Raw genomic sequence first — 72089 nt, 5'->3', positions numbered from 1 at the left:
CCATCCACCTGTTTTGATTTATGCAAGAAAAAAACATGGCCAAAAAGTGCCTTTTATGTTATTATGTGGATGTTCAGGCACAAATTTTTAAATGTTTTTCGATCATTTTATAAATAACTTAATTTGCCACATTATACAATAAAACCATAACCGAAAATGCGTTCGTAAGTAGAAGATTTTGAACTTTAAAGTAGTTTTCATAGACCTATACATTATTTTTTTCTGGGCTTACAAAAAGACTTATCTAAAAATACTCGACTATTTCAAAGGCCATGATGTATTTTACCCGCAGTATTTAATTAAAGCATCTGAAACATTTCTAGGCGACCAAATTTTCAAACCAAAAACACATGATTTTAAATTACTACGTAGTGCATCGCCTTAAACAATATTGGGCGCGGTCAGTACTTGGATGGGTGACCGCTTGGGAACACCGCTTGCCGGCTTTTTATTTCGAATTTTTTTATGGTCCACTTTTTTGTCTTGAAAATGTTGTTGAAAATAAATATGAGAGATATTGAGTTATTGACGGTTAATTATTTTTATTAGTCACATTTATTTTTTGGGCAAGAATATAATAGACAAACAAATAAATCAATTTGTGTATAAATAAATATATTCTTCATCCTTGATAGAACGGCTTTTCGGCGTTGGTCGTCAAGTAGTAAACCCCGGAACTGAAAGAAATCAATATATTTTTATTAATGTAAGCATTTTAATTTTATTATTTTAAAATGGGGACAGTAACGTTTGTGTAGCAGCATCATGTGTTTCTTTAGAGAGAAAGATTTTATTATATACGTTTTCTATTAAAAGAGAATTCAGGTACCTGAAAATTGTACTGCATAATTACTTGAGAAAATCACTTTTGGTACTTTAAAAACAAGTTTGTCAGTCTCGTCGTAAGAGAGAGAGGCAAGAGAGAGAGAGTAGAGAGATTTTCGTGCCGGAAGCCGATCTGGCTTAGAGATTTTCAAAATGGCAATAATGAATTTCTCGATAATAGGAACATTTGTGGAAATGCTGCGTCAATTAGGTAATGCTGCCTTACATTATCAATTTTACTTCTACCGTCATGTATAATCACATTCCGAAGTTAGCGCACTTTAATTACGTATGAGCTGTCTGTTCCATAAAAACAAATAACATAAAGTGAAGTGAAGTGAAGACAAAAACATGAAGATGACTTACATGGTTTTTGCTGGTCCAGTCCCGCCCATGTAGGAGGTGCTAATATTGGAGCAGCTTAAACTAACAATCTCGTCATAGTTGCTGCACTTTTGTGCCACGAATCCCCCATTGGAGCCGATAGAGTCCTCGAAGAACTGTATGGCCCTGACGTGGTCGCAGTCATCGTTGCCGTTACACCCGGGGTTGTTGGTGCCTCCGTTGGGGTAGAAGTCGGCTGTACCGGTGGGGAGGATTAGGGCGTGGTAGTGCGTGTTGGTGTGGATAATCTCCACATATTTCCCATCTCCTGCATTTATCTTGTCTGGAGAATCCTCCCAGAATTTCTTGGATGGATCAAGACCTGAAAAGAAAACCTCATTTCTAGAACGGTCTATCATCGGATTGTTGAAATTTTCAATTTATTTGATGTTAGTAGATTAACTTTTTGCTGTTGATATAAATTGCGGAAACTTTTATACTTTACGAGTTGAAGTCCTAGAGTTGCCTGAGAAGAGTGATCAAATACGGACAGTGATTTATATTCTTTTGAAGGTCAAGTGTGCAAAATGTCGGTGTCCGCTCGGTCCTTTGTATAAATAACTAGATATTATGTCAGAAGTTTCCACCATGGGCACGCAAAAAGTTAAAGTCATTACTCTGTCTTGACCACACACTTTAGGAAACAGTTACGATTATAGTTTTATACAGATTCAAGAATTTAAGTGGTTATAATAATGACGTGACTTACAGAAATAGAGTTTATTTTATTTTGTTCGGTACATCATGTCGTTTTATGCACCGAATCCCGAAGATGACATCTGAAAGATGATGGCCCCCAGCAGCGATACATTGAAGATGGCGATTTTTGCAGTTTTCGGCCGCATTTTGGTACATCTCGACGGGTATAGCGGTATATACCGGTCATATTTTTACATATTTTATATCATACTGAACAAAAATCATAATCTGCTGAAATGACTGATATCAATTGAAACGTCATAACAATATCTACTATGGATGTGACTTGCGTATGTATTCTATGTCAAATGCATTCTACATAGAAGGCGGTCTGTGGCAGGACAACGTTTTCACAGGACCACTGGATAATTTATAAAAAATAACATGTTCCATTTATTTACCAGTAACGTAATCGACTTGGCCCAGCTTGCAGCTCCTTCCAATCCAGCCGGTCACGTGGCAGCCCAGACTGTGCCCGATGATATGGATTTGGGAGAAGGGGAGACCGAGAGTGGATAACCAGTCCAGGAAAGAGGCTACGAATTTGCCCACCAGGGGGGCGTTGGCAACAACGTCCACCTCTTCGCCCCCCGTGCCGGCCGTCCAGTTTACGAGCACCACGTTAAAGTCTCCAAATCCCAGGAAAGCTGGAATAGAAAATCATGCTGAATAGTAAATCTTGATATATACTCTATGGGCCAGGAAAGCCAGAATAAATAGTAAATTACGTTTAACACTCTGGCAGTCAGGAAAACTGGAATAGTAAATCACTACAAATGCTCTCAAGCTGAAGTAGTAGGTCAATCGTGTTAAATACTCCACCGGCTAGGAAGGCTTAAAAATAGCTGGGTTACGTTAATTTTAATAATAATTTGATGACTTGTATAGCGCCGTTTTTGCGCAAAACCACTGTATTTAAATACTTCAAGGAAAACTGGATAAGTATCACTTTATGCTCCACAGGCAAGGAAAACTGGAACAGCTTAACCGTGTTGAAGTGTCCAAACGCTCGCAGCCAATATGGCTGTCTTGTTTAAAACTAATTTAAGATGTTATATTATTAGGGCCATTTAAGTTTTGTCTTTTAAAGGGTATAAATTAATAAAAAAATCCTGGCATTTTATTGATGAAAATATAATAATTATTACCTTCAACTAAATTGTCAAAATTGGGCCGATCTGTCCATCCATGAGAAAAGACCTTCAAAGGTTTATCCAGCTGGAAGTTTGAGTTGGCTAAGTTCTGAACGTCTCCATTTTGTAAAACTTGGGGTACGTTGGGATTATTTCTGAAAACCGGAAAAAAACACTCGTTTAAAAATGATATAAATGAAATATATGATAAATATTCACAAAAGTTTAACTTATAATTACTAAACTACGACTTCGTACTAAAGCCTTACCTGGTATATAGGTTGAGAATAACGTCAGTCTCTGCAACAAATCTGCCCTGAACAGGTTCAGGAATTGCAATAGCTAGAAAACACAATACATTGATGAGTTTATCGTTAATACTGTTCTGACGATGGAAAGATACTACCAAGTGGTTTAAAACAAATTAACGTACATCTTGCAATTAAGGCTCTGTTATAAGCGTTCAACAAGAATACAAATATTACTGAAGATGATTTGAAAGGGACATATGTAAATATGAATGGTAGAGGGAGCGCGCTTATATTTATATAAACGACTTCTGATCTGAATCTTTTGACATCTGAGATTCGGTGACCGGATAAATCATCAAAATGATAAATCATCACATCTTTAAAGAGTAATATAAAGTCATGGAAAGAGATGAAACAAAAACTTTATTAACTGGGTCAAGTAGGTAAGGTTAGGTTAGGTAAGGATATTTTTTCCATCGTTTTTAATGACTTTATATCACTTTTTAAAGGTGTGTTGAATAGTCACTGTGTTGAATTTGCATGGAGCCCTGGATTGGTATGGCATGTGAAATACCAGAACCACTATAAATTTAATCATTCCTAGCATGTGAAATAATAGAACAACTGTGAATTCAATCATTCGTGTAGCATGTGAAATAACAGAACAACTGTGAATTCAATCATTAGTGTAGCATGTGAAAAAATAGAACGACTGTGAATTTAATCATTAGTGTAGTATGTGAATTAACAGAACCAGGTGTGTTTTACAATTTTCGGAGCATACTTTGCGATTTTTTTCTTTCGATGGAATTTTACATAATTATTTTAAGCTCGGCATCTGAATAAGAACATATCGAAAAACTAATTTTACTGACGTTAATAACTCTTTAAATATAATACATTTGTTATACATCAATGTAAAAATTAGGCCACGACTTCATTATTCGGTTTAAAAAACTAGACTAGTAGGCATCTACTTTAATTGTTGATTTTTAGTTTATTTATTTAAAATTATAAATCTATATTTAAAGAGGAATCAATATTCCACAAACTTACCGACGGTCAACACTCCGAAGAGAACAACAATTGTCACGGCTTTCATCTTGAAATGTTTTCAGTGAACTGATGATGAGTGACTGAAAAAACCTTGTTTTATATGTGGTCAATTAATCTGATTTACTGATAACACCTACGTTTATCATAAAATCTCGAGGAAACAGATAAAAAATGTTAAATAGGTGATAGATTACATCTTTTACATAATAATTTTTAATCATGGATTGGAACTTCCAAAATATTCAACATTCCGGAACTTTTTATCTCTAAACAAAATTTCCCACTTAGGTATATCATTATAAATCTACAAGGAAAAACCAAGTTTTTTTTTCAATAATACATTTTAACAAGCGCTAAATGCCAAACGGGCAGGACCGACATTTATTTTGTACATTGACCGTTTTAATGCTGACTGAATGCTGTGGAAATAAGATCCCTGAGGCGTATGTGTGATAAAACCATATATGTTCAGGTGAAAAATGCGGTAATTCGCAAATAATGCAAGTCTGATGTAAGCGTAGTGAGTTAAGAAAGAGTTGATTATGAAAGGGGCGCTAAGATGGTTTGGGCATGTAGAGCAAAGAAAGGAGTGTAAGGAGAACATATGACGTGAATGTGAATGGAAGAAGATGTCAGGGACGCCCAGGAAGCCATGTAGAGTCGTGTAGCGTCCATTTAGGAAGTAGAGCATGAAGAGTCCATGTAGGAAGTAGAGCATGAAGAGTCCATGTAGGAAGTAGAGCATGAAGAGTCCATGTAGGAAGTAGAACATGAAGAGTCCATGTAGGAAGTAGAGCATGAAGAGTCCATGTAGGAAGTAGAGCATGAAGAGTCCATGTAGGAAGTAGAGCATGTAGAGTCCATGCAGGAAGTAGAGCATGTAGAGTCCATGTAGGAAGTAAAGCATGAAGAGTCCATTTAGGAAGTAGAGCATGTAGATGTAGAGTCCATGTAGGAAGTAGAGTATAAAGAGTCCATGTAGGAAGTAGAGCATAAAGAGTCCATGTAGGAAGTAAAGCATGAAGAGTCCATTTAGGAAGTAGAGCATGTAGAGTCCATGTAGGAAGTAGAGCATGAAGAGTCCATGTAGGAACTAGAGCATAAAGAGTCCATGAAGGAAGTAGATCATGAAGAGTCCATGTAGGAAGTAGAGCATGAAGAGTCCATGTAGGAAGTAAAGCATAAAGAGTCCATGTAGGAAGTAGAGCATGAAGAGTCCATTTAGGAAGTAGAGCATGTAGAGTCCATGTAGGAAGTAGAGCATGAAGAGTCCATGTAGGAAGCCATGTAGAGTCACAATAACAGAAACGTACGTATTGGATATAGAGTCAAGTTATTTTAAATGATTGCATTCAAGAAAACTATTTCGAATAGAACTAGCCAAATTATTTGTTTATGAAGTTTAAAAGTAATCTTTAAAAAAATATCAATGAGTGCCTACTACACTGTCGACTAGAAATAAAACATCCATTGAATAATACATTTCTGGCTTAGTAATATGTATGATACGTAGCATTGAATAAAGTATTTTTAAACGTGAAAATACATATATTAATACTCAGTTTCTTTGTTTTTTTTCGGGGGCATTTACTCGAAAAGCGACCACTCTCCCCCTCAAGTCGATACAACTCGGGGTTCGTTTTGGCGTGCGCGACGTTTTGGAAAAAGTTGCCTTTCATTTGTTTCGGTCTTCAGGCGAAAAGCGACCGAGACGCCTCTCTGTCGGCGTAGAACCCGGGGTTCAATTCGGCGTGGAAAAACCTAAAATACGAGTCAGCCTAATTTTGGGTTAATTCGACCGGATTCGTACGGGGGGAGATGTCGACAAAAATTTGAGGAACTTCTGGCGGCGGAAACTGGAAGCGCTCGCGGCGCGCCATACTGAAGCGCCTCATTGCGCTTTCCCGCCGCCAGGACGGCCCCACTCTGGCAAAATTCGATTTGCGGCCGTATAATTGTCAGAGTTTCCCGATTGGGAATCGAGGTTACCGACGAGGAATCACGAATGTTGCCACACGCGCGGTTTCGAAACGGCCAAATTTTGGTGCATTTTCGCAATGTTTCGTTTTCATCGATCGGGATGATCTGTAAAACTTTTTCTCCTTCACCGTTTATATTTTTATTCAATTTCGAATGCACCCCGAACGCGAAATGATTCAATTTTTTTTTTCGGTGAAAAAATGATCAGTTAGCTCCTTGGCTCTTTTTTTTCTCAAAATATCCATTTCTTTCTACACACACACATATATTTTAATACATTTGTGGTCACACATTCATTGCTTCATTCACATGCAAACATTTATATTACATTTTTAAAAGTTTTTAAATTTTGCGTGTTAATTGAGCAATTCTTTTTCCAAAATAACAACTTTTGAAGAATGTCGGTGACAAAAAACCGTACATACGATATGGGTATCAAATTACGCGTCTCGACCTACACAACCCGAACGGCTCGGTGAAAAAATGATCAGTAAGCTCCTTGGCTCTTTTTTTTCTCAAAATATTCATTTCTTTCTAAACAAACATATATTTTAATACATTTGTGGTCACACACTCATTGTTTCATTTATATGCCAAAATACATATTACATTTTTAAAAGTTTTTAAATTTTGCGTTTAATTGAGCAATTATTTTTCCAAAATAACAATTTTTGAAGAATTTCGGTGACAAAAAACCGTACATACGATATGGGTATCAAATTACGCGTCTTGACCTACAAAACCCGGACTGCTCGGTGAAAAAATGATCAGTAGGCTCTTTGGCTCTTTTTTTTTTCAAAATATTCATTTCTTTCTTAACACACATATATTTTAACCTTTAAATGCATACTGTTGCAAAACTACAACATACCGTTCAAACCACCTTTAACTCTTTGGTGTATACTTAATGCATGCCGTTTTAGAATTATCAAGTTCACGGTAATATATTTTATTGAGTGGCAATACCTTTTTTTTCAAAATTTTTTGTCAAATGTCACTTTTTCTTTAACAAAGTGAAGATTCTCGAAAATTGGTTGGAGGTTAGCATTACAGTTTTGTTTTGCTGTTATTATTTTGATTTTCTTAGGTAAGTAGATACAATAATACAATACTTATATGTAATAACTCGTATTTTTCCGGTACACTTATTAGTTTTGAGAAATGTTTTTAGGTTTTTTATTTTTTTTTCATGCGTAAATTGTTCATATTAATTTTTAGTAAATACATGGTGTTGTAAATCTGCAATAATTTTTTTTATAATCAAATATCATTAAAAAATTACAAAAAAATAAAATTGTTTATATTTCCTTGCATATGCATGTAAATATCTACAAAATATTTTTTTTCCAGAAAAATTAATAAATCATGCATTTAAGGGCTTACATTTGTGGTCACACATTCATTGCTTCATTCACATGCAAACATACATATTACATTTTTAAAAGTTTTTAAATTTTGCGTGTTTTTGAGGTTAGGTTAGGTTAGAACATGGGAAAAGGTATTAGAATTATATCACAAACCAGTCTATACAAACCTAGCGTAGCCCACAAACTACTTGAAAACTGGGATATAACTCTAAAGGGGACGCGAGCAGGCGTTATTAAAGGGGAATTTTTTTGTTACAGAAAATAAAATGGAAAATAGGTATTAGAATTAAATCACAAACCAGTCTATACAAACCTAGCGTTGCCCACAAACTACTTGAAAACTGGGATATAACTCTAAAGGGGACGCGAGCAGGCGTTATTAAAGGGGCAATTTTTTGCTACAGAAAATAACATGGAAAATAGGTATTAGAATTAAATCACAAACCAGTCTATACAAACCTAGCGTAGCCCACAAACTACTTGAAAACTGGGATATAACTCTAAAGGGGACGCGAGTGGGCGTTATTAAAGGGGAAATTTTTTGTTACAGAAAATAACATGGAAAATAGGTATTAGAATTAAATCACAAAGCAGTCTATACAAACCTAGCGTAGCCCACATACTATTTGAAAACTGGGATGTAACTCTAAAGGGGACGCGAGCAGGCGTTATTAAAGGGGCAATTTTTTGTTATAGAAAATCACATTTAGGTTAGGTTATATATACATATTAATTTAATATTTTCACTACATTTTTACGCATTACATCACATCATAAATATAAAAATAGGCACACACCTCTCGCTCCACCCGCATTCAACGCCAAATCATACATTCAAAAGTATTTTTACCCATTAGTTGCCTGCAACGGGCAAAAAGCTAGAAACAGTTTAAAGTTTTAAAACAGAAATAGAGCTTATTTGTCACCAAAATACTTCGATAATGTTCTGGGTCAAACAAAGCTATCGCGGTCGCACACGAATAAAGAATTTTGACTCTTTGATACCTCCTGCACCTTTCGGAACTGACTTTAAAGTTGTATGAAATATACCATAGTTTTTTTAAGGAAAGAAAGGAAGTTCTGGGAGGGTAAAAAGTATGTGGGTTGGTTATGAATCTTGGGATCAGTGTGTCCAGGAGTGACGGACTATGGACATGGACATATCCCTCCCACTGCGGTACAAGGTGATGGGACAAGAGACCAGTTGGAGATGTCAACGAGTCTCCCCAAAGCAGACTTTCCCTATCTGGCACGCCACGCAGCTTGTGACATATTGAACATACCTCACCCGATGAACCCGGTCACATAGCGAACCACTTGGGGTGACCTATGGCAGATGGTTATCCAATACATGGTTTCCGGGGTAACGGTACACAAACCCCTCCCACTGCGGTACAAGGCGATGGGACAAGAGACCAGTTGGAGATGTCAACGAGTCTCCCCAAAGCAGACTTTCCCTATCTGGCACGCCGCGCAGCTTGTGACATATTGAACATACCTCACCCGATGAACCCGGTCACATAGCGAACCACTTGGGGTAACCTATGGCAGATGGGTTGGTTATCCAATACATGGTTTGTGGGGTGGCGGTACGCAAACCCCTCCCAAACTGTTTTTTTTTTCAAAGGAATTTTGAAGTCTCACGCCAACAGTGATAATATAACTGTTTTATTTATTTTTGTTAATGTTTGATTTGTAATTGTAATTGATAATCAAAAAAAGTGTTTATTACCTTTACGTCGTTTTGAAAAATGTTGATCCAAGGGACATTAAGGGCGGTATGCACCATGAGTTAAATTTGGTTTCAATATCATTTTAAACACATTATTTGATTTAAGTCGACTTGGCGTCTTGCACCACAAAATTTAAGTCGTTAAATGCGTTTAAAGAACTGTCAAAGTTAAATTACCAAAAGGGGCTGTTTAACCGAGTTAAACGTGTTAAGCCCTACTCATAAAGCAGTAATCTCAATTTTGTTTAAGTTATCCTTTCGATTTCTGATTGTGGTTAAAATCTATCTCATTATAATTTGTATTCACAGTGAACATTTGGGATTTTTATTCTCACGATGATGAAGAAATTATAAAATTATATAAATTATAAACAAATTATCCTTATATTTAAATTTTACTTATATATATATAAGTATAATTTATTTATAATTTCTAAGTAGACCGTTATAGTCTGAGAAGTAAACACAAGAACAAATTTATTTGAAACACTCAGTGCCAAGAAGTTTCAAAGAAGATTAAATCTCAGTAAAGAAACGACATCATAGTACAAGAAATTGAACCTCAGTTAAAATTCAACACCAATAAATCACCATCAGCGAGGTGCTCGTAACTTGGAGCTAACACTCCTTATCGAGGAGTACATACTTTGCAAGGTTGTAAACTTCTAATCATACCTACAGCATTCTTATAATACTTTAAAACACATAATATGTAAAAGAAATAAAAAACAAAATTACTCGGATAATTGTTTTATTTTTAATTCCAACAACAGAATCTCTTTTTGTCTTATTTCATCATTATGTCTATTTGCTTTAACTTTTTCGTCATAAAATAAATGAACACACTATTAAACCACACACAATCACAAAATATTTTGACACTTCAAGTAAAATGAAACATCGTAGCTGTTTTATCGACTCGCTAATGGCGGTAATCAGGCGGTGATTGGTTTATTTGTGGCGGTAACTGTTTTACCGACGCGTTAATGACGTTTAACTAAAATTGCCACCGAACTGCGTGGTGCAGGACGCAACTAAACGCATTTAAGTTAAATGTATTTAGGGTCTTAAATTGGTTTAGTTAATTAATATTTAAGATAAACTTTACGATAGTTGGTGCAAGCCGCCCTAAATGAGATTTGTTCACCACGTCACGGGTTAAAAACTTAGTACCTTAGTAGTTTTTAATCAGAATAGGCATTCAAATATCCACACAAACCATTAATACTACAAGCATACATGGATATATAGAAAAAAATTATCGATCACACAAAAGAAAGTCATCATAACATGATTTTTATTTATAATAATAATATTTGGATGATTTGAATAGCGCCGTTTTTGTGCGAAATCACCTCAAGGGCGCTATAGAGATATATATATATAATACATTTCTACAATGATCTATGTTATAACAAGAGATGTGCAAAATGGGTACCCAAAACCATTTGAAATGCAAAATGGAAATGGGTCAAAACTTTTCCATTTGAAAATGCAAAATGCAAAATGGTTTTTAGAAAAGCATTTCAAATGCAAAAAGCAAAATACCTATTTTCAAAATGCATTGAAAATGCTTAATGGTTTTTCAGGTCAAACAATTAAAATAATTATAGAATTTTTAAATAATTTTGTCATTTAATAATGGACATCAATGTAGAACAAACATATTACATGATGGTAAATCCAAAAACACCACGACTACAGATTATGAAACCAAAAAAAAATTTCGCGGGACTAATATGTTGCCAACGTAAAAACATAGAAACTGCTATCTAACATTTAATATTACAGCGTCATGGCCCCATGTTCAGTATTTGAATCAGTATTTTTTGTAATGGTATCACTCAATTGCCAGGGCTCCTACCAGGGAGCAACTTGACAAATGTAAATTATCTCTCATAGCGAGGTTGAGGACCGACTGATATTTGGGGCTTATGTAAAAAAGATGAGAGGAGATAGTAGGAAGAATGTTGCAAAAAAGCATTTAAAATGGGAAATGCATTGAGAAAAGCATTTAAAATGCAAAATGAAAATGGTTTTTAGAAAAGCATTTAAAATGCAAAATGGAAAATACCCATTTTGCATTATGCATTTCCATTTGAAATGGATTTATTTGAAATAAAGCACATCTCTGGTTATTACTAACTATATATGGAGATAATATACAGTATAATACTTACCTGGTAAGTCACTTGAGAATTTAGTTAATTAATTTGTGCTAATTAGGTATCAACAGAGGGCACTGATCGTTACATTTCACCGTCACACCAGTCAGTCACTTTAAAAAAAATTAAAATCCTAGATATTCGTCAATTATGCATTGAGATTATTCTTACATACATATGAAAAAAAACACAAATACAAAATATTCACACCTAAAATGTGTTATTCCTCCAACAAAAACAACATTCGCCCAGCGACAATTCTCTTATATTGCTCCCAAGATGTTCAATTCACTCAATATATGTGCAGATACCCGAAAATCGAGAACTGATCATCTTTATATGAAAAATATTCGGAATTGGCTATTGGTAAAGGGAAGTAAACAGCAAAGAATTGGTAAAGGGAAGTAAACAGCAAAGAATTGGTAAAGGGAAGTAAACAGCAAAGAATTGGTAAAGGGAAGTAAACAGCAAAGAATTGGTAAAGGGAAGTAAACAGCAAAGAATTTCTAGCGTCACTTATTTAAATTAACTGCTCTTTTATTCCGTTCTAATACTATTTTGCGAATGAATAAAGAAAAAGTCTAAAAAATATATCAGAAAAATTAAAAACTATTCATATTAATTACAAAAAATTGTTTGACACCACTGATATGTGTCTTGTACTTTTAAAGAGTCGCTCTATAATTTGTTGAGAAAATATTGTGACAATTTAAAATATAAATTTGTATTGTTCACTCTATTTCAAATCGTAATTCAAACAAGAATTTATATTAATATTGGTAAACAATAATATATCTTTCTATAAAATATTTATATTACTTAGTTTATATTAAATTATGTATTAAACATATATATCTTAATATGTATCTAGACTAGATTTTTCCTTAAATATGCTTTTTTTCTTTCTTATTCTTATTTCTTACACATATTATTTTTCGTTTAACAACTTGCTATTTTTCTACATCTTAAAATTGTTATTTAAAGCATTATGACTACCTATATAAATTTTATGAATAAAGAAACACTAAAAAAATAAATAATTCTGGATTGTACCGAAAGGCACAGCCTTTTTCAACACCTACCAGTATTCCAATGAATGCGCTTTACTCACACAAATGTACTTTTTTGTGTAAAATACGTCAACATTTGAATATGTAAATCTCGAATACCTTGTTTCCCAACGGAATTACCTAAATCTAAAGATAATTGATTAATTATCACTAAACGTGTGATATTATCGTCAATGAGTAATGAAATAAGACCAAAAATCTTTACTCATACCACATCCATAATATAATACATATACATATTACTATACATAGGAACATAGGAGTACCTTCTTTCCGTTGCTAGTTGCTATGCCTATCTTAAGTTCATATTTTACCAGATTGATAAGGCTTAAACACCAAATGTGATAATGGATTTATAAATCTGATTTACACGAGGGTGTATCAGCACGTACTCGATTCTGAGCATGTTTGGAATATAAAATGTAGATGTCATTTTGCTGTCCGACAATATTTTTAACAGTAATCAAAAACTAACAACAACAAAAATATCTATAACACTGATCACGTGATACACGCTCTGCCTCGTCTAGCCGTGGCTCTTTGGAGCAATAAAAATAGCATCTTTCTAAATGTGATTTATCTCGCGATAAAACAGTCGAATAATGTGAATACAATAAGAAAAGGTGTAGGTACTTAGGATATGTAAGCGATGCACGAATATAATATATTTAATTTAACGATATTGAAGTATAAAACTTATATTAAAGTATATTTCGGGTTTCAGATAATTAAAAAAAAATTGCAGTAATTAGAAAGTAAATCAAATGGAATATTTCTGTTAAAAATAAGAAATTATGTACACTGAGAAAATCAAGTATGCACGGTAGTATGCATATACCTACCGTACGAGTACCTACATCACATTCTCTTTATTAGTTTTTAACATATTATGCTTGTATACGTGTACATACATACTTGCTTAGTATATTATATAAAATCTTTGTTTTATTAAATAATTTAGGTAATTTTATTTATGTTCAATATTCAATTTAGTTAATATTGAGTAAATGTAAACAACCATGTGTTTCCAAGATAATTCCTGTCGGCAGCATTTATTTTTTCCCGGAAGAATTTATCCGGGAAATTTTTATATTTGCCTTTCAGGCTAAAAATTATTGCTTATAATAATTTGCTATCCTTTGTGCTTTGCATTATAGCTTGTCTTGTAAACATATGTTAATCTTTAATAAATATTAATAACATTTGACAAGTCAAAATATTTCATCATTAAATGAAGATATAATAAATCTCGACGCCATCTATTGAAATTAAGAAATTTTCAATACAATACTACAAACATAAAGCAATAATTGTTGAATGAAATAACAATATTTATTTTATTATTTGGTGTTCAAAAATAATCAAACGTAGCACAGTGGTTCCGTGCACCTGACCAGCAATCAGAGTTCAATTCCCGTCGGCGGTATTTATTTTTCCCCGGAAGATTTTTTTTCAATTTATATTTATGTTTCAGGCTAGTAATTATTGCTTATAACATTTGTGATTAAATTTAGTATTCGTATTATGCTAACTTATATTCAACTTAAATGTAATCAATTAACATGCACAACTGTCTGTTTTCTAAATAAATTAAAATGTATAAATAAAACCCTTCAGGTCTCGGAAGGACATTACTAGCCACAAACATCATATTCCATTATAGCCTCTGAAAGACAGATCTGACCGGGCTTCAATACATTATAAAAGTATTTTTATCTTTTTTTCTATAATGTGTAGAAATGTGATTTGTTCGTCATTGGAAAGATAAATAATTATTCTTCCCAGTTTATAACAAATATTTATACATTATTACATGGATAAAATTTTTAAAAAAATTGTCAAAGTGCATAATTACGAATTGGCGGCATTTTTTCATTGACAGTTGAAAGTTGTATTAACGGCATAAAAAGTGAAGTAAAAGTTTTATTTCTAATTACCTACACAAAAGGAATATGTTTTATAAATATCGAATTCTTTCAAAATTATAGACGTTTTGAGTCAAACTGTCCTAATAAGTTTCTTTGCTAACATTTTCGTGTTTGATATTAAAAAAAATATTTTTTAGAAATTAATGTTTTTTTTCAAATGAATATTTTAAAGAGAATTTAATCTAGTTTCTAAAATAGTATTTTTTAACGACAATTTTAAAAATAAGTTATAGGTAGCATATATTAGACACTTTTAAGAAAATTCACAATGTCGTTGGGACTTGTTGGTAAACATATTTAAAAACCTGAAGAGTTAAAATTAAAACTGCTTGTTACTTGGCGGCCATTGATGTCAAAGTTTTGAGGTTCTTTAGTTTCTTCTCTTATTTAAACCAAAATATGAACCTATGACCCTCAATTAAATGTTTAGGTTGTCAGTTAGGTTTAATCAAAACATAAATTAAAAACACAATTTTAAATTATTATGTCAAAACATGGCGTGAAGAAAAGACGTCGAATTATCTGTTTTTTTACGAAATAGCTGATAAAATGAATACTTAACATTTTAGGAAACTGAAATACTTACTTCTCTTTCTTATCTAACTGAAACACAATGGTTCTTCTATTAAAAGTGTGTATTAACCGTGACCCATTGTCCATCAGTATATTTACACTCCCTTTCTTATTTTAGGTAAGTGCACTTAAATGCAGCTTTATAACTAACATGTACATATTAATATTTTTTGGAGTGCCGTTCGCCCGTTCCTGCGCTGCGTACAGATAAGAGATTATTGTTACATTTTATTTAATATTGTTTATCGTTTACCTATTTGTTTGCATTCCTGCTTACGGCTAATCCGTTTTTGTTTGTACAGTCAATGAAATAGACTGCGTATTATTTTTTCAGTTTAATTTTTAAAAGTTAAGTTTTTTTATATAATGGAGGAAGATGAAGATAGACCTCCCGACCCAGGGTCGATATTGGATTTTTCTGATTCGGAATCTAATACGAGCCAGGTTTCTATTACGCTCCTATCTCGTAAACGACGACCATCGCATAGCCTTCACATTCCATCGAAAGTTAAATCTATACCGCCGATTCAACAAACCTCGACCCCTAACGACCTTAACACCAATAGTAACATCCAGCCAAGTACTTTAACTAGCGATAATGCATAAAGTACTGAATTACTTTATCCTGCTTCAGCTTCCGGTCCATTTACCGTTAATTTTCAGAGAACTGAACAGGGAAAACTTATTCATCCTTTAGATTTTGGAAAATTCGTATTTGACTCAAAAAATAATAACCTTGGTATTGTTAACGGTTCAATTAAACTGGAAGGGCGATATAAATTATCTATCGAGTTTAACACTGCCGCTTCCGCAAATGGATTTGTAAAAAAAATTGACTCGCTCTCAAATCATAAATATAAATCGTTCATCCCTACATTAAACCTTTCGAGAATGGGTCTTGTGCGAGGAATTCCCGCGGAGATCCCAGAGGCTGAAATTGTTGATGCTTTGAATAATTCTCACGGAACCCCGAAAGTATTAAAAGTACGTCGACTGAACTACAAGGATTCTACTGACGGAAACACGATCTGGAAACCTTTCCAGTCTGTTGTTGTTACATTTGAGGGACAATCCCTACCGTCTCGTGTGTTAATTTATTATACCTCGCTTCCCGTCGAAGTTTATAAATTTCCAACAATTCAATGTTTCATCTGCTGCCGGTTCGGACATTCGAAATCCGTATGCCGCTCCCCCCCACGTTGTTACTATTGCGGAGAAGGTCACCCATTTGATCAATGTCCGAAATCTTCCAATGATCCCATTTGCATTAACTGTTCGGGTGCACATACTGCGGTCAGTCTAGCCTGTCCGGAATTAACAAGACAGAAGAACATAAAACATAAAATGGCTACCGACAACATTTCGTACTTCCAGGCCTCAAAGTTAATCTCTCCTGCGAAAAAATCATTCGCAGAGATGACATCGTCCTCAGCTCCTTTCCAAACAACCACCTTTTTAAATTCAACGTCATCTTCTCACAGAGAAACCATTCTCAAGCCAGTCAAATCCAACCCAAAATATACACCTTACCTTGATAAAAAACAATTGAATAATATTTTTGCCAGCCCGAATGGGAATGCCAAATCCCAGACGCCCAATGGGTGTGCCATTAATGGTAATTCTTCCCCTCCTGCTCTCCCCGAAATAATGAATAATAATTCTTTTATACACAAGTTTAATTACCCTTTTAATTTCTATCCTTACAAACAACAATACTGTACCGTCCAACGCTACCGATTACATTAAATCTTTATTATCTTGCCTCCCCAATGGCTTCGAAACTGAACAAAATCCTTCAGTGGAACAGTAAAAGCCTCTTCGCTAACAAATCTGACCTAATTCAATTACTCGACGAACACGACGTTTCAGTAGCCGCCATTTCTGAAACGTGGTTAAAACCCTCCTTTCACTTAAAAATTCCAGGTTATTATTGTCTCAGACACGACAGACCGGATGGTAAAGGCGGCTCGGCTCTGATAATCCATAATTCTATCCCTTTTTAAGAAATTAATATTCATACTCCCTCCGACGATATCCAGATAATAGCAGCTGTCTTATCTGATATCACAATATTGTCAATATATATTCCTCCCTCTACGACTTTTATTGAAAATGAATGGGCACCAATCTTAACCCAGATTTGTTCCCCTTATATGATCCTTGGAGATTTTAGTGCACATTCCCCTTCTTGGGGTAGCGAAATAACAAATCGTTCTGGCCGCAATCTTTTAGATTTTATTGATACCCATAATCTATGTTTTTTAAATGTCGGATCTCCAACCAGATTCACCCTCCCTCATCAACGGAAAAGTGATGTTGATATATCTCTTTGTTCGTATTCGTTAGCATCTAAATGCTCTTGGGACATCCTAAACGATCCCCTCTCTAGTGATCATTTCCCAATTATAATCCGCTTCCACCATCAATTTAACATTTATTCCCCCCCAGTTAAAAATAATCTCAAATTTAGAACGAAAGATGCGAATTGGAGCACTTTCTCTTCTGAACTAGATAACCTTATTAATTTAACAAAATCGTCCCCGGGAGACATCAGAATGCAATGTGAGACGTTTCCTTCTATGGTTATAAATGCAGCAGAAAAATTCATCCCGAAACGCAATGCGAACATTAAAATAAAACACTCTACTCCGTGGTGGGACGAGGAATGCACTCGCTCCGTCAACTCTTGAAAAATAGCAATTTCCTCTTTTCGTAAGTGTATGTCACTAGAAAATTTTTTATCAGTTAAAAAAGCCCAGGCAAAAACCAAACGAATTTTGAAAAATAAGAAGCGCGCTGGATGGCGGAAGTTCTGTGAGAACCTGTCTCCGGAAACTCCCCAGTCTTCAGTTTGGTCTAGTTTAAATAAATTTGGATCATCGTATTCTCCGCCAAGAATCAAACATATATCAGAAGAAATTCTTATAGGATTTGCGGATAAAATAGCCCCCCCATCAGTTGCCGGATGTGAAGAAATGCCTTCTATTAAGCCGTATCCATCTCACTCTAACTGGCTAGATGCTCCTTTCTCCATTGATGAGATGAAACGAGTGATAAGAGCCCCTTCTGACTCTGCTCCGGGTCCCGATGGAATATTTTATAGTTTCATTAAATCATTTTCTGATATGGCGGTTGAATATTTCTTATCTCTTATTAATAATATGTTTGAAACAGGACTAATTCCGGATGTTTGGAAAACTCAAAAAATCATTCCCATTTTAAAACCTGGAAAAAATCCATCTAAAATTTCGTCTCATCGACCTATTGCCCTTTCATCATGTTTGATGAAAGTAGCGGAGCGTTTGATAAAAAACAGACTAGAGTGGTTTGTTGAAAGTCAGGATATTATCTCACCAAATCAGTATGGTTTTCGGAAAAAGAAATCTACAATGGATAATTTAAGTTTGTTCACAACTGATATCCGAGTTTCTCAATCCCTAAATTCTTATACATTCATCAGCTTACGATGATGTTTTACTGAATGTTTTGAAAGAAAAGCTAATTAAAAAACAAATCCCCCCGAAATTAGTCCAATTTATTATTAATTTGCTCACAGATAGGTCTATTATTATTGAGTCTTCCTCTAAATGCTTAAGGCGCAAACTATGGAGAGGTTTACCCCAGGGTTCTGTTATCAGTCCTCTTTTGTTTAATATTTATATAAGCGACCTAGACTCAGTAATTCCTTTTTCTATCAAGCGACTTTACTTTGCGGATGATATCCTTATATATTTGTTACTTAAAAATATCATTCTGGCAGCTAAGGAAATGAATTTGGCTTTACAATATATTAAAAGCTGGTTGTCAATAATTGGGATGAATCTGGCGGCATCTAAAACAAGGGTCGTGGCTTTCACGCGCAAAAGAAAAATTCCCCACTTCTCAATCTCTTTTGATAATGTGCCTCTACAAACCGCTACTCAAATCAAATTCCTTGGTCTTCTTTTGAACCATAAACTTTCCTGGCTTCCACACATTCAGATAATTTCTACAAAGTGTGAAAAGGGACTTAATATGATGCGAGCAGTTTCCAGAGTATGGTGGGGATCTCATCCTACCACTCTTTAATTAATGTATAATTCCCTAGTTCGGAGCCACTTGGATTACGGCACATTCCTTTTTGACCCCCTCCCTAAATATTTAGATAAGAAAATGGAAAGAATTCAATCAAAAGCCCTCAGAATGATTATTGGAGCTATGAAGTCTTCTCCAATTAATGCGCTTCAGGTGGAATGTGGGGAGCCTCCATTATATTTCAGAAGGCAATTCCTTGCCAATAAATATATTTTCAAGGCTTTATCGTTATCACATCATCCTATTAAACAAAGTCTTAATCTGCTAAGTGTTAATTTGAAGTCTAACAAAAGATTGAGTGAAAAAAAACGTTTTCCTCTCCTAATTAAATGTTTTCATCTCTATAATTCTCTGTCATCTTCCCTCCAATATCTTCAAGAAGTTCCCAATCTCCCTATATACAATATTCCATTTAAGGCGATCACTTTTATGCCGAACACAATAACATCAGACTTTCGGAAGAATGTTTTATCTTCTCCAAATAAATTTCATAATGTGGATGACTGTTTTAAAAGCATTGTGGCTTCAAAATTCCCTGGATTTTCCATCCTTTACACTGATGGTTCCAAATTTGAAAATAAAAGATGTGGAACATCGATATATAGTCCAGAATTCAACATCAATCCCACTTATAAATTACCGAAAGAAGTTTCCATATTTACAGCTGAATGCTTTGCAATTGAACAAGCGCTAAATCAAATCCAGGTTCTCAACATTCATCGAGCCTTACTATGTACTGATTCGCTAAGTGCTCTAACTAAAATTATGTCAAATATTCTATGTTATCCGGAAGACAATATTATGTGTAAAATAAAAAATCTTCTCAATTCTCTAAGTGAATCTGGGTTTGAGACGATATTGGCCTGGGTCCCTGCCCATTTGGGTATAGAGGGTAATGAGATGGCCAATTCTCTCGCCAAATCTGGTTCAGATTCCGGAACTACCCCATTAAAATTTAGAATCCCTATCTCCGAGATCTTCCCGATTCTTAAATCCAACATGACTCGTGCCTGGGAAGAAAATTGGGCAATCTCCAAAATAAGAACTGGATCTTTCTATGCTGGAATTCAAAACCATATCCCTGCTAAGCCATGGTTTCACGGTAAAAAACTGTCAAAACGATTCATTTCATGTATTTCGAGAATGAGAATTGGTCACTGTTCAATTGTATCCCACTTGGCTAGAATTAGAGTTTTGGATGATCCGGTCTGCCAGTGCGGTGTGGAAGAGGAAACCCTCGACCACGTTTTCTTTAACTGTAAAAATCATTCATCTTTCAAGAACATATACCGCCGTCTTATTAAAATCACACACCAGTCCCCCCTTAACATTTCATACCTTTTATCTCTTAACAATTCTCGTGTTCATACAGCTTTATGTAAGTTTATTAACCTGAATGAATTCAACATTTAATTTGTTTTAGCGATCTAAATGAGTCCAATGTTTAATTTGTTTTATTATTCTCCCAATAGATTAACCGATTTTTTTTATCCACTTTAACTGTTACCGGCACAAAGCACTCTTTTCAGGGTGAAATGACTAAAACCAAAAAAAAAAAAAAAATTTTTTTTGTTCTCTGTACCATACACTAAATCATTTAAGTTATGTAAAAGCCCATCAGAGCGTTGATAATTAATAAATAAATAGAAATTGTGGGTCCCAATTTGCAAGATTGCAAAAAAAGGGCCAACGGCACGCGGTGTTCCCAAGCGGTCACCTATCCAAGTACTGACCGCGCCCAATGTTGCTTTACTTCGGTGATCGGACGAGAACCGGTGTGTTCAACATAGTATGGTCGTTGGTGAACGCTTTAAAAGAAAGAACTCATTTAGAGTATTGTATTTCAAAACCAAAGTAAGCCATATTATATTAATCTGAACCGAATTCAATTTACTCTTCGGGCATATTTCTTAGGCTGCCTTTACACTTGTAAGTTTTTTACTGTAAGTCGCTCACGTAAGCGACTTACGACAAATTTACCACTGTAAACGACACCATAAGTCACTTACCGTAATTTATACCAAGTTACAGAAGTTTTTTTACGTAAGTTTTTGACAGGTCTAATCGCTCACGCGCGAATTTACGGCTCTCTCACAGCTTATCAAAACAGATTGATAAGTTGAGACGCTCACAGTAAGTTTTGACCTGACTGTCGGGATGGTAAAACAGAAATCTGCAACACTGACACTAAGATTCGGTCTTTCCGCCGTTGCTCCTTGGGACTTGTTTACTTGTCGGTATGTACAGCTTTATGAAATAATACACTGCAATAATCTATGGAGACTAACATAACATTATTTATCATTAACACAATGTCATGTTTAAAAAATGCCTGTGTAAATGTGTGATAATGATTCTAGTATTCGACTTCACGAACTGATGGATCAGCTATCAAACTTCACAACAAATTAATATCTCCAATGAATTCATACAAAAATGCAATATGAGAATACATAGAAAACATTACCTGACGCCAAAAATCGAATAGTCACCATTAATTTTTCTATCTAACTAACTAACCATCACACCGTTTCCCCGCAAGGGTAGGCTGAGAGGACGGACCGCCAAACAACTCGGTCTTGGCACACACTTCTTGCCTTATTCACATCCATACATCGTCTAATACATACTCTTCTATTATTCTGACTCTTGACATGGCCTGACTCGAGTATCTGATTCACTTGGTCGTGACATGTCTTCCTCGGGCGTCCCCGACTTTTGCTACCATTCATATTTGCATTTGTATATTCTTCTTAAACTTTTTTCTTCGCTCATTCGCTCTACATGCCCAAACCATCTAAGCGTCCCTTTATTGATCTTACTCATTACGCTTACACCAGCCTTGTACTCTTTGCGGATCTCTGCATTTCTCACACGTTCGTTCATGGTGTTACACACTTACGGAATCTCATTAATTTTCCAGCTGGTGTAATAGCATTCCGAAAACGAGTATCATTCTTTTTTTAATTAGCGGTCCAATTATTTCCAATATGTATTAGAAGTCAGTTGCTATAATTAGGATAAAATTAAAGAATTTTTGTTGATCCTCAATTCTCAATTCAGCCGTTAAACGAACGAAAGCCCCATCAGTACTTCTTCTTTTAAGCCAACTCCTAATCCAACATACTCTGCGGGCCCTTACGTTTTTGTTTGACAAAATTGTGCATATTATCGAAGGGGCAATCCGTTGTGTGCGGGAATGGGTATTACGGGAATTTTATGGGGATCCATGATCTAACCGTAAATAAATAAATCCCTGTTATCAAATATTACTAACTGACAGCTGTCAAAGTCGGCGGCAACGCGTTGTTGTCAGGAAGCCATCTTACCAAAAATAGAATTACTGTTTTAGCCATAGACATATGAATATTAGTAGACCTGCCCAAAGTGATTAAAAGCGTATTTTTCCTCACTCCCCATACCGGTTCCTTTGGAGCCGGCTGGACTCACGTATGGCCTCCCGTGAATCTATAAAATGTCAGTTCATTTTGCGAAATAACACGGCAAAATGGTGGCTTGTGCTGTGAAAACTTGTAAAAATAGATGTGAAAAAGAGAATAAACCCAATTGTCGTATTACATTCAATATGTAAGCATTATTTTAAGCTTATTCACATCGTACAATATGGATCAATTGTAGAAACATATACTATCACATCGAGATACATCTGGACGCACAATACAAAGCCGTTTGCATAAGAATCAGGGATGTGCCTTCGCCTTTTGCGCTTTGATAAAATACATAATCGTATCATTTGGAACTTCAATTTTTTCATCTGTTATATCTTGCTGGAACTCCGTCGTATTAATAAAGGATAATAAGCCAATCATTTTTAAATTTATCCAACTTTAATGGCGTTATTACTAAACGAGTTTTGAATTTTACACAACTCATAAACAACATTTAATATTGGACAAATAGTTGGTTATCAATTGTGAAAAATGTGTAAGTTTGGAAATAAAATGTAGATACAGTGAGCATGTTTGGAATGAAAAATGTATGTATCATTTTGCTGTCCGATGATATTTTTTATCTATTAAAATTAAAAATATTTTTTTTTTTTATCGCACGTCGCCACCGATCATATATTATCTTTGGTTCATACTATCACACGTCGCAACGGACCACGTGTTAGGTACGCGCTTGTTTCGTATGTACGGTACTGCTGGAACGAGAAGGAGTGCATATCACGTAATGCGCTAGGTTATACCGAGTGGCGATGTGTAATAGAAAATCATGTTTTTTTGTTTTTAATTGAAAAAGTGTCATGGGACGGCAAAATGATGTAAATTTTTACTCCAAATACTCTTAGGAATCGCTGGTAAAAGCTGTGTGTATATAATTTAATTTGTTTTTTTTAGTTGTTTTACATTTCTATTATCTTCTTTAAAGTGAAATGTTATATATTTTCTTAAGGATTTCATTATTTTATTATTAATAGGAACAGAGCGGTTGTGACAACCCTCCAACAATGGTCGAATGTAGTGATTCTCAAGTGTGCTCATCGTTGTTTACTGAGAAGTAAATTATGAACATTTATAAAAGTGTCTTAACTAAATACGTAAACAAAATATTCGATTCTGAAAATAGAAAAAATTTACTTTGGTGAATTTGGACTTCGCAAATTTGTTCATAACGTGGCGAGTAATTTGCGCTCCCATGTAAAAATGTCTATTCATTCAAAAGTATTTTTTACTTTTAAGAACTAAATGGTGATATTATAATTCGAGATGCCTATATACTGTCAGATTGATTTATTGACGAATCACCGTGAGCTTTCCCCTCTGCGTTCCCCAACTGTTGATTTTACCCCTCACCTTTAGGTTCTAGTCTATTAATATTCATATGTCTGTGTTTGTAGCGGTCTCTGTGAGAAGTTCGTAATTTAAACTTCCTAACAACTTCCGTGAGCATTATTTACGATAAGTTGGATGTATATGTAAGCGCTCCTGTGAGTAATTTTTCAAAAAATTTACGAAAGTCGTAAATTTTACTTAAAAGTGTAAACCCAGCCTTACCCACAATCAGACGAAAATCAAAATCTGATAGTATTATTGTCCTTGCGTCTGGACGATGTAGGCCCTCTGATTGGTCAAATTAAAATTGTCTGTTTCGGGTAAATTCCGCTAACTTGAAAATTAAGACACGATTTCATACTAAAATAGGATCGCCTCATAATAATACGAGATTTCTTCAAAAGCATGTTTCTGCTCATATAATTTTTGGATAATATCGAAGAGAATATGTTTTAGAAAGTTCATAATCCATTGGATTAATTACATTACAATGAAAATTATCCACAGTTACGTGATTATGTTTGACGTTTATAAAAAATCACGCGTTCCTTCAATATGGCCGATACGCACGGCTATAGATGGCCGACAGAGCGCACCTCTGGCGGTATAAAAACGAACCAAATGACTGGCGCGAATATTTAAATATGCAGCTCACAATACTTGACTTCTTACCATTAACAGGCGTTTAATAAGAAGATTTCTTCTGGAAGCTTATCACTTTGTAATGGCATTTTTCATTATTATTTATATATTTTTTGCTTATTAATTATATCTGATTTTATATTGACATGTTTTCTAATTTCTAAAATTTCAAAATTATTTATTTGCGATGCTTTATATCCTGAGTGAAGTATTTTAAGACCTGAATTTTTATCGAAAGTGTGATCATTCACTATTCACAGATTCACTATTTCCATTTAGAGCCCTGCGATATTCTTTAGTTCTGACTTCAAAGTTTCCATTGGTTCTACCTTCGTAAAAGAAATTACAGTCATCCCAATTGAGTTTTTAAACTCCTGATTTTTTTGTTTGAATTTTGCTATCTTTATTATTAAGAATATATTTCTTCATTTTTTTAGTGTAAAACGCCAGTTGAATAGTACCAGGATTGTTTTTATATAATAATTTTAGAAGTATCGTTATCCACAAACAGAATTCTACGCCATTGTTTATTTCTATCTTTAGAAAGACCGTTTGAAGAGAATATGTTTAATTTTTTTTATTTAGTATTTCAACTATCAATTTCTTAGTATAACCGTTATTAAATGCTATTTGTCTTATGAATATATTGTTTTATGGTTATATGCTATTTGTTTTTTCAGGTCTTAAAATACTTCACTATACATAATTTTGAAATCTTAGAAATTAGGAAACATGTTAATATAAAAGCAGATATAATTAACAAGATTTTTTTTATAAACTCTCTTTTAAATATTTTCCCACTTAACTGGTCTTTCCCGTCTAACGATATTGTAATTCCTAATTATTATAAACCCAGCCTACTCTTACCCTCCCCCCACCTTCCACTTCTTCTTTCCCAATTGCAATCTATATTTAATTTTTGACTTCGGTGTATACACAACAAAATGTTAACATTATATTTATTTATTTATTGGACAATTTGCATAGCGCCGCTTTTGTGAGATATCACCTCAGGGGCGCTATATTGTAATTATCTACCTATATATATAGATTTTTACTCTCCTGATGAAGGTGTATATATAATCTAACTTTAAACTTTATTAGATACAGTAACAGTTGTAGGTAAAGAATTACCACCAGTTGGAGTAAAATTAACACCTTTTAATTAAACCGACTGCTAATCTCATCGCACAATTACCCTCTTTTTATTCATAAACTAGAGGAGAAGCGTATTTATCGTACTCAGTAAAAGTACCGGGTATATTCATGCCGTACTTTGTACTTGTGACAAATCTCCAAAATACCTGGTTCCAAAATACTTGGTTTAATATTTGTATCACAGGTCTTGAAGTACTTCGTACTTTAAAATATTACTGACTTCTCACTCTCGTCGGTTAGAAATTTATATGAGGAAAAGGGACAAAGAAATATTTTTTCTTTCGTCACTGTAAAATAAAGATGCCTTTTCGCTCTTTCCTATTAGAAAGGTGTACGAGGAAAAAGGACAGTTATGAGTATTTAGCCACGGTAATCTCCATTGTCTGATGGTGAATGTCTATGGTAAAACTGTTGACAGCTGAGTGTCTAATGTCTATGGCATGGTGTTCGATAGAATGGTTTATTTATGTTGTTTGACATCTTCACATCCTGAACTTTGTGTACTTACTGCGCCGTTGTAGAGATTTTAATAAATTGTTTATCCGATATTAGCGAGATGGCTTTGTACCACTGGGATCTTCCACATCCGCTACAAGATAGTGGAGGGTGGCCGAACTCCACTATTGAAAAATACGGTTTTCTTTCAGCGCATTCGAAGATAAAGTCACGAAATAGTTGACTTTTAATGAACCTTCCGTAGTATTCCAGAAATAATACGGCGGTAGAGGTGACGGAAAGGCTCCTGCATTGAATTTATCAGGTAAAAAATCAACATAAACATTCAATAACAATAATCTTATGTCTTGAAAATAAAATACAGATCTTTGTGAGGTTATGATGTGTTAAAAAATTCTGGTAATTTCCTAGGTATTGCTGACTACTTGTGCGCACTTACTCTGATCAAATCCCACACCAGGGTCTACCATCTTTACGAAGATGTATTCAGAGCAACGCAAAATGGTTAGTAGAAAAGAAGACTTGTTATTTTACATGTAATTCATCAACAATGTCACCGGCCAAATGACTGTGTTGAAAAAGTGTCATATTCATAACAATCAATTGTAACGAAAACATTGACAAAACCAATGAATATATTAATCCACTGCTCTTATGCTTTTAGGAAGAATAGAAATGAGTATTAGCGTTGATTGGAATGAACCAGAAAATCCAAATTCTGCTGCCGATGTCGAGGCGTTTTATACAGGTTTTGAGTTAACAGTAAGTTACCTGTAGAGATGATATTACATACATCAATGTAGGAAAACGTGTTAATTTAATTTCATGACCATATAATATATTTTTTGTTAAAATGATGTTACTGTTTCATGCTTAATAAATAATTTCTAGGCAGTGTAATACGCCTTACAACATTACTCTACGTAAAATTTCATTTATTCAAACAACTGTCATTCTTATTATGCGTAAATTTAGCATGTTAATATTAATTAACTCCTTCTTGTTCCGTGTTTTAACAATATATATACTCACCCTCTCTCTGTGAATGTCCTAATATCTATCTATGAAATGTAACTGTTGTTAATATCACTTAAAATGGGCGAAGCTCAACGAAGAGCCGCCCGCAGGGCCTAGCAGAAAAAAACCCGCGGAGCGGGTTTTTAACTGCTTGTCATTATATACTTATGATGACTCTTGCTCGGGCTAAGAGATTATTGCCATCTATGCGCGTGAAAATAAAGCTTGTATTTGAAATTTCCCTGGCAGTTGAAAAATCCCACCACCACCGCACCAAATCAATGCGGGGGTGCCACAAGGATCTGTGCTGTCTCCGACGCTGTTTTTGTTGCACATCAACGATCTCGTTGAATGTGCACCAATTCACTGCTACGCTGATGACAGCACCGTTCACGAGGGTAATCTTTTTGATAGGCCCCCTTCCACCTATGATGTCCGAACAGCTCGGGAAGTTTTGAAGCAAAAAATTGACCACCACCTCGAGATGGTTCGTGCCTGGGGTAAGGCCACTTTGGTCAGTTTCAACGTCACAAAAACCCAAGCGTGTCTGATTTCGGCAAAGAGGGAGATCAATGACTGTCAATGTGGTGCAATTTGATGGGATCACTCTCCCCAATAAAGACTCCATTGAAATGGTTGGAGTTACTATATCAGACCGGCTCAAGTATCGGGATCCATAGAAGCCCGAGTAAATCAGGCCTCCAAGAAGTTGGGCGTCTTGTACAGGGCTAGGAGATTCTTCAACAGTGACCAGCTGCTGACCCTGTACAAGTCTTAAGTCCGCCCAACTATTGAATTTGGAAGCCACCTTTGGGCTGGTGCCCCAAAATACTTAATAAACCTGCTTGAATCTGTGCAAAGGAGAGCGATCCGTCTGATTGACAATCCGTTGTTAACAGACCGATTGCCTTCTTTAATGCATAGACGCAATGTAGGCATGCTGTGTCTGTTCTACAGGTATTTCAATGGAGCCAAGGAGCTAGCACCATTGATTCCTACAACATTGATAACAATGCTCTTGAGACATTAACACAAGTCAAAGAATTTAAATTTAAACAACTTATGTACTTTGTTCCACTTATTTATTTTCAGGACCGGTTTCATCCTACTACGGACATTTTAGACTGGTAGTTGAAATTCTTATACTACGGAATTTATACAAACTTAGGCAGGGGTACACAACATTGTCTTTATAAAATTAATGATTATATTTTTTAATAATTTAATGTATTATAAGCTATTTTGTTAATTTAAGGTACATATGGCAACTATAACATTTATTATTAAAATTACGAATGAAGTTACATAGTAAATAGATATTTTTACTTCACATGAGTTTAAATGTATTTATATAATTGGAAAGGTATGTGATTACTGATATTTTACTCTGCTAATACTGGGATATTCCCTTCTTGTTGCTTAGGGCTTAGTTGACACAAGTCCTGATGAAAATAAATAAGTGGAACAAGGTACAAAAGTTTTTTTTAATTTCAATTCTAATACAATGGAATTCCACCACGAATTAACAGTCCAAAAACTAGACTCAGAAATCAAAGACTTAGGCATCACTTTTCAATCAAATCTTTCATTTGTTAACCACATAACAGAAATCTCTAATAAGGGCTTAAAAATGTTGGGATTTATAACTAGGCTAACCAGAAATTTTAACAATATAAAGTGTATAAAATTGTTATATTTTGCCTAAGTAAGAAGTCACTTGAGTCCAATTCTCATGTCTGGATCCCACATTATAATATACATGTACAAGCTGTTGAAAGAATACAAAACAAATTCTTACGATTTATAAATTTTAAAATGGGTATTCAAGCAATTATGTTGAACTACAACACTCTGTTAAATTATTTGAATATGCTCAAATTGTCAGACAGAAGAATTTTCACTGACTTGGTATTTCTATATAAAATTCTAAATGATTAGTTGATAGTCCGGTATTGTTAGAATTGATAAGCTTCCGGATTCCACAACGTAATACTAGAAGTCAGGATTTATTTCAGTGTAGAAATTCTTTGACTAACTACCATGTATATTCCTTTTTGCCCAGAATACTAATGGGGGGAAACAATTATAACAAGTTCGTGGACATCTTCAATTTATCTTTAAACAAATATAAAATGTTTTTAATGAAGCAATTCAGTTATGTACAATAAATAATCTATATTTCTTAATAAGTGTTCATTAAAATGACTGTATTCAAGTATGTGATTAAATCCATCTCTTTGATGTCTTCCTCGGGATCGCCTCGTTTTCAACAAGGTCATATAAAGTTTTAGCACACATACGCCTCAGAGATTTCATTTCTACAGCATTCAGTCAACTTCCATTCTTTCTCTGCTAGCTTTATACCTCGCTGCCATACCTGCCACATAAGGATTGGTATCAGAAATTCATTGTGGACTGCCAATGACTGGTTCGCCTCTTTGGACTATTTTCTGTGCAAAAAATAATGACGTTTCAAGAAGTGGTGTAGCCAGCTAACATCACGTTTTATTTTTTTAATTACTTACAGTAAATATTTTTCTTGTTTTCTCACATATTTTATGGAAAAATTTTCTAAGCCATTCCGTGCAAGGGACTCAATTGGGTGAAGTGCAATTTAAATAATCAATGTATGCATTATAGGTAAACATTACGTGCATGTGGTGGTGGTGGTAAACTTATTAATTATGTATATAACTCTATGTAATTATTAATACTCCAGTTTCAATTTACTTTCAGTAATTCCTTTATTAAAATTCATTTATAATGCACAATATCTAATTATCCTTGCTAGTATTAGGCATCAGCATTGGTTTCCAAATAGAAGACACCAGTCCTGAAATTGAAAACAAGACACAATTTTAAGACACCGCTAGGTTTTGAAATATAAAGCGTGACAAGTGTCTCATATATATAATAATTGATGTGTCTCATATATATATAATAATTGATGTGTCTCATATATATAATAATTGATGTGTCTCATATATATATAATAATTGATGTGTCTCATATATATAATAATTGATGTGTCTCATATATATAATAATTGATGTTTCTCATATATATAATAATTGATGTGTCTCATATATATAATAATTGATGTGTCTCATATATATAATAATTGATGTGTATCATATATATAATAATTGATGTGTCTCATATATATAATAATTGATGTTTCTCATATATATAATAATTGATGTTTCTCATATATATAATAATTGATTTGTCTCATTTATATAATAATTGATGTGTCTCATACATATAATAATCGATGTGTCTCGTATATATAATAATTTATACATATTATGCTTCGGTCTCCGGTTGGTTGACTATTCTATTTTCCATAATATAAAGCCGCTTAAAACCATTAGTTTTTTTAAAATTATTTTTATTTCTACAAAGATAAATTTCAATTGACATTTTGGGTATCCATGTCAGCAGTGTCAAAATATAATATATGGTTATATAATGTGGTCAAATTATATGGGGGTTCACCAGATTACAACAGTAGTTTTTTTTTGTACTAATTAAGTTGAATCGATTTTTTTTTTCAAAAAAATATTCATATTAAGGTGCCCAGCTGTTCTAAAATTTACATTTTTCAATAAATATTGTATATGTGTTTATTAACACTTAAAAATTGAATGATTTTAAATGAATCAATTTAACTTCTAATCCGAATTTATATCGATATAATTAAAAATATGTAGGTATTTTATTCCTTACTTATTGTTTAATAAATACATTGCTGTATATGTATATGTACCTACTAGTTATATGAAGGATGCACACACACTCTCATATGAACAACAGTAACATTTAATAGGTAGATATTAAATTATTATAAACAATAATAATAAGCCGACATAGCTCAGTGGTTTCAGAGCACCTGACCGGACATCAGAAGGCATTGGTTCAATTCCCGTTGGCGGCATTTATTTTTACTCGAGAGATATTTTCAATTTGTATCGATATTTCAGGCGACCAATTATTGCTTATAATTATTTTTTTTATATTTTATGCTACATATGCATAAAACCTTGTCTTATATACATTAGTTTATCATTAAAAAATAATCTAAAAAAATAATAATAATAAAAAAATTAAAAAAATAAAGGTAGATATTAGGTCAATGGGTAGATATATATATTAGTAAGACATTCTTCTTGTGGTCAGGGCGCGGACAGTGAGAGGAACACCCTTCTTGTGGTCAGGGCGCGGACAGTGAGAGGAACACCCTTCTTGTGGTCAGGGCGCGGACAGTGAGAGGAACACTCTTCACCCCAAAATAAATCTAGTCAATGAGAAAAATGTTTCCTCTCCCATACCACCGAAATGATTTCATTTTTAATTCAAATTTAAATTGCATGTTTTAAATTTTACACAACTCTTAAAAAACCATACTAAAATATATCATTATTTTTTTAATGATAAACTAATGTTTATGCAATAATTAGTCGCCTAATTATTAACATAAAATTACGTTGGTTATTTACAGGTGAAAAAATATAATAAGCAGTAATTATTGATTGAAGTACTAGTACATATTGAATTATTTGGCGTGTTGGAAATAACCCGACGTGGTTCAGTGGTCCAGAGTATCTGACCGGACATCAGAAGGTGCGCGTTCAATTCCCGTCGGCGGCATTTATTTTTACTCGGGAGATATTTGTATTGATACTGCAGGCAACTAATTATTGCTTATGATGAAATGTATCATTATCAATTGTGTAAAAATTAAAACGTTTTTTTTAGTAACGCCATAAAAAGTTATAATGTACTTACAATTTTATTTAAGACTTTCAACCAGTGCACAAATGAGTGAGTATATTGCAAAAACACCTCCGACCTTAGCCATATGTTCTGGAACAGGTGATGCAGCCATTCCCTGGGCGTAGGCGTCGACCACCTCAAAACAACCTATTAGATTATCTTCATAGTCACGTTTTGTTCTGTAATAATCATTTTCTTTAAATTAGGTACTTTCTTGTAAAGGAATACTATTATTACAAATTTTGTAAATATTTTTTTAACTTATTATTTTTTCTTGTTTCTGGTAAGAACTAGTAGCAATAATTGAGGCGCAATTGATACATTCTGTGTACTATATATTCTGTGATCCATTGCGTATTATATATTGGGAATGTAAAATTAATAATTAAAAAGATGATTTATATAATTTCCAAGTTCCGTACAAGTTCTGTTATTATGTTTTTATGGGCCAATCGCTTAAAAGAACTGAAATAATAACAGGACTTTCACAGAACTTGAAAATTAACGTCGAAATTTGATGAATTGTTCAAATTCTGTACCACAACCGATAAAATTTTTGACGGTTGGGAAACATTTGTTACCTAAAAACCCTACTGTTGTTCAGCCCGAGCAGCACCACGGCCACATACACATATGTGTCTGTTTGTGTTGTGTTGGGAGTGGGAAAGAGTCGGCTATGGTCTATTTTTCAGCCCGAGCATCACCGGCAGCAGCCAACCACGGCAACATACACATATGTGTCTGCTTGCGTTGTTTTGGGAGTGGGAAACAGTCGGCTATGGTCTATTGTTCAGCCCGAGTATCACCGGCAGCAGCCAACCACGGCCACCTACACATATGTGTCTGTTTGTGTTGTGTTGGGAGTGGGAAAGAGTCGGCTATGGTCTATTGTTCAGCCCGAGCATCGCCGGCAGCAGCCAACCACGGCCACATGAAACAAAGACGGTCTTCAGTAACAACAGTACATGATCTCCTGTATTGTGAGGTGTGTACGTCTACGACTGTTTTCATGTTCCATACCTAAGATAATGATTAAAAAAATGTAGCTTTGACCTTTTGGCAAGGTGTCCGCGGCTGGATTGCGGGGGGCGGCTAAAGATCTGAGGGGCTAACTCGTTCAATGCGGCAGGAGCGGAAGCAAGTTGGCTGTGAGGCTTATAGTGGACAACTGGGGCGGGGGCCTCGTATCCGACAGAAGACGGGATGTGCTGAGGTAGTCGCTGGTGCTCGCCTCCATAGTCTCCACCCTCACCGAACTTAGTTCTGAAATAAATTGGACACTTTGAAAAATCTACAGAATGGTAGTTACTTTCAGTATCGTCCGGGAAATGACCTTAGTCGTGTTTGGTGGCCTGAATAGCCAGGTACTTCACCAGGCTCTTCACATTATTTTTCCCTTCCCCACTACCTTTAGCCTCACAACAATAATTTAATAATAATAAAAAAAATAGTTAATTCTGTGTATATTTGCTTTTGAAATGAAGCTATAGATGATTCCATAGTCTCACTGGCTTCAGATTTTTTTTTATTTTTTTATTTTTTATTAGGTAATTTCAAGTTATGATGAAGTTCAAATATAACATTAAATTTACAATTACATGTTATTACATTACATTGAGTTTGTTTTATTTTTAGTACATCTTGATACACCTTTTTTTAGAGCAAATGCTCGTGTTGAAAAGGCGGAGAAAAACGCGCGTAAATAATAATTTAACATATATATATAACATAATTATATCAAATAGAAAAGAGAAAAGGATGTAAAAGAAGGAAAGAGATAAGAATGAGAGATAAGAAATAAGAATAAGAAAATAAGAATAAGAAATAAGAGAAAAGGATTTCAATATAATAATAAAATGAGAGATTATATTGTGTTTTCAAGTTGAAAGATGAAGATTGGTTGATGAGTAGCTTAACTCTTCCACTGTGTTCATATTTCATTAATTAAGAAATTATGGAAGCAATTTGAACAATATTCAAATATATTGAATTAAAAAAAAACAATCTTATTAGTTGCGACCGAGAATTGAACTCTGAACACTTCGCTTGTACCACCAACCGCCCTTTCCAGACCGGTTTCAACTGTCACATGTATATTGCAAATCACCAGCTTGATTTAATTTGTTTTCTGTAAGAGGCACTTCCCATAGTCGAACTCAAATTTAAAAATATAATTTTTGGGTGTCTTCTGAATCACACCGAATATTTTAAATATTGTTTAAGCCAATACAGAGAGTATATTTTTTATTTATTTATTTTTCATCAACTCCTAATCGGGCTTTTACGAGGAAAGTTGATAATTTTGAAAATAATAAAATTTATAATAATAAAAGTGTAACAGGATACATGCATAATAGCATATACTAATACTTTGATTAACATCAAATCCAAATAATTACACCTGATATTGAAAATAAAGAAAATCTTTAAATATAAAGTAAATACATACGAGTACATTACATACAAGTACATATGCATACAATTATTCATGTTTGTCGCAAACCGGTAATATTGTAATTTTCTCATAAGGTATAAAGTAATATTATAAAAGAGAAGGATTAAAAAAGAAGAAAAATAATATCAGTTGTGTCTATAGAAATAACTAATTAATAAGTAATGGCAAAATACCAATCCTGTGATTAATATCGAATTTAAATAATAGGACCTGAAATGGTAAATAAATCAAAGTACAATAAATAATTTAAGTATGTTCGTACATTAATATGTATGTTTAAAGAAGTATGCGATATACTAGTAGGAAGGTATAGAGACAAGATTCAAATAAAAGGCAAGAAATGATACAAGTATAACGAACAAATAGGTTTTAAATAAGTTGCCTTTTGAAAACCACAAAAGTATTAACACTGAATATATCAATAAATTCACTGCATTTGTTTGCAAGGTGATGAATTCTTGGAATTGGTTTATAAATAGAGTCGTTAGTATTGAGGTTATTGTTACATTTAGATTAGTTTTTGCTTCGAGTTTGTCTGGCAGCTAAATTAATGCCAATAATTCAGGGCTGCAATTAGAGATTTAATAATTTTGAATAAAAATAACATATCAGTTAAAACTCTTCCATCTGATGGTTTGAGAATTCAAACCTTTTTCAAATTCATTTGAGTCAGTGAGATTAAAAGCGATGGAGAATGCTTACGCGTGCAATGCACTAGCTCCGAGAGTTTCAGGCCCGAGGTGACCTTCCTTGACAAGTTTCAGCTTCAACAGGGTTCTCAGCTCTCGTTCCCGAGGGGTTAGGCCTTGGTGAGACTCCACCAGGGGAACCTAAGCAAATAAATACTTTTTTTTTTTTTTTTTTTTTTATTAAATATCAAAATAATATACAAAAATCAAAAAGTCCCAATAAACTACTTTAAAGTAGTTTGTCATTGGGTGCTTTTAACTTAAACAGATTATATCAAATGTATACATTCATATCATGAGAGGTGTAATACAATAAAAATAAAAACAAAAAACAATTAAAGCGTATGCAGTTAGAAATAGTTTGTATTAGAGTCTAGTACAAACTATTTCTTTCAGCTAGCCAATTTTTCAACAAAAAATTTCTTTTTATATTTGTACATTTTTTGATTTCTGCAGGTAACATATTTAAACAATTTGGTATCATGTAGTCTAGCGTTCTTTTTCCATATTTGTTTACATGCTTTGGTACGATTAGTCCTTCATTTAATGTAAATCGAGTATTGTAAGTGTGTTCCAGTCTATTTATGTACATAGGGCTATTTATGTGCTGAAAAATTATTTTATACCACATAATTGCTCTTACCGAGAGGATTTTCAGATTTTGATAAAGGTGTGGAACATTATGCCTTTGTTCATATAAACTTTTATGAGCTAATAATTTAACAAGAGAATTTTGAACTGCTTGAACATGATTTATATTTGTTTTAGAGGAAAATCCCCAAGCTGTAATTCCATACCTTATGATAGATTCAGCTAGTGATAAATAAATTATTCGAAGTGTGCATATTGGAACATAAAATTTTAATTTATATAATCTACTAATAATAGATCTCAGTCGTTCACAGACTTTATTTATCTGTAAATCCCATTTGAAAAAACAATCAATAATAACACCTAAATAAACATATTTTTTAACCAGTTCAATATTTTCACATGTACACAACGCAGGGATACCAACATGTAGGCAATCTGAATTGTGTGTTTTAATTTCGGGTATAATAGTATTTACCTTGGCATTGGGTGATCTAATGTGTATCAATTTAGTTTTTTTTGCATTTATGATTAGGCCAGAGTCGTGAGACCATTTTAAAAGTTCAATGTAATCTTTAAATTATTTATTTTAATTATTTCATGTACACACCTCACAACAGTCCCAACTGCCTAGAGCCATTAATGTATGGCATCGTCACTCTTACTCGTGAGAATGAAGAGAGAGAGGAGGGAGAGGAAGGTTTAGATCTGTTCTCTTAACATTGGTAAAGCCATTTTGATCAGCGTTTCGATTCCTTTCCATCAGAGAGATTCTTAAAATATCATCAGACCTAAATATAAATCAAGAAATCACAGATGTAATGATCCGCCCTTCTACATTTATACCTACGTTAAAATAATGATGATTTCTTCTGTGTCTGATCTGTAAAATGATGTAACATCCTGGTCATTGTCCTTCGATTTTCCTAAGCTGTTGGTGGCACCTTTTAGAAGGCGTACCTTAAAAGTAAACCCTAGCTAAGCCTTTTCGATCCCCGTATGGAGCATACAATAACAAGATCTTAAGAGTTATTTTCGCAATAATGCTCTTTTTCAGCGTTGTGTTTTTTTTGGTTTTGAATTTCATATGAGATATGAACCAGCTATTAATGCATATGTTTGTGGTAATCCAGTTTCGTTTAAATTAGAGTGAGTGATCTCTTTACCATTGAAATTTTTTAAACTTTTCTTATAAAACCGTGCGTTTAATCTACTCTCGTCCCCTACAGTACGCCTTACTCTAATACAGTAGTAATCACCTATATTTTTTTTATCCTTCCGACCTTAAATAAATCCGAGGACATGAAATAGTTTCGTTATTGCACAAATTAGTATAGTATAGTACCGACATGCATAGAGCGTCGGTTTTCGGGGAATTCCCTGCCATCTCAGCTCCGGGGTCGCCTCCATCTGTTTTATTATATATTAATTTTGTTACTCGACACTTAATCTTTTAAAGGGAAGGAATGAGAGGGGGGAGAGGGAGAAGGGGTAAGCTATATGAACGAAATATTTTCCAAACTACGTTGGCTCCTCCACTGACCAATACGATTACGGTGAATGGTGATCAGAAATCAAACGCTGACTCCGACGCAGCTAGACTATACCCCCACAGCTGGCAACCCATTTCATAAAGGTACCCTGACCTATACGGATCTGTTCACGTCCGAGAGAAAACAAATTAAGTCATCACGTCATTTCCGAAATCGCTCCAACGCCCATACCTCCGGACGATCTACTTTACTGACTCTAGATGGGGAAAGTAATTGCATCCCATATCATGATGCTAACGCGGAAAGTGTGTCGTGTAGGTTTCGTCTGATGAAGCTCAAACCCCCACGTGCCGTCAGACCTACACTCCACCTCAAAGAAGCTGCTCTAATTCCGCCAAGGGAGCATTCCAGTTGGCTTACATCAGCTTCCCGGTCGACACCGTTGGATAATGTGATAGCGTGATATCACGTCGCCGCCCTCTCCACGTTGATTTTACAGACGCCCCAAGGTGTCTCCATCCTAGACGCCCCGACTGCGAACCATGTTCCCGTTCATTACCAGGTGGCATCACAATTTTCATTCCATTCTCGCGCCCATCACTCAACACGGTACCGTCAGAGGGAATAGTTTTCAACATCCCGTTAGTCCGTTCCGTCCGCGTTGGCAACCCCTATCACATGATAGTGTGTGAAAAAAAAATCTTCTGACTAGTCCATATTTGTGGGATACGAATTTGCAGCGTCACTATCAGACATTACCAACTACGAAGTTTAATCGAGGTTTAAATTCGGGTATGAGGTAAGGTTTGCGAATGATACTACCGAGATAATATTGGTCTTGTTGGGGAATCCTGAAAATTGACATGTTGGTTTTATATACATATTAAAATGGATTAGTGGTAATTGTTAGTCGACAGATGTCAGCATCGCTCGTTCTAAGTTAAACTGGAACACCTCAATTGGAAATGAAAAACACTTACCAAGCTCCTACCAGCTAAATAGCAACATCCAAGTGGGAATTTATACAACCATTGCTCTTGGGTGGAGCGCCCCATAATTACTACTAGATTTATCCTGAGATGGTAACCTAATATTTTATATCTTAATCCGAGATATCTACAATCTTATTTTTTCTAATTTGGTTGTGTTACCCACACTACCCACCGTAATGAATGTACTTCGAACTTTCCTCCCTAACCTAGCAATTAATCAAATATATCAGCTATGTCTTTCATTGTGTTTAAGAAGACTTCAGGGATATTATTTTTTTTATCAAAAATTTAGTTATAACACGGCTTCGATCGAGCCTAACACTCGCGATAACAAGACATTTAGGTATATAAATTTGCAATTATAAATTTAATTTTTGTACGAGACTTTATCAAAATCTCAAAGGGAGATCTTAACACTTGCGTTTTATTTTATTCGAGAAGGAATTTTCTAGGGTTTATTATTTTTAATTACAAATTCATTTATAATCCGTGACTTTATTAAAATCATAACAATTGCGTTTAATTTTATTCGGGAAGGACTTTTTAGGGTTTATTATTTTTAATTTTTTTTGAAATATTGTAAAATCAACAATAAAAAAAAAATAAAAAAATTACGAATTCATTTATAATCCGTGACTTTAATAAAATCATTACAATTGCGTTTAATTTTATTCGGGAAAGACTTTTTAGGGTTTATTATTTTTAATCATAATTTTATTCTTAACCCGCAACTTCATCAAATCAAAATTAACCTTCGGGACTATCTTTTATTTTATAATCCGTGACTTTATCAAAAATCAAAACTGCCGTTTACTTTCCAAACCTGTGTAAAACTGCTTAAATTAATTTGAGCACTTTTGTTTAAAAATCTCGCGACGCACTTACTCTGCAAAATTATCAAAACTCTTCCAAGTCTGAATTTAATTATTTAAACTGCCGCGACGTATTCACTCTGCAATTTAACTCCTCAAAAATTCTCGAAAAACTCTCTCGTTTTTTCTAAGTTCAAACTATTTATAACCGTGTTTTCTCATTAATCTCGTTAAATATGTGCTATTCTAACCTTTATTGACTCGTATGTTCTTTTCTATTTAGGTCATAGTCGCATCATGCTAATTAGGCCATTCTGGTTATTTCAAAAAGGTTAACACCCTGGCGTCCGTTTCATGCGATCAAATGATCAGGCGTGGACTGGAGAGCGATTCCGGATTCCCATAGGGCGTTTTCTATATTATGCTTTAGTGAAAGCTTTTTTTTTGAAGTGTGAATTCCGGACCTTTTATTTTAAAATGCTATTGTGTCCGCAAAATTGCTTTAATGACTGTCGTTTGCTTCCCTGATAGACGAATGTCTCTTTATACTAACCAGTCTAAACCCGAGAAATGCCCAGTGCAATCACCCTTGACTGAGGTCACAATCTAACGTAGACTTGCAGCAGTATCCCCTACCGTCTACAGTTGTTTATGATGTGGTACGCTTTGTTTTTAACGCTTTCACGAGCTTAGCTTTGATCATCTTCAATTTGCCTCTGATAATAATAAAATAATAGCAGTAATTGGATGACTTGCAAAGCGCCGTTCCTGTGCAAAATCATCTCAAGGGCGCTGTACAAACCTATAATACATCTCTACAGCGATCTACGTCACAACTTAGCTATTTATGGAGACAATATACATTACAACATCTACCTGGTAGGTCACTCGAGATTAGCACTCAATTAACATTATATAATTGTTCATTAGCGAAATTCAGATACAGGATCTAGGACACGATTGGGAAAATTGAATTTAACTGGAGTAGACTTTCTTTTAGGAATGGTATATTTCGACGATTCACTCCCCCCTCCCTTTTCTACGTGAACCCAACACTCTTCCGCGATTTTTACCTCCAACTTCCGATTTTTTTTTCCTGATTGTACGTAATTTTATTGCCAAATATTCTAGTACGCTCCTTCCTTTTGGGCGTGTTTTTTTTTCATTTAATCGGGGTTGCACCTTTGTTTTGTCTCTTTCATCCACGAAAAGACATAAATAATTTATAATGTGCCAAACATCACTTGAAAATGTTAACAAAAAAAGCTATAAATTTATTTTACCTCTGGCCATTACTTTTAATGGATTTTCTTCTCCTATACCCGCCGTGTAAAGTCTAGTGAGCACTTTAAATAAAAATTCTGTTCAATCTTTCCACTTGAATCCTTAAAGAAATCGGAAACCTTTTTTTCTCGAGTAACAGACCTGTTGCAACCAAATCTCGCGCCGTTCCATGTGATGCTACGCGTCTAAAAAGGGTTGTGAACCCCTAAAAATGTCAAGTTGATCAGCCTTGAGTTTAGCTAGTTCGTTCACCTAATCATTTGGTGGGAATATTTTCAAGGTCGATGTCATATAAATCAAAGCTCAACTTTTAAACATCCCTTTGTCCTGTCAAACTCGCACCTCCCCTTTTCCTTTTCTGTAATATAATTGGGCAATCCAGTTCTTATGTTGCAACCCCAATGGAAAACTCTCACCCACGTATGCAGTTCCCTATAATTCATATGCGCCTGTTCCGATAGATGGCTCTACTATGACGGTTTATATCATTTACCTTGGGAAAGACCTTGGTCCATCACACAGAGTTTACAAATTATCGACCATTTGCGATTCTCCTTGATCTAACAAATCTCATTTGGTCTTACGTTGGTCTTACAATAGAGATACAGATTTTAGGGAAATTTGATGACTTGAAATTTTTTCTTAGCAAAAATATATTGTACGGTGTATATAAAGAATAAGCGGAAACAATTACAGTATACGGAATAAATAGTTTTGGACAAACAAATACAACTCGGTTTCCTAAAACTGATATCAGGCAAAAAAATATTCGTTGATGTGGCTCAGTCTGTCCGTGCAGATTGAGAAACATAGAACGCATTGCTTTTACGTCCAATAGATGGCGTTGTTTAAAAAATGTTCTTACCTGTCACATGTGACATCTATATAATGCAATTTTACAGCAATCGGTGAAGAACTTTCGGCGATTTAAGATTTTGAACAAACAATATTTTTTCCTGTGAAATGGTTATTACATTTATTAGGAATGTTTAGACCACCCACATACCCGTGTTGTCGTGGTTCATTATATATGCAGTATATTACAAGAGTACATGAAGTATGAAATATAGAAGGAATTTAAGGAAATATAAAATGTATATAACTTAAATTTTTTATTTACACAGATAAATCACAAAATGTTTACGGAGATAGAACAAAGAGGCATACTATTAATGTAATGTTTAACGCATTACCTGAAAATAATCAAAGTAATAATATATAAATAACGCATTACCAGAAGACATTTATTTATTTTATTGATAAATGATTTAGAGAGTGCATGTGGTTTTTTGTGATATTTCACCCTCTATGCTAGGGATGACCCTATGTTATGGCGGGTGAATTTTACAGTTTGCGGACATAGAATCTATGCATTTCTATAATATAAAAAATAAAAATTATAAAAATGATGTTTAGCTAGTTTGGGTTGCAAGAAGAGAATGGAGATGTTAGAGAATTATAAGAAGATGAAAAATTTGAGAAATTATTAGTAAATAGATCAAACTAATTAATTATGTACATACTATAACGCTAAGTTAGGGAATAAGGATATATTATGTTTTGTCTGAAATGTGATTAAACTGATAGAGTGTAGAATGAATGGGTATTGTAGTTGTAATGTATTCCGTGTGTAAGGATCTATTTCGTAATTTATTTTTTAAAGGAATGGGGTTGACTCACGGTTGTTATGTTTTCAGGGATAAGGTTAAAGATTTTAGGAGCTAGGAAGAAAAATTGTCTTTAAGCTGACGTAGTATGTAGTGAAGGTACTTTGTAGTGACCGTTGGTAATTGTTCTGGTGGTATAGTTGTGTTGTAAAAGAGTTTTGTTTTTATATTTGAACAGGAAATGTCCATGTTTTCTTTGATATAAATTGGAATAATGGTCTAGGTACAATTTACCACACCGGTGGTACGATTAACCGAACCGTTTCGTTAAATCGTACCGAAAACCATTTTTTATAAAAATTTTAATTTGAAAATATTCCAGATGCCTATAAAATACGATTTAAATAAATATCATACCCAATAAATAAATAAAGCATCATAAATCGCATTAAAAAGGGACAAACTACACAAACAAGTTAAACTGAACCCTTATGACACTTCGCTTTATTTCTTCTACAAAAGGTACAGGAACATTTGCTCTCTGATAATACGTAAAGCTAAAGAACTATACTATCGAAACAAACTAATAACAGCAAACTATGACCCTAAAAGCGTATGGTCAATTCTGAGGGAAAGTACTCATTCACAGAAGAATAAAGATGATACCATAAAAAAAATACTTATTGATGATGAAGAAGTCCACTTCCACGACAATCCAACACAAATCCTCAATTATATTAACAAAAATTACATAAACATTGGAGCTAACCTAGCTGAAAATATCAAAAACACGTCACCTCTCAGAGATATTCAGGAACCTCAAAACGATGCAACTAACATCAACAATGAAAATATTAACAGAAACTTCACATTTCAAAATATTACACTTGAAGATACCAACAAAATAATTGAAACATTAAAGAATAACACAACTACGGGACCTGATGGTGTAGACTCTAAAACTATCATAACATTAAGCCAACAACTACTTAAACCACTCACATACTTAATTAATCGTAGTCTTAAAGAAGAAATTTTTCCTAGCTTACTAAAAAAAGGTCTTGTTATTCCAATTTTTAAATCAAGACAAAAAAATAATGTAAACAACTACAGACCTATTACGCTACTAAATACCATCTCGAAAATTCTTGAAAAAACTATAAAAAAACAACTTCAACACTATCTGGAAACAAAACAAATACTATCGATGAACCAACATGGCTTTAGGAAAAACAGGACCACAGAACATGCAATAGCTGATGTATCGGACTTTATAACACATAATCTTGACGCTAAGAAAAAAGTTATTTCTATTTACTTAGATCTATGTAAGGCCTTCGACACAATTTCACACGAAAAACTTTTTAAGAAATTAAAAAACATTGGCATTGATGGTGTAGATTTCGACTTAATTAAAAGCTTTATGTCTGACAGAACGCAACAAGTTAAAATTGACAACAAGACAAGTGAACCACTTTTAATTACATATGGGGTCCCACAGGGGAGTGTACTTGGCCCTTTATTATTCCTCATCTACATAAATGAACTGTGTGACATTAAAATTGAAGGTAAAATTGTGACTTTCGCTGACGATACAGTTCTTCTCTGTCAAGCAGCCACATGGAAAGATGTATTTATAATAGCCGAAAAAAGTTTATCAATTGTAAAAAAATGGCTAAATAGTAATACTCTTACCATTAATACAATTAAAACAAAATACATCACACACAGTATAACACAAAGAGGCCAACCTCCAACTAACATAGACCTATTACTACATGACTGTGAACAAACTTCATTTACTTGCCAATGCGAACGTTTAGAAAGGGTAAAACAAATAAAATATCTAGGGGTTATTATTGATACACACTTACGCTAGACTGACCACATTAATTTCATCACTAATAAACTAAAACGAGTCATGTACCTAATGAAGTCCATCAAAAACATTTTCCCTCTAACAATACTCAGATCCATATATTTTGCACTGTGTCAATCCATTGCCACATATGGAATACTAGCTTGGGGAAGTGCTACAAGAATGACAATTGATCCAATCCAAAAAATTCAAAAGGCGATAATTAAAATAATCCTAAAAGTACCATTCGACGCAGAATCAAGCGAAATTTACAAAACATTAGAAGTCTTGTCAATAAGACAACTTTATGCCAAATCTGCATTACTGCACCTCCTCCAACACAAACTCCATATTCCAATTCAACCAAAAACTTCGTTAAAAACCAGATCCTTTACAAATAAAACACTAAACATACCTATAACACACACCACATACGGACAAAGACACTTTAAATACTACGCTACTAAACTGTTTAATTGTATGCCCATTACTCTTAAGCAACTACTAACTGCAAATACATCCGCAAAAATTCACAAAAAACACATCACAGCCTGGATCAAAAACCTATTTATTTTTTCAAAACATAATAACTCCAAACCAAACATAACTAAACCATAAAAAGTGTATAATAAATAAACACGTTTTTCGAGATTTTACCAACTATACTCACACTTACAATACAAATAAATGCACTTAATATATTTTTTTTACATTTACATTTTGAATATTCAATTTACAAAAACTATTAAAATTTTATGAATATTCAATTTACAAAAACCAAAAAAAATAAATAATAATAATAATTAAAATTAAAACTTGTAAAAAATAAAAACTTTCTTCTACAACACATAAATACTTGTCACACCTATACATAACCACGTAAACACCTCAGCACAGGTTCTCCTAGTGAGGTGTTCACGAAACATACAATATTAATCACATACAGTTTCACCTCCTCAAACCTACCTTACATACAACATATTATAGTTATAAGTTTGAAATGTATCATGTACAAATATAAATAATTATGTGAACACTGTTAATATTATAAAGAAATAAATAATAAAAAAAATATATAAAAAAAAAAAAAAAATAAGAATTTATTTGAACCTAACTCCAATTCTCTAACCCATTTCGATCATATAGTATTTAGAGTTATGTTCGAAGTGGTACGATATACCATACTCTCCCCTATTAACGAAAAATTTAGGTGGAGTTGTCGTATGTTTAAGACCTTATACTCCATGAGGAGTCAAGTGGAGGGGTATCTTGTCGGTCGCTTGTTAATGACACGTATTACCATTTTTTGGGCTTTTAGAAGAGGTTCGATGGTAGATTGTGCACAGCCACCCCAGATTATAATGCCGTAAGCTAGTAGGGATTGGCAGAGAACGTAGTATACAGTTTTAAGAATTGAGGTGGTAAGGATATTTCTTAGATGTCGAAAAGCATAAGAGAGCTTGCGGATGCGTGGGGTTAGACTGGCCAAGTGCTGATCCCAGCGAAGATGTTGATCAATGATGACATCCAGGTATTTTATGTGTGTGACTTGTTCCAGAATTGGGCAATAACATGAAGAGCAAGTTCTCAGACAGGAGTGAATTATTATCTTCTGGTTGTTGGTAGGTTGGGTTGCAGCTGACAGACTTAAGGTTAAGAAATTTGTTTTTCCAGCATTATGGGTAAGGAGATTATCATCTAACCATTTTTTATAAGGTCTATTTCGTTTTGAGCTATGCCTAATGCTCCTTTCCAGTTTTTGTGTCGAGATATAAGCACAGTGTCATCTGAAAAAGATATTAGTTTTCCAGTTATGGGAAGTTTACAGAGTTTATTTATATAAATGAGGAACAGAATAGGGCCTAGGACACTTCCTTGTGGGACTCCTACTCAACTCGACTTGTGGGATTGAATAGTTAAAGGGTTACTTACAGCTATGTTGTTAATTTTCACCGTTTACGATCTGTCAGTTAGGTATGATGAGAACAAGTTAAGAGTTCTACCTCGGATACTTATTTGAGTTAGCCTTTCTAAAAGTATGGGTGTGAAACCGTGTCAAAAGCTTTGGCTAAGTCTAAAAATATGACTAAGCCGGAATCGCCTTCATCCAGGCTCTTAGTGATCTTATCAGTCAAGTCTAAGATTGCAGATTCTGTGTTTAGGTTGTTTTGAAATCCAAACTGATTAGGCGAGAGAATCTTCTGGGATTCTATATAAGCCTACTTTTAACGATTTTTTCAATGATTTTTGACAAAACACTTAGCAAGGAAATGGGTCTATAGTTTTCTATATTTGTTAAACAAGAGAAATCTATTTCGAATATCTAAACACGAGTAAGATAGTTCTACCTATAAAGATCATAAAAACAATTACCTAAATTATGTTAAAAACAAATTTCAATGTCTGAAATCCATACCGTGCCTAGTAATTGTTAAAAATAAAACTTTTAATATCGTGCTAAAGTACGTACATTTTTAACTTAAAGTATTGTAATATTACCTGAAATTATATTTTTTATTGAAACACTGTAATGAGACATTAGAGATTTCTTACAAACGAACTGATTGCTCAGATTTAAAATATTTATGTAAAATACAATATAATTTTTTTAAAACACATAAATGACCATGTTAAGAACTAAAGACGATTTTTCTTTGTAATTTTGATAAAAATTTAAACTTTCGTATTGCCAAGATAGTAAGAATTCGTTAAATAAAAAAAATGTTGATTTTTCAAAAATCTATTTATAATTAGCTTTTAGTCCATTAACCGTGTGCATCAGGCCTTGTGTCATATCTGATGGATCTGACGCAAGGCGAGTTTTTTATAATGATTAATCCAAGTTTATCAGGCAATCTAGACAGTGTCTTAGATAAATATATCTTTTTTATTTTAATGTGCGACATCTATTGACTTTATCTGCAAGTTTAGGATGAATATTTTATTTTTTAAATAAAACACAAAATGTTCTACCTTTCAACTCTAAGTTCTAGATGTGACCGTACCTTTTTCTGGTTTTTGTTTTTCAAATATTCGTTTAGGAATTGCTTATATTGTCTTCAATAATAATATATTACAATTTGAGGTTTAACTCATTAAAATATTACAAAAAATAAAATAAAAAAATAATGATTTAAAAAGACACACAGATTTAATGCACCTTATTTTGCCCTTTTGACGACTTTAATATTTATTTCATAGATGGAAATGTGTGTTGTGCATTATGTGGACCGTCTGGAGAAAGCTAATGGAGTACCTGTGACCTATGACCCGTTCAAGGAATCTTCGAATACGTCATTTTGACTATTTCTCAAAGCAGTTGAATTAAAGTCCAAGGCCAAGAACCACTACCCCTAGACTGACAAGGAATATCTCGGCTGCCATTGTTCAATAAAATAATGCCTGAAAGAATAATAACTTACCGATGATTTAACTCCCTCGGAAGCTGGGTCCAGTCCCGTTGGGAGTTCTGAGGCTAGGCCAAGGGCCACTACCGCGAGACTGACAAGGAATATCTTGACTGCCATTGTACACTGAAATAAACATTAGATTATTTAATTATTAATTCGTGATATTGGTACGCAATTATCCCTAATAACAGTAATTACGTTATATTAATTACGTTAGAGCTTTGAGAGGAGAGTACGAGAGGTGTGAAGCTTAAGGCCCCGTAGTAACCATTCAAAGATGGTTTGAACGACAGATATGTAAATACGAATGATAGAGGGAGCGCGCTAATATTGTAATTAAGTGAAACTGATATTTATATATATAAATATTTAATAAAACACGACTAATTTGAAAATAAAGCAAAATCTCTCGACAAATACTCAAGTTGCATTTAAAGATACACTGTGAATTGTTCATAATGTTATTTGAGTCGTATAGTTCCTATCTACGATAAGTCCACTTTCGTGAAATGTTGGGAAATTAATATTTTTTAATTACAAGGTTTTTTTAAATAAAAACTAGAGAATTATTTATTAGGTGGGCTTTGTTGTCAAACAACGGATGTAAATAATAAGATAAAACCATTTATTTCTTAATAGTTTAGGAGTAATTACGTAAATAATGATGGACTTATCGGCATTTGAAAGTAACTGTCAAATTAATCGTATATAGGAACTCACCAGTATGCGACTTATCGGTGTTTGTTTCTCAACACCGTTGACATGTGAATGACAAGTATAGGGCCAAAAAAAATATTGATTTAAATGAAACGAAAATATTTAATGTTTTATTTTTTTTAAGAAAAATTTAAAGAAGATAAATAAAATAAAATACAAATGTACTTACGTAATTTTTTTTTCGATTTTTTTTTTTTCATAAGTTTCTTACAAAAAAATGCGATGGATTAGAATATGTGTTTACAAAAAGAAAACCTATAAATTTTTTTTATTGTTTTCCTAAAAAAATAAACAAAATATTTTTTGTACTCTAAACAAAAGTAAACAATCATTGCAATATTTAAGAATTAAACAAAACCAATTTATAGAACGAAACATAATATTATTATAAAAAAGTAAATGCAGATATTTTTTTTTATTACAATTTTTCTGTATTTACCACAAAATATTCAAAAACTATTGTGCTAATCAACTAAATTATATAACAATAAGGGAATTTAAGGGAATGGCGTAAATTTTGCTTTAGTGATTTTCTGGATCTTTTTTGAAAAACTCTCCTGAGAAATCCTGAAAAAACCAATCCTGAAAAATTCACAACTAGACGCCGATAACTTAGGTAATTATCGGCCCATTTCAAACTTACCATTTATTTCAATAATCCTGGAGAAAATTGTTGCCGCACAAATAACCAGTCACTTGAATTCAAATAAATTATTCGCAAAACGTCAATCTGCGTACAAAAAGTTCCACTCAACTAAAACCGGACTACTTCGTATGCTATCAGACATAACTCTGGCCGTAGAGTCAGGTAGGTTATCACTTATCTCACTCCTAGACATGAGTGCAGCGTTTGACACGATTGATCATGAATTCCTCATTAGGAGTTTAGAGGAAACATTTGGTTTGAATTCCGACATAAAAAATTGGCTGGTATCCTATTTATCCAATCGCTTACAAGCCGTGAGGGTTGGAAATAAATTGTCCAACTTCGCAACACTTTCTTCAGGGGTACCCCAGGGATCCGTTTTGGGTCTACTTCTCTTCATCCTTTTTACAAATGATGTCTCCAAAATAATCGAGTCATTTGATCTCTTGTCTCACTGCTACGCTGACGATCAGCAAGTTTATTTTTACTGCGCTCCAAATGAAATCAATAATCTCAAGATCCGTATAACTGAATGTCTAGAAGCAATAACTCGTTGGATATCTTCAAACAAGCTGAAGCTCAATCCATCTAAGACTAAGTTTCTCTGGGCAGCCACAAAAAAACGTCGAAATTTCATAGACAATTCACCTATTACTATTTCCGGCAGCGATATCATCCCAAAAACAACAGTCAAACTTCTCGGTGTCAATTAAGATTCAGACTTTTCGTTTAGTAGTCAAATAAATAGGACTGTAAGCACCGTTTTTTTTCACCTAAGACAACTCAAGTCTGTCCGAAGAAACCTTCCTACAGAAGCAACAAAACTACTTATCAACTCTTACGTAGTCTCACGTCTCGATTACTGCAACGGCATTTATGCCAGCCTTCCAAAATATCAAATTGACAAACTTCAATCAGTGTTTAATGCAGCAGCATGGCTCATAACCGGGGTTTCTAAATATTCGCACATTTCAGAACACCTTCGCAACCTTCACTGGCTCAAATGCCTTGAAGGAATCCAGTACGAACTGTGCTTGATGGTGTTTAAATCCATCAGTGAAATGGCCCCACCCTACATCTCTGAACTATACGTCCCGGAAAACACTGGTCTGAGGCAGTCAACTCTTAGATCAGCAACATCATCAGCTGTAGGCAGACTGATAGAACCTAAGCGCAAGCCAAATACTAAGTTTGGTGATCGCGCTTTCGGAGTATCTGGGCCGAAGGCTTGGAATAAACTCCTTCCGGAACTAAGATCCCTAACAAGTCCAACAGAATTCAGGTCTAAAATAAAAACTTACCTTTTTAAGGTGTCGTATCCTTAAATTGAATATACCATTCCTAAGAAAAAGTCCAGTTATATTAAATTTACCAATTAAGTCCTAAATCCTGTATCTAAATTTCGCCAATAAACAATTAGATAATGTTAATCAAGTGTCATCTCAAGTGACCTACCAGGTAAGTATTGTACTGTATATTTTCTCCATAAATAGTTAAGTAATAACATAGATCACTGTAAAAATGTATTATAAGTTTGTACAGCGCCCTTGAGGTGATTTTGCACAAAAACAGCGCTATACAAGTCATCCAATTTTTTTGTCCGGGTTAAATCTTCCCCATAGGAAAAACTAAACCCTTCCACACATTTTTCCACAAATGATTATCTAGTCAATCAACACTGTGCAAGTGCATTATATAAGCAAAATAAATACAAAACAATACAAGAACAACAATACGTCAAATCACCAGAGATCAAATGGGAAAATAATTCACCGACTCCAGATATTTTCATATCAGAGAGTTCGGCTCGGTAGAACTCCTAACAGGGCCTATAAATCCTACTGATCCCTCAACATAAAAATTATTTAAAAAATCTTTCGTTATCCTACATGTATTCAAAATAACCGACTTTTGCATCTTTATATATAAATTTTTTGATAAACCTAATACGCCTAAGTTTTTAATGAGAGAGCTAGGTATAATGCCAGTAGCCGAAATAACAAATGGTAATATTTTTATATTTTGAGAATGCCAAATTCTTTTTTATCTCATGTCCTAGATTATTATTATTATTATTACTATTAACAAAACACAATAATATTATAAAAAAGGAAATGCAGATATTTTGTGATTACAATTTTTCTGTATTTATCACAATAAATTCAAAAGCTATTGTGCGAATAAACTAAATTATAGAACAATATAAATTATTAAAATGATTAAGGAAATGTAGCAATTTTATGATAATAATTTTTTTTTTTGACACTTATTTTTTTTGTATTCATCTCGATAAATTCAAAAACAGATATTTTTTGCACAAAAATCGAGGATTTTCAATTATTAATTCTTAATAAAAACTCGTGGTTTTAAACAAAACAAGTGTATTAAGTTTATTAAAAAAAATTGTTAATTTGCCAATAATATTATGTACCTTACTTATTACAAGAAATAAATAAATAAAATAAAAACTTTTGTTAATTTGTTAATAGTATTGTGTACATTACTTATTATTAGAAATAATCATAAAAAACAGTAATAAAAATTAAACTTGAAAACAATAAATACAAACTTTAAAATTATTAAAAACAACTGAGCGAAGTTTTGAGATCACCCAGTAATGGCCGACTCTCAATGAATGATTCCACTCAAAAAAGGAGATTTTTAAGGACCTATTACGGCTATCCACGTGTTTTTTCCAAGATTCCTTGATGATGACTCGCTTTCTAGATGTATTATCCGCCACTTGAACAACATTTGTGGTTAGATCGGACATTATTTAGCTGTAAAAACGTATAAAAAGGCAGACACTTTTACAATAAACCACTTCAACAACTGCTTCAGCGGCCATGTTAGAATTTGAGAAATGCTTCCCCCCCATTGTAGTCCAGTCAAGATGTACATCCGTGCTTGCAAAAGGTCCAGTCATTCTGAATTTTTTATATGTTGTTAGGACCTAAACCAGTATTAAAAAAAAAATTTGCAACTTCGAAAGTGCTGTGCGAGCGGCGGTGGACCTAAAAAACCAGGAAATTTTCGGATTTTTTTCAGTGTTTGCTCAATATCTCAGTAAAGGAAGGGTCTGACCAGTGTAGTTTGAATACATACTTTTAAAGTAGACTAAATTTGCTAAAATTTGAGACCAAAGCAAGCTATATAAAGCCATTGGTTTTCAAGATACAAGTTCTTCAAAAATAGGCAATTTTTTCCAAAAAGTGAATTTTTTTCGAAATGGTCACTTATTTTGTAAAATAATTTTTTAAAATACGCATCCCACTTCAAATATTGTGTGAAATAAAGTTGTTGTAAATTTAATAATCTTTTATTTGAGACTAGATTGATATCTGTAGACTAAACGGTTCTCTCAAAAATGGCAGATAACCAAAAACAGTCATAAGTGGGTTTTGGGTGAAATGCAAATAAACTGTTCTCGCGTCTTTTTATGGTTTTATTGTGCTGTGAAGTAAATCCATTAATCATCGTGGGTTTGTCCGAGGGTTATAATATAATTACGACTATTTCAAATTTCAAGTACCCATTATTACCTATACCCATGAGTCATCGTGGGTTTATTTTGTGGCATAATTATCGACCACGCACATAATGTAAAATAATAATAAATAAAAGACGCGAGAACAGTTTATTTGCATTTCACCCAAAACCCACTTATGACTGTTTTTGGTTATCTGCCATTTTTGAGAGAATCGTTTATTCTACAGATATCAATCCAAATTCAAATAAAAGCTTATTAAATTTACAACAACTTTATTTCACACAATATTTGAAGTGGGATGCGTATTTTAGAAATTATTTTACAAAATAAGTGACCATTTCAAAAAAATTTCACTTTTTGGAAAAAATTGCCTATTTTTGAAGAACTGTATCATGAAAACCAATGGCTTTATATAGCTTGCTTTGGTCTCAAATTATAGCAAATTTAGTCTACTTTAAACAAAGATATTAGAAGAACGAGATGTGCTATGAGCAGTTCATACTGTGTGGAATTGTTTTGCCGAGTGTCGCCGGTTTTGTTCACCAATACTACTGCAAACCTTCGCTTACGCTAAGGTATCCGCACTAATACATATAACAGATTTCTGTGCATACACGTCCCGATACCGTTCAAAGTACCCTAATTAGGTAGTACTCCGGCTACGGTCCGGCGGCCAACATAGCATATCTCGTTCTTCTAATATCTTTGACTTTAAAAGTATGTATGCAAACTACACTGGTCAGACCCTTCCTTTACTGAGATAATGAGCAAACACTGAAAAAAATCCGAAAATTTCCTGGTTTTTTAGGTCCACCGCCGCACATACGTAGATTTTAATGATTTAGACGGCCAAAAGTATTTTTTTAAAATCAATATAATGGTAAGGTATCTATTTAATTGGCGAGTCAACAGTTCTATGTACAATATAACATCCCCTCCCCCCTCCTTGGAAGCGCGGGAGTCGACTTTGATCAGTCGGAATTCGATAGTGAACAAGTGAGTACGTGTCGGCTCTCGGCGCTCTCCTAAACTTATTACTTTCCAAACGTGCATTATTCATTTCAAGCTAATATTTCCCTTTTAACTGTGATGGATTGCAATAATACAGGTAAGAACAATATGTTTTCGTTACAGAAAAATTTAATTAACATTCTCTGTCATTCATTTTTAAAACGACAAACATCACTCTGTCAAAAATTTTTTTTTTTAATATATTTAAATTCGAGTGCCTTTTTAATGTACTTATGAGTCCGTCCCTGTATTAATTTTCATTATACTATATAGTGCATATATGTAACTAACTAATTCCATAAGAAATAGCCGCACAAAATCACGCTTTTTTGAGCTAAGCCCTTTTGAAAGGTTCTTTGTCAAATATAGGAAATATTGAGTGTGCGATATTTTGTATTAAAATGGTTTTTTTTATTTGTTTCAGGTCTACCTACTACCTCGGGTACTAAAGTAGTGACTCGTCAATACATATTTGACCAATTACAGAGTCAAAATTTACCAACTTTAAATGAAAAACTTGACTATTATGAGAATTTTCTCCTTATGCGCTATGGGCACAACAAAGAGGCTAAAGAAGACTTTAAAAAAAGATTTTCTTATGTAAAATCACAAATTAAGCAACGATGGGTAAAGGCAAATAAACACCAAGATGTTTTCCTGAAAATAAACCAATCATGGTTAGAGGGAACATTCGAGATTCCCATTGAATCAGCCTCCTCGCAAGGTCGACCACCCAAGTCATTTGGAGAACTAAGTGAGCGTATTAAAAGAAGAAAAACGGAAGAAATAAGGGCCTCCGCAGGTGATGAAGTTATTGTTTACGCTGCTACATCTGTGTTGCAGACAACGGGACATAGGACCGCCTCGAAAGTGCTTAAAGATATTACGAACTCCCCAACACGGGCTAGTAAATATAGAAAAGCCTACAGTAGAGTTACCAACAACGATGAGGTACCTCAATTGACGCCTCTGCAAGCACTTAAGATGTTCGTTGAAGCTGATTTTACGAGACGACAGTATGAGATAGTAAGGGCAACAAATCCTCAACATTTTCCTTGCTATGATCTTGTTTTGAAAGCAAAACAAGAGTGCTATCAGCCGAAAGAATCCCTAAGAATTACGGCTACTTGCGCGGAAAGTAATCTACAGTGCCTAATGGATCTAACCGTAACACGATTATCAAAATACCTAGAAGATGTGATAATCCGGCTTAGCGAGCAAGAAAGGAAGTCGTTAATGATAATCTGCAAATGGGTTGTGACGGTTCTCAGCAATCCAAATATAAACAAATTTACGATAATGAGACTGATTCCGATGCCAACATTTTTATGAGTTCCTTTGTGCCTTTGCGCATTGTTTGTGGAAAAGAAGGCAGTAAAATTGTTTGGCAGAATCCAACTCCTTCTTCGTCAAGGTTTTGCCTTTTTTGATGAGTCTTCGGAATCGGTAAATCCGGGGATCTACCGGGCTCTGGTGAATTTCATAGCCGAAATCGATCATTCTATGAAAGAACACTTGTCGGGAACCAGTGTTTTCAAAGGAACATCCAAGGGTGTGCAAAATGACATTTTGGATGCCATCCTGCAAGTGTGCCGGGAACACATAATGAAGCAGGTCACCGAAGCCGATTACGTTGCTATTCAAGCAGATGAATCCACTGACTGTTCGACAATTCAGCAGTTGGTGATTATTTTAAGGTACGTCCACAACAGTAAGATTTATGAACGTTTCTGGAAGCTAGTGACACCAAAAGATCACACTGCAAAAGCCATTGCTGCTGAAATATTAAGCGAACTAAACATTTTTAAAATAAGTGCCAATAAATTGGTTAGACAAAGTTATGATGGCGCTGCCGTAATGAGTGGAAAAGTGGGAGGGGTACAAACTATTATTCGACAAACATTTCCGAACGCCTTTTATGTGTATTGCTATCAATTAAATTTAATATTAGAAAGGGCCGCAGCAATTAACCACACGGTAAAAAACTTTTTTTCGAACTTGCATGCTTTTCCTGTATTTTTTTCAAGATCACCGAAACGCTCGACTTTACTAAAAGAAAACGTCAAGAAAAGAATACCATCCCCCCCACAGACCAGATGGAACTACAAAGAGTGCATGGAGGCTATCATGGCTTTGGAAGACGGAGACTATAATACATATAACCAAGCTCAGTCTCTTCTTTCTTATTTAACAAATGAAGAATTCCTGTACTGGCTAAATTTTTTCGCAGTTATTTTACCCCACTGTCATATTTTATTTCAAGGGTTACAGAAGCGATCAATAGACCCTTTCAAAATATTGCACGGGATTATTCATTTCGAAAAAGCCATCGGGAAGATTCGAGACGATATTCCACCAACTTCTCCGCAGAAAAAACGCCGACCCAATGATGTTAAATATTCCATCATGCGAAAGGAAATTTGTGATGTTCTTTTAATCCAATCGAAAGACAGATTTCAGTTTATTGACCACCTCGTAGCCTCCAATTTATTTAACCCAGTAAAATTTTCCGACTACAATAAAAAATTTCCTCAATCAGATTTTACGCAGACAGTGAAAACCTACAATTTCCTCGAAAATGTCAAATTGATAAACGAACTGATTGTTTTATATGGTCGCGAAGAACTGTACGGTGCCGATGGAGCCCTCTCAATACTGCAATATCTTGTAGAATGCTCTTTACAGTCCATTTTCAGTGAAACTCTTACATTACTCAAAATCATTTGCACGATACCAATGACATCGGTTGAAAGTGAGCGCTGCTTTTCCACACTCAGCAAAGTAAAGACATTTTCTAGAAATACAATGACCCAAGACCGTTTAAATGCCCTGTGTATGATTAGTATAGAGAAGGAACTGATTACCTCTATACCTGATTTTAATACCCGCGTAATTGAAGTGTTTTCAAATGCAAAAAGTTGGCGCATGGATTTTTTGTATAAGTGAAAAAAAAACTAAATTTATTTCGTGCCACCTTTATTTGTTTTTTTTTTTTATGTTTTGAAATATCTATTATATATTCTACGAAATTATTCTTCTCGAAAAAACAATAATAATTAGCAACATACATTGAGTGCTATAAAAACATTAAACAATTTAATTCTTATAAAACTTTTTTCATTACCTAATAATTGTGTCTAGTCTAAAGTGATTTAAAAACAATAATATGTAGGTACCCCTCCCACTAACTTTATTTAAGATGTGTGACTGCTGCCGTATTCGACTATTTGACGAAGAACAACAGTAAGTAAATTTTAATTAGATATGTTTATCTTCTCTTGAATTTCGGAACCCCCTGTTAAAAAGAACACGAACCGCCACTGATCTAGATTGAAGTGACAGTAAGGGTTTGTGAATTCCTAATAGTGTAATGATTTTGCTCGTTTGGTTTTCATTTCGTTTGTTCGACTGTGTTACTAATAATTAGTGTTTTCAACATGTCATACGTGAGAATAAATCGCATCATTGAATGAAGGAAGTTCCTCTCTATTGTTTTGATTCTTCTTATTCTAACTTCAAAATTAGGTAATCTTTTTATTAAAATATATTCATATTTTGCAATTGAATAACGCTGAGAACATAATAAAGTTATTCATCTACATTCTTAATCTAATATTATTATTTTCAAAATACAAAAATTCAGTCATTGTTTTATTTTAAAATATCGTTACTGTCTGTGTCTAATAGTTATAATTAATTGGTACATAAGCTCTTTCGAAGTTTAATCAAACCAATACCAAAAAAATAACCCAATAAAATACACAAGCTAGTAAAAAAAAATAAGAAAATAAGCATGTTTAAGATCGACTGATAATAAACGAAAACCGGACATTTTGACCGGACAAAGCTTGACTTGGTTAATGAAAAATAACAAAAATTACAATCTAAACCAAAGCTAAATCTCTAAATAGTATAAATTAAAGTCGCTATCCGCGTCTGTCTGTTTGTGCGCTTAGTTCTTCTAAACTAAGCAATGGAAATTTATATTGTCAATTAGTGAATTTCTTCCAGAAGGTTTATATATAAAATATATGCATATTATATTTCTAGAATTTAGATCAAAGTCAATGTTAATCCTAGAATTCACAACATTATTCCAAATCATTCACAAACCTGAGCAACGCCTGGTACACCTCAGCTAGTTCGTTATAAGATGTTAAATCGTTTCACAAAAGCAACGGGAGTATTAACAACAAAAGAATGTAATGGAAAGTTTGACACTTGTACTTACATCTATCGACTTGTCGCACTGTCACCGTCTACTGACAACTGATAGGACGCTTTTCTATTTATATTGCATTCATTTTTCTACATTTTTTCCTTCCCCCTCCCGACGACTTTCTTTATCAATGTTGTGGCAGGTTTGCAAATAAAAAAAACAAGGAAAATGTGCTCATTTTGGGAAGAACACATGCAATTAAACAAGCGGGCGTAATTTCAAAGATAATAAGTTGATACAAATGACTTCTATTATCATTGAGGTTAATAATATACAGGGTGTCTCAAAAAATAGTGTCAAGCGAAAGTCCAGAGGTAGAGCACCCCGAGGAGTACCCAAATCTCCCTCATGTTTTGATCCTAAACTTACTTTTTCAGATCATATAGTGGGATTGGTATCATCTTGTTATAAACTTCTTGGATTTGTGATAAGAATAAGCAAACAATTCTCCAAGCCCGGAGCAATGACATCGATGTTCAACTGCCTTATACGGTCTAAATTAGAATACGTTTCTGCTGTCTGGGCCCCATACCAGCAAAAATACATAGAATTATTAGAACAAATTCAAAAAAAAATTCTAACATATCTTTATATGAGAACGCATGGTGAATACCCACGATTTATGCATCACATAGATTTGCTCTCCGAAACGCACTACGGAAGTCTCCAATCTAGGAGAAATGGGACCCTTTAAGTAACAGCTTTTAAAATAATTATAACTATTACATTGACAACCCATACCTCGTGACCCATACCCCATACCGAACAACTACCGTCAGGGTCGACGCCACGACTTGCTCTGTATTCCACACGGAAGAACGGACGTTATGGCCCAGCATAGCATGATAAGAGGTATGGTGCTGCTAAGTGATACCTCTAGATCTCTTGACATTTTCAACATTGGCCTTGAAGATTTCAAAAGTCATTTTAGGCAAGAACCTTAAAATATCGGTTATTGTAAAATGTTTCATTTAAAGCTTCGTATTGTAATAGGATTGCATAAATCCGTAATACACAAAAAAAGTGTATGCTCCGCGATTTTTTGTAGTTTTCGAGTTACGATTTGTTTTATTTATTTGTGAAACCTTGACTTTCAAGAGATTATTGGTCACAGGGACGTGAAATATTTAGATACATGCATTTTCTAATTAGAGAGTGAATAGTTTGCCTTGTAGACACATAAACAATTATGGGCAGATCTGATACCATTGGGCCATAAAAAATATTGAATCCCAAATTTAGTTGATATTCTAAACATTCCGCCCACCAGAAATATTTAGAAACTAGCTGTACCCCTGAAAGAATTCGAAATAAATTTCGAAGATTTATTAATTTCAGAATGGGTATTACAAGGGAATGTGTCTACTATGATTATCTACTATCTCAACTCAATTTATTCAAATTATCCTAATGAATTAAAGACATAACTTGTTTATATAAAATAATAAATTTCAATAATTGACAGTCCTGAACTATTATACTTGATTTCTTTACATATACCTCGTAAACCAACAACGAGGCATTATCTACCTTTCTATTGTGATAACTCAAACACAGAATCACAATTCTATTCCTATGTTCCCCGTATACAAAATTTGGGTAGTCACATAGACATATGAACGAGTTTTGAATTTTACACAATTCATAAACAACACTTAATATAGGATAAATGGTTGGTTATCAATTGTGAAAAATTGGTATGTTTGGAAGTAAAATGTAGATACAGTGAGCATGTTTGGAATGATAAATGTATGTGTCATTTTGCTGTCCGATGATATTTTTTTATCTATTAAAATTAAAAATATTATATTTTCCTATCGCACGTTGCCACCGATCATATATTATCTTTGGATCATACTATTACACGTCGCAACGGACCACGTGTTAGGTACGCGCTTGTTTCGTATGTACGATACTGCTGGAACGAGAAGGAGTGCATATCACGTAATGCGCTAGGTTATACCGAGTGGCGATGTGTGATAGAAAATCATGTTTTTTGTTTATTGAAAAAGTGTCATCGGACGGCAAAATGATGTCAAAATTTTTACTCCAAATACTCTTAGGAATCGCTGGTAAAAGCTGTGTGTGTATAATTTCATTTGTTTTTTTTAGTTGTTTTACATTTCTATTATCTTCTTAAAAGTGAAATGTTATATATTTTCTTAAAGATTTCATTATTTTATTATTAATAGGAACAGAACGGTTGTGACAACCCTCCAAAATTGGTCGAATGTAGCGATTCTCAAGTGTGCTAATCTTTATTTACTGGGAAGTAAATTATGAACCATTTATAAAAGTGTCTTTACTCAATACGTCAGCAAAATATTCGACTCTGAAAATAGAAGAAATTTACTTTGGTGAATTTGGACTTCGCAAATTTTTTCATAACGTGGCCAGTAATTTGCGCTCCCATGTAAAAATTTATATTCATTCAAAAGCAGATTTAACTTATAAGAACTAAATGTTGATATTATAATGCGAGATGCCTATATACTGTCAGATTGATTTATTGACGAATCACAGTCAGCTTTTCCCTCTGCGTTCCCCAACAGTTGATTTTACCCCTCACCTTTAGGTTCTAGTCTATTAATATTCATATGTCTGTGGGTAGTCACCATAAAGATGTTGTTGATATATTCAACACATCATTCACCAAATATAAACAAGTCATTGCCCAATTTATTTCAGAAAGAAGAACATCAAATGTAATATAATTGAACTAAAGAAACTACGTAGCTTTTTTTTACTAATTCCCATGTATTATCACTTTCAATTATGACTGTATGTATGGTCAGCATAAGAGGTTATATTACCATGATGTGTTAGAGAAAATATCCCGTTTACATATAAGATTAATAATATCGGACCCTTTACCGTACCTTGTGGGATTCCATAATTAGATGTACCTTCATTTATCTTTCCAATGTATTGTAATCTTCCTAGTGTTTTATTTTTTCATCTTGCATGGTGGAGTATCTAGTTTCGATTTGATTTCGTTTTTGTTTTAGAGGTTGTTTTTTATTTTCTCTTCTTTTTTCTTTTTGATTTTAGTTTTTAATTTTGCTTTGATTTTTTTATTGATCTTGTTTTGATTTTGTTGTGCTTATTTAGATGTTCTTTGTAATAAATAAAAAAACATAACACCTCAAGCCCAGCCGGGTGTGAAATTAGAAATGAAAAAAATAGTTTGTCGAACAGATTAGGTTGTTTTTTAAAACAAAGCTTTTTTTGATTTATGCTTAGTTTTTTATAATAATTTTTTTTTAAAAACATGTAAAAGCCCAGTCGGGCGTGAAATTAGAAATAAAAAAAACTATTTTTTTAAAGTTAAGACTTGAGAACAAAAGGGTAGATTACTCTTTAAAAATAAAACACCTTGTAGAAGATGAAATTACACCGATTTTATTGTTGTTTTTTCCAAAGTTTATATGCTGCAAAACTGCTCTTCTTGAGTATGACTTAATTATATGCGCTGACGTTATTATCAAATTAAGCATAGATTAAAAAATACTAACAAATTACTATAAGCAAATAATATTTATTTATTAACAAAACATTGATGTTTTCCTTAAAACGATTATGCACCAATATATTACGTAGAAGATTTAGACATTAAACTTGTCGCGATAAGCAGCAATCTGCCAAAATATCTTCATTCGGTGAGATATCTTACAATGCAAAATTATTTTACAGTAACGATGCCAGAGAAATTAATAACAGTGCCAAAAATCTGAAATTTCTGAGAAAATCATACTCAAAATACTTGAATTATCTCGAAACGAAATTGACAATACACTAACCCAAAGTGTAAACAGGCAAAATAACATCTACATAAGTCAGAAAAGTGTGTGTCATGTAAAAGTAACAACTGCGCATCGAATACGCCAGGAGGGTATAACTCCGATTATAAATAAACCACCCACACTCCGATCAAAAAGTGATAGTTGATAGTGTAGTATGCCGATTTTGGAGGGTGGCCAAAACCCTTGATCGAAAAATACTTCGCATTTTACGCTCGCGTTGCTTTCAGCGCATTCGGAGATAGTCAAAAAATGGTTGACTTTTAAATTAACCCCCCGTGGTATGCCAGCAAGGATATGGCGGTGGAGGTGCCGGAATGGGCCCTGCAAGTATGTTGCCTGTTGTATGCTAATGATGCGGTGCTGATTGCCAATAGTATGGATGATCTGCAGTCTCTCGTGTCTAGGATGAACAAAGTATGCATGAAGAATGAGTTAATGATGAATGTAAGTAAGACTAAAGTAATGGTGTTTGAAAGAGAAAGTACGAAAACAGTATGGAATATAGCTGTGAATGAGGAATACTTGGAGCAGGTGGATAACTTTGTGTATGTAGGAATCATGTTTACGAGAGATGGGCTGACAGAGATATTGAAAGAAGGGTAAATGCAGGTAACTCCATTAATGGAGGACTGAAAGCACTTGGCGCTTACGAAAAATTGTCCAAAGAAACGAAGTTAGCAGTCCACAATGAAGTGCTGGTACCTACCCTGATGTATGGAAGTGAGGCATGGAACTGGCAAAGAAAGGATGAAATTAGATTGAATGCTGTTGAAATAAGATCCCTGAGGCGTATGTGTGGTAAAACCGTGCATGATCGTGTGAGGAATGTAGAGATCCGCAAAGAGTGCAATGCTGATGTAAGCGTAATGAGTAAGATCAAGAAAGGGACGCTTAGATGGTTTGGGCATGTAGAGCGAATGAGCGAAGAAAGCAGTGTAAGGAGAATATACGTTGCAAATGTGAATGGTAGCAGACGTCTGGGACGCCCATGGAAGACATGGCACGATCAAGTGAATCAGATACTTGAGTCGGGCCATGTCAAGAGTCATAATAATAGAACAGTATGTATGAGACGATGTATGAATGTGAATGAGACAAGGAGTGTGTGCCAAGACCGAGTTGTTTGGCGGTCCGTCCTCTCTGCCTACCCCTGCGGGGAAACGGCGTGATGGTTAGTTAGTTAGTTAGTGGATTTTCTTGCCTTATTTGCCAAAATATTCGAGTCGTTATCACCAGTGGTCAGTATCAATGCAAAGGAATTGGGCTTCACTTCTCATAACACATACCGCTACGATAAAAGTACCATTACCAGCACCAAATCAAGAGGAGACGGTCTAATAATATCTGTTACCAAATCCATAACTTAGTCTACACTAAAATGCAAACGTAAAACATAGAACAACTTTCATCCTACTCAAGACGAACATAGGAAAAATTATTCTTGGATGTTTTTATATTCCACCTGGATCAGTTAATAATAATATTTCGATGATTTGTATAGCGCCGTTTTTGTGCAAAATTACCTCAAGGGCGCTGTAAAATATATAATACATTTCTTCAATGATTTATGTAATAACTAACTATATATAATAATAATAAAACTTTTTTTTTAAATTAAAAAGAATTTGGCATTCTCAGACTATAAAATATTACCATTTGTTATTTCGGCTACTGGCATTATACCTAGCTCTCTCATTAAAAATTTAGGCGTATTAGATCTATCAAAAAATTTATATATTAAAATGCAAAAATCAGTCATTTTAAATACATGTAGGATTACGAAAGATTTTTTAAATATTTATGTTGAGGGATCAGTAGGATTTATTGGCCCTGTTAGGAGTTCTACCGAGCCGAACCCTCTGATATGAAAATATCTGGAGTCGGTGAATTATTTTCCCATTTGATCTCTGGTGAGTTGACGTGTTGTTCTTATATTGTTTTGTATTTATTTTGCTTATATAATGCACTTGCATAATGTTGATTGACTAGATGATCATTTGTGGAAAAGTGTGTGGAAGGGTTTAGTTTTTCCTTTTGGGAAGATTTAACGCGGACATAAAGTAGGAAAATACATAAATAAAAGCAAATAGATGAATTTTATATGGAGATAATATACAGTACAATACTTACCTGGTAGGTCACTTGAGATTAACACTTAACTAACATTAACTATTTTTTATTAGCGAAATTTAGATACAGGTTTTTTGACATAATTGGAAAATTGGATATAACTCGACTTACTCTCAGGAATGGTATATTTAATTTAAAGGTATGACAGCTACGACGGCCGGCATAGTCCAGTGGTAACGCATTGGACTGCCATTCTGAAGGTCGCGGGTTCGAACCCGGCGTGCGCAAATAAATTTTATTTGATTAATTTGTGTTATTTCACAATTAATTAATTAAAATAATATATAGTATATTTGCGGCACGTTCCAGAGTGGAAGATACTACCAGTATCGCCCTGGTGTAAGACCACCATTCAGATTTGAAACGTTGCTCCAAATGGATTTAGCCGTGTTTAGTGACTAGATCTGAATAGCCAGGTACTTCCCCGCCTTCCTCTTTCCCTTCCCCACTTACCTTCAGCCTCACAACATCCCCCAATTGGGGATGCCATAGTCTCACTGGCTCCAGACGGGAGCAGTTGGGACTCTTGTGAGGTATTCACTATAAAAAAAAATAAAAAAAAGCTTAAAAGTAAGTTTTTAGTTTAGACTTGACTTGTTATGGATCTTAGTTCCGGAGGGAGTTTATTGATATACAGATACTCCGAAAGCGCGATCACCAAACTATTAGTATTTGGCTTGTGCTTAGGTTCCATCAGTCTGCCTACAGCTGATGATGTTGCTGATCTAAGAGTTGACTGCCTCAGACCACTGTTTTCCGGGACGCACAGTTCAGAGATGTAGGGTGGGGCCATTTCATTGATGGAATTAAACACCATCCAGCACAATTTGTACTGGATTCTTTCAGGGCACTTGAGCCAGTGAAGGTTACGAAGGTGTTCTGAAATGTGCGAATATTTTGAAACCCCGGATATGAGCCGTGCACTGAACGTGATTGAGGTTTGTCAATTTGATATTTTGGAAGGCTGGCATAAATGCCGTGGCAGTAATCGAAACGTGAGACTACGTAAGAGTTAACAAATAATTATAAGCAATAATTAGTCATCCGAAATACTAATTCAAATTGAAAATATCTCCCGAGTAAAAATAAATGCCGCTAACAGGAATTGAACCCGCTTGTTAACTCTCCCGGGTTCAATTCCCGTTGGCGATATTTACTCGGGAGATATTTTCAATTTGTATTAGTATTTCGGATGACTAATTATTGCTTAAAATTATTTGCTATCCTTTTTGCTATGCATAAAACCTTGTCTTATAAACGTTTGTTTATCATTAAAAAATAATACGTAAGAGTTGATAAGTTATTTTGTTGCTTCTGTGGGAAGATTTCTTTGGACAGACTTGAGTTGTCTTAGTTACACAAATATACGAAACCTACAATGACGATGTTGAGGACCTCAAGCAGAAATATCCTGAAGCTAGAATGCTGCTAATCGGTGACATTTAATATACATATATATATATATAACAATATTTAAGAAATTATACTCATAAACAGTGCAGGAAATGACTGTATAAAAAAATATTGTTGAATTTGATCCACACAGTATGTAGGTACAAAATATAAATATAAAAATTCAAAATAATTTTTTCTTTCAGCCGACAAAATACTGTTAACGTGCAAAATACTGTAATACTGTCAATTTAAATAGCTTTATCAAAATATTCTCCTACTTGATGAAAAAAACTTCAATAAGGTATGCTTTTATAATGAAATTGATGTACTAAATATATCAACAACATTGGAGTATTTGTTTCCTAGCTGTTGAATCCGTCGCATAGAAGTCTGATATTGGGACGTTGATATAGAATTGCTACAATAATATGGTAGGTACTGTCTTGTAACCGACCTGCTTGAAGTATGAAAAGAGATTACATATAATAAATCAGGGGTATCAAACATAGAATTAATGATTTTATACAAACAGGTTAAATCGGAAATGATTCTACGATCAGATAATTTTATTAAATTTTATGAACAAAGTACGTTATCGTATTTTTACTAAAGAAAGGCTAAAGTTTAGGCTAAAGAAGGAGTTAGCGCAACACGGCATAACACCCCAAAAACAAATAACAAAAATACTTTTTTCCGTGAAAATCTTAAATCATATTTTACGTTATCGTAATTTAGGTTTTCTCTAGGAATGCCCATTTTAAAATTTACAAATCTTAAAAATTTATTTTGGATTCTTTCAATTGCATGTGAATGAACCTCATAATTTGGGGACCAAACCGTGGAATGTATTCTACATGACTCCTTAATAGTGACATATATAATGTTTTTACAGTATTGACATTATTGAAATCACTAGATACCCTTAAAATATATCCCAACATTTTCAAAGCTTTATTGGTACACTATTCTAACGGTATATCAATTTTAAATTATAATATATAATATTATCATCCAAGAACCTACGAAGTACCTACGAAGCGTCGTGCTCTGTCAAGCTATCGTTAATAATAGTAAACAACTTTATAATAAATCCGACGGAAGAAAAAACGTAATCGTCGTTAAAAACAACGAAAGTTTAACACGTGGTAGTGTTCTCCAGTGACTTTTTAACATTTTACCATTGTTTTTTTAATAATATAAACTATAAAATTCACTGCATCCCAAACCAAAGTGTTGTGTACAATGGATAAAGTGCGCGGATTGGCCGCTTTAATTATGAGCTCACCTTTCAGGGCTCCTATTGGTTGCGTTTGTGTTGTGAATTTGTGATACCCCTTGTTTACAATCGAAACTATCTAAATTCTCTGAATTAAATCCTTTTAAAGTGACAATTGTGCGTCGAAAGAGATTACTCTCATCTCGCAAAATACTTTTTAGTATACATTTGTGTATTTTTTCTTTTAAATAAAATTATCCAAAACCTACAAAAAAACATATCCGATAATTTCGTGAATAAAACAGAAACTTTTCGGTAAAACCGATAGTGGATTTCGTAGATACATTCATAGTGATAAACTGTTTAAAGTTATTTGTGCTCAATTAGTGCAAATATAAAAAAAATCTTGATATAAAAACTCGATACGGCGACTTTTGTTTTGATTTACATAGAGCTGGACCGATTGCCCACCTACGAATTTTCAGGCGCAAAGCTGAACAGAACTAATACTTTGTTTCAAACATTGTTTTTTTTTATGTGTCCTTATAAAGTAGTGTTTAATAATGAATCGTCCTAAAAAACGACACATAAGCACCATGATGTCTCCTAGTCCAGAGGATATAGGAGGAAAGTGCGTCACGATTGAGGATGCGGATGAAAACAGCTCGGTTACGTCATCCAAAGGCTCGGACGTCACCGAAGCGGAATATCCTTGCGCTTCAGGAGTAGATGTGCTCAATGAAACCCAAGCACATTTGACAGCTCTTCAACTTGTGTTAGCAGAGAAGCAATCTAAGGTCTCAAAAGACCAGCAGCTGAGGATCGCTAGAAACGTATCGGAAGTTTTCAGATCCGTATCTCAGCTGTTGTTGGAGCGCGAGACGATGCGTGCGGATTTAGCTACAGTTACAGCACAACTTAGAATGGCAGAAATAAAAATACGCCACGAGAAGAGGGAAAAAAGGCACCTTGAGCAAAAAATCATACAATTAGAGTCTGATCTCGGGCCTGTAATGCGGAGAGTGGCAGTGGCAACGGAGGCTACCCTCTCTTTTGCTGACATCGCCCGAAAACAGCCATATGAAGTTAACCAACCCCCACCAATCACTCAACAAGGACATCGCGTCGGACCACCAAGACCTGCCGTTTGCATCTTTCCAACGGATGCGGACGCCACAAAGGACAGTGACGGTACGAAAAAAATGATTGAAGATACAATTCGGCCATCTGAACTAGGCGTTCGGGTCACGGGAATAAAAAAAAATAAGAAATAAAGGTATCTTGATCAATATGGCAACCACGGGCGAACAACAAAAGCTATTAAATGCACCTTGCTTCGACAACTCGAGCAAACTGAAGGCCCGACTACCGTCAAAGCGTCTACCGAGACTGATATTCTTTAATGTTCCCCGGGACCTGACCGACGAAGATTTTTTAAGGATGGCTCTCACTGGTATTCCCAACGTTGAAGACATTGAAGAAACTATTGCAGGCTGTAAACTAAGTCACCTGGCTGGTGCTCGCACAGGTAACGCTTGTCACCGTATCTACGCAGTACCCGCTACCGTACGTAAATTTCTAGTCGAGCAAGAGAAAGTATTTATAAGCTGGACTATTTGCCGCGTCCGAGATTTTATTGGCCTTACTGTCTGCACCAAATGCCACATGATTGGTCACTCATTTTTTATTTTTTATTTTTTTTTTTTTATTTTTTTTTTATTTATTTTATAAAATACAGTATAATGTTTAAATTTACATAGTAAGAACATATTTCAATAAAAATTAACATGTTTACCTTTACAAGAGTCTAAAACTCGTGTGTAAAGGGAAAATAATAAAAACTTAACATACATATGTAAATAGAAGAAAAAAAGAATCATAAAAACATATAAAGTGAAGAGATTTTAGTTTTTTTATACAATAATTTATAAAATAATATAGTGAGATATCATCGTCATTCTAATTCGTTAAATTATTTATTGTAGTGAAGTTAATTTTATTTTTAAATTTATTAAAATCCGGTTCTAATCTCATCTCAGTCGTTAATTTATTAAACCATACCACTCCAGTGTACGTGTAATAGTGTTGTGCAAAACTGGTATGCATTAATGGAGTCCATAAGCGACCCATTGTATGTTGCCTATTGCTCTCGACACGAACCATGGCATGGTGTGACTTCTTATACAGATCTTTGTGGATTTGAAGTAGCGTATTTTTCGTATATGTATTTTTTAGTGATGGGACTTGAAAATCTTGGAAAAGTTGTAAGGTTGGGTAGTCTGATGATTTTTTTATTAAAATTTTTATTAACAGCCTTTGAGTGATTTCCAGCGGTAAAGGTGATGATTTGTAAGCTCCCCCCCACGCAACGATACCATACTGTATTATTGAATGGGCTAGAGCGTAGTAAATATTTTTAAGAATTTTTAAGTTAAGTATATTTCTTAGACTAATAAATATGTAAATGAGTTTTCTTAATCTATTTATGATATTGTTTATGTGAGTTTTCCACTTAAGTTGACTATCTATTATTACACCTAAATATTTAATTTCATTTTTATTTCCTATGGATAAACAGTCATTATTTTGGCAAGTAGATTTTTTTGATATGCATTTTTTTGAATGTATTTTAATATTTAATGTAATAAAAGGGTTTATTTTGTTTATACTAAAAATTATATAATATGTTTTTTCAATATTTAATGTTAATAAGTTTTTATCAAACCATTCTTTTAACGTATTGATATCATTGTTAGCAATTATTTCAAGTTCATTCAATGAATTCGCTTGAAATATAATTGCAGTATCATCTGCATATGAAATGAGTTTTCCTGTTAATGGTAATTTAAAGATATTATTAACATATAATATGAATAGAAGAAGGCCCAATATGGTGCCTTGTGGTATTCCAAAGTCACTTGTGTTCGGTTCACTGAGAGTGTTATTTATTTTTACATATTGACTTCTAGAGTTCAGGAAACTTTCTATCCACATTTTGGCATTATCTATAATTCCTATTTTGTTTAGCTTGTAGAGTAATTTTTGTGACTTATGCTGTCGAAGGCTTTCTTTAGGTCTATGAATATTGCAAGAGATTTTTTGCCTTTGTCTAGTGCTTGATGTATTTTTGTTGTTAAATCTATGATTGCGTCCTGTGTGCTTATTTTTTCGCGAAATCCAAATTGTTGGTCACTCAATATATTATTAGTTTCAATAAATTTTAGCAGTTGCTTTTTTGCTACCTTTTCAAAAAATTTTGAGATATTTGATAATACTGATATAGGTCGGTAGTTATTAATTTCTTTAGTATCACCTGATTTAAAAATCGGTGAAATAATAGTTTTTTTGTAAATAGATGGAAAGATTCCTTTTTTAAGACTATTATTTATGATATGTGTAATAGGTTTTTTCAAAAAGTTAAGATTTTTTTTCAGAATTTCAACGGTTATCCCATCAAAACCTGGTGCGGACTCAGTTTTTAGGTTTTGTATTATAACAATAGTTTCTTGTTCGGTTATCGTTTCGAATGTTTTTACCGTTTTATTTAATGAAGCTACTGGAATTCCTGATGTGGTGGTATTATCTATGTTGTTAGTTATTTCGTTACCTGAATTTAACATCTTTTGTTTGTAGAATTCTTCTTTGGTCATTTTAATTAGTGCCGTTAGTTTATTTCTGTATTTTTTAAAGTGTAAAATAATCGAATTATTTAGTGGGAATTTTTTTGTAAGTTTAAATAATTTTTCTTTTTCTCTAATGGAAACCACTAGACCATGGGTAATCCATGGTTTAATTTTTTTGGATTTTTTTTTATATATTTTTTTGTGTATTTCACAGCTTGAATCTTTTATATGCTTTTGTAAGGTGTCATGAAATTTTAAAGCACTATTAGTTACATCTTCTGTGCAGAGTATAGATTCCCATGTTTCGTGAGACAGTTTTTCATGAAGTATTTGTTGGTTTATCGATATTTTAGGCATGTTAGATTTATTACTATTATTAATGTTTTGTTTTTCTATGTTAAGGTTAAGAATACATGTATGATGGTCCGTTATGTTGTTTCTCCATATTATTGTTTGAAGAGTCATACAAGTATTGCAGAGATACCAAACCCACATGTGGACATTGTGCTCAACAGAATCATACTGGTGAGTCCTGCCCAAATTCCACCATCAAACCAGTTTGCGCGACATGCACCAGATTTGGTAAGCCTGCTGATCACTCAACTGGAGATAGGGACAACTGCCCGGCCTACATCGCTGCACTCAAGAACGACCTTGCAACTATAGATTATGGAGTGTAACATACATGAGCATAAGTGCCTCACCATCGAGAATTATAATCCCATGACGAACTGTCTACAAATAATGTATATGAACGCGAGAAGCATCCGTAATAAGTTTGATGAGATCGAAGAAAAAGTAAGAAGTTCGCGGTACATTGTACACGCGCTCGTCATTACGGAAACGTGGCTTAAGATTGGAGAGGAAAAGTTTTACTCCCTGAATGGTTACAAAAGTGTTTTTGCTTCTCGCCCCAACGAAGGAGGAGGCGGCGTAGCAATATATGTGATTGATACTATGAAGTGTGCAATTATTGAAAATTTCTCAAAGAAAATTCCTTTTTAGGTATAACGCTTAGTAGCAGTGATAGGAAACCAGTTAACATCTATGCTATCTATCGAAAACCCAACACAAATATGCAGGATTTTCTAATACATCTAGAAAAAATACTGAACGAAAGTAGACAAGATACATTAATATTCGGAGACTTTAACATTGACATATCCATATACACACACTCTTCATTAAATTTTTGCAACATCTTACAATCTTACAATTTTTAAATACATAACAAAACATTTCCCACGAGAGTCACTGATACAAGCTGCACCTTAATAGATCACATCTTATCAAATAGGCAAAACACTCAGACTACTATATCGAATATTGATGATCCACTTAGTGACCATACTTATTGTTGATTATAAGAACAGCTTAAAAAATGTTTTAATAATAGAACCAAATCCCGGATTACGAGACCTATCATCAACAGTATGTCAGTAAAATCCTATCTTCTTGATAACAATTTCACGATCAACTTAAACAACTCAGAAGACCCTTTTAAAAGTTTCAATTATCACATTAAAAAGGCAATAGAATCAGGTACAACTACACCAAAAACAGGATTAAGAAGTCGGGTACAACTGAATACTCCGTGGTTTGATTCCAAATTAAATACATTAATCAAAGAACGAAACCAGATTCACAAGCAGTGGAAACAAGACCCTGGTAATCTTACTCTTGTAACACTTAAAAAGAGATTGAGAAATACCATTACTAATTATAGGCGAAATCTAAAACACAAATATTATGCGAACAGCTTTCAACAAAACCAAAATAACCCCACTAAAACCTGGAAAATCATAAATTCTATTCTATCAAACCGAACACATAAACCAACTAACGAAATAGAATCCCTCGTGGTAAATGACTGCGTAATTAAGGATCCGAGCCAAATAGCATCCGCATTTAATGAGTTTTTTCTCTCAATAGGAAAAAAGCTAGCAGCTACCATTCCGTCATTCCCGGATGACTGTAATACCGTATTTGTGGAACCGAAGGCTTGCCAATCCTTGTACATGGCTAGGACAAACAAAGATGAGGTACTGAGGATCATCTCTAAAACTAAGCTGAAAGCAGCACCGGGACTCGATGGAGTAACGCCATCAGTTCTTAAGACTTGTAAAGAAGAATTAGCGGGTCACCTTACAGAACTTTTTAATTGGTCACTGTCCTCGGGAAAGTTTCCAAATGAATTAAAGTTAGCGAAGATAATACCTATACACAAAGGAGACTGTAAAACATGTATCTCTAACTACCGTCCTATATCACTTCTATCGGTTTTTTCAAAAGTATTTGAGACCATAATCAAAGATAGACTCCTAAAATACATATCTGCGAATAATATCCTTACACCACAACAATATGGCTTTCGGAAAAATTCTAGTACTCAATGTGCCGCCTTTGATTTTATCTCCAACCTTCAACAGTATATAGACCAGGGTGAATATGTGGCAGCCATATTTATAGATCTCAAAAAAGCCTTTGATACGGTCGATCATGAAATACTCTTCTTAAAGAAATTGGAATATTTGGGAATTGTTGGGAAGCCCCTAAATCTCCTCCG

The 72089-nt window shown here is 34.0% G+C and overlaps 2 protein-coding genes and 1 pseudogene across 3 annotated transcripts; all 3 read right to left on the bottom strand.

Moving 5' to 3' along the window:
• Window positions 1–517: 517 nt before the first annotated feature.
• Window positions 518–4405, bottom strand: LOC149425590 (pancreatic lipase-related protein 2-like). Its single transcript, XM_089651189.1, has 6 exons — window positions 4349–4405; window positions 3311–3383; window positions 3057–3196; window positions 2310–2555; window positions 1192–1531; window positions 518–677 (listed from the first exon to the last, which is right to left on the bottom strand). The coding sequence occupies exons 1-6, from the start codon at window positions 4392–4394 to the stop codon at window positions 623–625; spliced, it is 900 nt and encodes a 299-aa protein (XP_089507315.1). The 5' UTR covers window positions 4395–4405; the 3' UTR covers window positions 518–622.
• A 16516-nt stretch (window positions 4406–20921) lies between these two features.
• LOC149425589 (5S ribosomal RNA) lies at window positions 20922–21040 on the bottom strand (annotated as a pseudogene).
• Window positions 21041–30025: 8985 nt separating this feature from the next.
• On the bottom strand, window positions 30026–57489 carry LOC149425588 (uncharacterized). Of its 2 annotated transcripts, none has more exons than XM_089651191.1 (6): window positions 57369–57489; window positions 47286–47396; window positions 35240–35367; window positions 33136–33345; window positions 32095–32261; window positions 30026–30139 (listed from the first exon to the last, which is right to left on the bottom strand). In XM_089651191.1, exons 2-5 carry the CDS (start codon window positions 47388–47390, stop codon window positions 32099–32101), a joined length of 606 nt encoding a protein of 201 aa, XP_089507317.1. In that variant the 5' UTR covers window positions 47391–47396; window positions 57369–57489; the 3' UTR covers window positions 30026–30139; window positions 32095–32098. The 2 variants fall into 2 exon arrangements, with proteins under 2 accessions (XP_089507317.1, XP_089507316.1); XM_089651190.1 differs by lacking the exon at window positions 57369–57489 and adding an exon at window positions 48634–48776.
• Window positions 57490–72089: the final 14600 nt, after the last annotated feature.

This window comes from Hesperophylax consimilis, chromosome 3 (assembly GCF_061612785.1).
Source record: "Hesperophylax consimilis isolate HC1 chromosome 3, BYU_Hcon_1.0, whole genome shotgun sequence".
NCBI lineage: Eukaryota > Metazoa > Arthropoda > Insecta > Trichoptera > Limnephilidae > Hesperophylax > Hesperophylax consimilis.
This window is presented reverse-complemented; position numbering and strand designations above follow the sequence as displayed.

Excerpts from the sequence above, each read along its gene's own strand:
- LOC149425590 (XM_089651189.1), bottom strand. The coding sequence starts at position 4,394 with ATGAAAGCCGTGACAATTGTTGTTCTCTTCGGAGTGTTGACCGTCG. Across the intron at positions 3,197-3,310 it reads ATTCTCAACCTATATACCAG|AAATAATCCCAACGTACCCC; the intron begins GTAAGGCTTTAG and ends TCCGGTTTTCAG. Across the intron at positions 2,556-3,056 it reads TTTTGACAATTTAGTTGAAG|CTTTCCTGGGATTTGGAGAC; the intron begins GTAATAATTATT and ends TTTCTATTCCAG.
- LOC149425588 (XM_089651190.1), bottom strand. Across the intron at positions 33,346-35,239 it reads GGAGCTAGTGCATTGCACGC|AACTAAGTTCGGTGAGGGTG; the intron begins GTAAGCATTCTC and ends AATTTATTTCAG. Across the intron at positions 32,262-33,135 it reads CGCGGACACCTTGCCAAAAG|AACAAAACGTGACTATGAAG; the intron begins GTCAAAGCTACA and ends TGATTATTACAG.